We start from the raw sequence: 72,089 nt of genomic DNA on the forward strand, positions 1-72,089 counted from the left end.
ATCAGCACAAAAAACAACAACCGCGCATAAGACCGTTGCGTCGCTTTTGGTTTATACAAAGCCAATCTGCCGTCCTTGACAAATTTAAAACATTCTTTAAAACTTAAATCTTCTTGTGAAACTGACCATGAGTGAGAAATGTGGGAGCTGTTACAGGAAGTGAGGAGAGGGATTTGTTGTCAATCGTATTGGGGATATTTTCACTGGGGAGGGGTGCAATAGGGAGAATGTTGGTGGGAAAACAGAAGATGCTCTCTCCTGGAACTGTGGAGTATGCAGTAGGAATATTTTGATTCGGGAACAGGAAAGGAAAATCTGATCTGTGCCCTTCAGGCACAGTTGGAGGAAGCAAGGAAGGAATTGATAAGGATCAAGAGAGATAGGGGGTAGGAGGGTGGTTAGGAACTGGCAGGTGATAAGATGAAAGGAAGAAGGAGAACGCGATCTGACACGTTTTATCATCAACACCAAAAACAGGTATCTACCACTGCCAAAGTAGAGCTGAGAAGAGCCTCGGGTAGAACGAGGAGCAGGAAATGTGCAGCACCCTTCAACCGATACCAAAAAGCCTATGAATGTACAAGGTCTAAGGAAGAAGAAAGTGTTGCTGCTGGGTAGTCGCCATGGGCGAGGTGTATGCTCTCAGTTAAATAAAATTTTAGGGGCAGCGTACCAGGCCACCAATATCTTCAAGCCAAATACAGGGCTAAGTCATGTGATACAGGACAGGGATTTTATGTAAGGACTTTACAAAAGAGGACCATGTAGTGATAGTGGGTTGGGCGGGAAACAGTTTGGACAGGGATGGGGTATATGACATAGTTGGTGACCTGGACAAGATAGCTTCCCTGACTCATGGCACCAACGTACACTTTGTAGAGCTGTTGCGGCGTCATAATCTACCACACCTTGATGGAGCTGTGAGGCGAATCAATGTGGGTTAGGGATGGCTCTGAGGACGGCAAACTTTGCTCACGTTTCTCTGGTGCCCGTCGGGACTATCAACAGATGGGGTTTCACAAGGCTTGATCTACACCTGAACAGGACTGGAAAGGGAAGATTAGTACAGCTGATTCATGAAAATATACGGGGTGGATCTCGGCCCACAGATTGTCAATTACCTGTTGTCATGCGTAGGAAAAGTAGGCCTTTTTTAGGATAAATCCATACAAGAGGTTCCCCTGCCTGAAGAGTATCTCTAAGAGTTTAAAAAAATACTGAAACAATCACTCACAAGACAGATGTTAACACTCCAAATATCACATATACCAAATTTCATAAAGAAAAACCATTGGAAAGAGTAACATGGAGCATTTCACAGACTTAAAAGTCCTCCATCAAAACATGTAATCAATAAAAAATGAAATAAAACTATTAGAAGTTGAGCTTCAATCCTTGAACTGCACAGTAGTTTGTGTTATTGAGCATTGGTTTAGAGACACAGAAATCCAACATTTAGGATTATCACCGTATAACAGGACAAACTATTACTGCAGAACTGTTTCAAGGGGTGGAGGATCATGCATTTATGTCACAAAAGGAACGCAGTTCAAAACATGACATGTCCTCAGTACAGTAAATGAGGACAAACACTTTGAAATATTAGCTGTTGAATTAACAGGGCTTGATATCATCAAAAAATTAATCATTTTGTGTGTGTATGGAGCTCCTAGTGGTAGTGTGGACACTTGTTTCAAAAAATTAACAGAAGTCCTAGATAAAGTCTCAAGTACAAAGGTCAACATAATTATGAGTGGGGACATTAATATCAACACTAATATTATAAATGAATCCAGCAGCACCCTCATAAATATCGTTCAGAGTTTTGGCATGTCCCTATTGGTCAATAGTACAGCAAGGGTTACTACAATGACTGCATCAGTAACTGACCATATGGCCATAAATATGGACAGGGAAAAATGTGTTGTAGCTGTAAAAGATCTCGGACTATCAGACCATCTTTGTCAAATAACAGCAGTAAAATCAGGCATCGAATCTTTCCATAAACTACAAGCCTACAGACGACATCCATCAGAAATCAAAATAAAAGATTTTTCAAAAGAACTACCAAAACAAAGCTGGGATGAAGTGAATAAAGAAACCAATGTGAATAAGAAATTCTCTAAGTTCTCCACATTATTTAAATTGAACTTTGAAAAGGTGTTTCCAAAAGTATTCATGTCTGTATCAACATCTGACGAAAACAAATGGATAACAGCAGATATTAAGTAGTTCTCCCAAACACTTAAATACCTCAGTTCCATGAAAAAGAGCTGCAATGATCCACAATTCTTAAATTTCCATCATAGATACAAAAAAAAATCTGTAGGAAGTTGCTGATTGCTGCAAAAAAGTCATTAATAACAAAATAATATATTACCCAGAGAATAAAAGCAAAGCTGTCTGGAATGTTATAAAAAAGGAAACGGGGTGAGGCAAACAAACGCAGAATAACATACAGATAAGGGAGGAGAAAAAGGTAATAAATGATCCACAACACTTAACAAACTATGTAAATGAGCATTTTTCAAGCACTGCAGAGAAGTTAGAAAAAAAATCCCCCAAAACAAAAATATAGCACCCTTAAGTAATGTTGCACTAAATACAATGATCTTACTTCCATCCACAGACAATGAAGTCTATAAAACTGTTCAAAAACTAATAAATAAAAAGTCAGTAGGCTTAGATGAAGGACCAACGTGTATACTGGAACAATGCATAGGGATTATACAAGGCCCCTTGACGGATATAATAAATAAATCGTTCACATCAGGGACATTTCCATAGCAGTTAAAACAGGCAAAAGTTGTACCTATGCTTAAGAAAGGGAATGCAGAAGATATAGAAAATTACTGACCCATTTTCCTGCTGTCACCATTCTCAAAAATAATAGAAGCAATTATGAAAGACAGACTAATAAATTAACTGAATAAATACAATCTTTTAAGCGAGACAAGGTTTTTTTAAAGAGTTGTATGATGTCTTGCTTACATCTTCGTAAGGTAGTTGAACGAAGCAACAAAGATAAAAATAATTCTGACACAAACTTCAAGCTAAGACATTTTCACTAGCCTTACTGAGAGGCCATATTGTACCTCAGTGATACACAGACTGAAGCTGGTCATCGGCGTGTAGAACGAAGAAAATGTGAAGGAAGTGTTTAAAACTGAAAGCGGTTTTGTACTACATCACAACCGAGACAAAATGGCTCTGAGCGCTATGGGACTTAACATCTATGGTCATCAGTCCCCTAGAACTTAGAACTACTTAAACCTAACTAACCTAAGGACATCACACACAACACCCAGCCATCACGAGGCAGAGAAAATCCCTGACCCCGCCGGGAATCGAACCCGGGAACCCGGGCGTGGGTAGCGAGAACGCTACCGCACAACCGAGACAAAAATCTTGCAATTTTACTTCCCTCACGATTAGACTACATGTACTTTTTTTTCCAACAGATCCATAGTGAAGAGGTCATTCAGAATGTAGACATCTCAGAAAAACAGGAACACAGTATGCTTTGGTACATTCCATAAACCCCAAGTGAAAAGGTCCTCATGTATTTGAAATAGGTAAAAAAACCGTAGACAAATTTTCGTACAAAAGATAATAAATAAATTGCCAAAAAACATGCAAATGTTCAATATAATGAGGTGCATACAATAATTTTTAGGCAGTTATAGCCATACATAATCTAGTACAAAAATCACAACACTTATTTACGATGATCACAATAACTGTACTAAATTCGTACAGAAGTTAGGTTCCGCTAATACTCTCATTATTTGATATTATTAGTAACATATACACATCAATTAGTTAGAAATTTGTCAGTGGAGACGAAAGGCAATTGTGCACTTACTGTTGGAAAAGGAAGAGAGTGTCAATATCCTGTTCACTATTACTATTAAAAATGTTTTTAGCCTTAACAGACGTTTTGAAATCTCAAGTAAGACGAAATCTGGAATTAGCGAGAGCTGAACGCAGCGTTCAAGCGATATCAGTTTAGAGATAAGAGACTATCCACGCCAGAACACAGCATTGAAACAGAGCCACTTCACCTAAAGTGGACTAGAAACGTCATCTACGGATTCGTTTGTTTGGTCTTTGTAATGCAAAATTTCTCAGCTATAAAGAAGCTGCTTTAACAAGATTCGTGACTGCTACGCGCGAATTATATTTCCATTTTACGGCGTAGTTAATGTTCTCTGCGTCTGCCAGTGGTACAGATAGCTAAATTTCACTGTTGTAGACAGAGAGAGAACTTATACAGTAGTAACTCACAAATTAACTGCATTTATTGATTGCATTACATTTTAAATTAATTGTTATCGGAGTTTACTGGAAACATGAAAGCAAGAAAAACTTAAGAGTGAAGAGAGGTAATAATTAGCATCAGAACTGAATATTACCAAATAGTTAGGCAAATCACTGAATGGATAACACGACTGTTTTCGAACTGAAAAATGGTTCAAATGGCTCTGAGCACTATGGGACTTAACATCTGAGGTCATTAGTCCCCTAGAACTTAGGACTAATTAAACCTAACTAACGTAAGGACATCACACACATCCATGCCCGAGGCAGGATTCGAACCTGCGACCGTAGCGGTCACGCGGTTCCAGACTGAAGCGCCTAGAACCGCACGGCCACACCGGCAGGCTAATCGAACTGAGTGTTATAGTTTGTGAGTCACCGAATGAACAGCCACACATCTTAGTCTGTTCTGAAAAATCTACCATTGTAGCACAGCTGTTTTTCCTTCGTGAATCACAGAGAGAACGATTACATTTCTAACTCTCTTCTGACAGTTCTAACCTTGTAGCATTGTCATTATTCCTTCCGTGCCGCCTGCAAATGCATTGCTCATCCTTGGATCTCACGACCCGCCCGGATAACCGGATAACCGTTCGTGTTTACCCGCAGTACTAATGGGGGCGGGGGTGCGGGGGTGGGAGAGGGGCTTCTTTGTGCCCACATTTTGAAAATAGTGTATTCTAGTCATATACTTTATATTTTAATAGCTTGAAAAATTTTATTGTTTTTAATGGTGACTTACACCAGACTCCGTAATTATTTTGAATTTTTCAGTTAAATTTAAATTGAAATTTTAAGTGTTGGCAGTAAACGTGACTCTTCGCAACAAATGTTATCTTTATATTTTCAAGTTTACGATCCATCTGTGAATTTTATGTCGTTACTAAAATTTAACGGTAATGAAAGAAATCTGTCTTTTTAAATTTTTTTCTAGTGGTCATAAAGTATCACTCGGCTGTGCGTACACATAATGGAAAATGCATGGCACTACTAAGATCGTGGTCAAACATATTTTCGAGTTCATCGGTATCTATTTAAAAAGGATTTTGTAAGTAAAAGTAAACAGCAATTGCTGAAATTTCTTTTTCTTTATTTTTTTGTAGTGGGCATATAGCAGACCCTGTCCCCTTGGTAGTGCGCGTTATGGAAAATACCTTGGTATTGCTTGCGTTAAAGCGCCGTTTCCTGGACACGGAAGTGTGGCGACCGACCTGTATGTGGTTTTTAGGCGGTTTCCCACATTTGATTTGTACCCAGCTCCCACCTCAGTGATACGACTCGGAAACATTTCCAAAACTTCTGCACACTTTCACATGAATACCATTACACGCGAACGGTTGGGGTACAAACACTCCATCTGGGATGGTAAGAGGAGGGGGGGGGGGGCTACAGGGAAGGCATCCCTCCACCCCTTAAATTAATCATGCCAAATCCGTTAATAACCCTGCCAGTCCTGAGCAGATGTGAGACAAAGTCAAAATAAGAAGATCCTTTACTCTTAACAAATCCGTAATCGTCGTTAGATCAACCACATAATTGCAGGAGATGAGTTTCTGTCCGGCAGTTGAAAGGCACCTAGAAGCAGATAGGCACATTCTCTTGCACTCTTATTTGTTTCAGCAGCTGAGCTCGTACTCAGTTTGTGTTGCTCAAGATTGAACTATTTTTGTTAATATAGAGCTACCTATCTCATAGAGAACATCTGATCAAATTCACAAACATTTGAGAAATTTATACTGTAAGTGAAAATTGTTTATTTCATTAGAGCACTTCAAGACTGGCAGCAACGAAACCTGCCAAGAACAATACCATGAAGCAAACTATCGCTTGCGTCGTCTTTCTTTTCGTAGAGAGAGTGCGGAGCTAAAAGTTTCATTATCTTGAACGAGTGAAGTGAACTTAGAGTTTGAAGGCATACCTACATCATTGGAGGCGGAGTACAACGTGGTGTGGCCAAGCACGGGGAAGCTTATTGAATGTTGTGCTGTTTTAAGAAACCATCCCAGCATTTACTGAATTATTTAAGGAAACTACGGTACAAATAAATCGGTAATCTCACTCTTGGATTTGAGCACCACCCATCCTGAATACGAATCCATTGTCTTACCGACAACGCCACCATCCTTAAGAGATTATCCCTGATTATATTAATGGTTATTGTACTGATAGTGTTACGTTAATCAATAATGCAAATTTTTTATGCCAGTGAAAACTCCTGTCTGCTTTCTATGAGTAAGTGAAATGGCACCTGGAGCTCAGACCGTATAAATATGACAGCATGCCCAAAATTTGAAGGATTTAGTGCATGATGTCCCGTTGACATTTGGTTAATTACAGATGGAACTCTAAACTTGGCTGTGGTGGTGTTAGCATATAAGCCGGGATCTGAAACGTAATAATATGCCTTACCAATACGTAATTGAAAATTGAGCTATTGAAGCTTGTAATTAAATTGTGAAAAGTATTCACAACATTCCGTTCTCCCTGCAACGTGATACGAACCACACACACATACTCACTCATTCCGTTGTCTTTCCCTCTTTACATGGCAACGTTTTTTCATGTTTGTTATGTCACGCTCAAACAGTATGTAGTACGATTGCTGGACCTCTCTCAGTAAACTGCCATGTTGCTTGAAGTTGGCACGTTAGGCACTGAATTCTTTCCCGTTGGATTTTGTCTCTAACGCAGATCCCGAGATAGAAGCCAGAGGGCAATATGTTAACAAGTGGCCACGAAAGTCTCAACAGTTTTGTACGTTATGCTTTTCTTTCTGCTGGTACACAACTCGCATCTCATCGGACCAAACCTCAATTTATATCTCTAGCATTTTCTTACTCACCTCGATGCAAAAGATTCGACGTACCATCACGTTAGGCAATGGCCTGAATCTTCGAATGATCATTGCAAAATACGAACGCTAAAGGTTGCTTTACTATAAACCGGAGTAAAAATCCGTATACATGTTCATAAAACTTTTTTCGCTCAGGCTTTGCTGAAAGGGCTTTAACAGCTAGAGCGGAAGACTTTTTATTCAACATGCAGGATATCAGATGTGGTTGCCCCCATTTAAAAATTACGTATACAAACCCAATACAGCCTAAAAACTGATGTGACATTTACCCACTAAGAATATCCATCCGGCAAATGCAGCAGAGATAAAAATATTTATTCTGCGCAGACCTTGTAAGTTGAGTGATTATCTGTTATGTTTTAACAGCTTAGAATATTATTTATGTAAGACCAATATTTCAAATGAACTCAGACAGCTACAGCCGTCGCCCAAGAGTTCTCAGATGATAGTGGAAAATCGGGAAACTAAAGTATCCAAACAAATGTGTCATCTTCGTTTCGAGCCTTATTTTTAATTAGTGTATTCTTTCCTTCGGAGCAATTACCACACTAAACTGCTAAATAAATCTGTACACAGTACTTCTTGAGTGAAAATATCCATTTCCGATCATTCCATATTTTTAATCTATACTGAATATGGTACCTCTACTAGTAGTCAACGTTTTAAAAGTCTTCATTACCAACCATGTTATTCCACTTATTAGGGTTAAGTAGCTAAGATAGGGAGAAGTGCGATTCTAATCCCCGTCCTCTCATTCTAACGTAAATTTGAAGTGTTTTCGTTGACCTGCTTAATGCTAATGCTAGGTTCCTTCCACACGATAGCAATTGAAATCTTCATGTATTCGTGTCCGCCGACTCTAGCTACCACCAGGCATTAAGATCTTGCTTTGCTTCATAGCAAATTTCTAGTGTGATTCGTGGCAATGTACTCAGATCTGCAAGGATTCCCTAAGAGTATGCAAAAATTTAACAGGACATAGAGGATGCTCCACTGAACAATTTGAGATAGGGAAACTGGGGTCAGAGAAGCCAACGAAAGGAGATATGGAAGTAAACTTGTCTACCACTTTCTCTAGCATAACTGTTTTCCAGCTTATTTACAGCTAACATGCGTACAAGTTTACACGTACTGTGCTGCTTATTTATACGTACATTCGTTTCCTGCAAGGAAATACGGAGGACGAGTCACATCTTTACCTGGCCATCTGAATGGCCACCTGTGCTTAAGGTTCGTGCAAAGAGCTGTACTTGTGTTGTTGGAGAACGTAGCCTTGGCTGTTCGTAAGAGGATATGGATACAACATGACAGTGCACCGCCTCACTTACGTGTGGATGTCCGCAACCATCTCAATACTGTATTTCCTGGTCGCAGGATTGGGAGGGGAGGAGCTATTCCATGGCCTGCGATGTCATCTGACCTAAATCCACTTGGTTGCTCCCTATGGGGATATCTTTGGTCACTCGTGTATAAGACCCCAGTGGGTATGAAGATGGAATCAGTTGCCAGAACTGTAGGTGTCTGTGATGCGATTCGAAATACAACAGGGGTATTTGTCAGGGTGCGTCAGAATCTTGTTCGCCGATGTCAGGCTTGCATTGAGGTTGATGGCCACCAGTTTCATTACATTTTGCAAGATAAAGTACGAATTGCACGTTCATTGTGTCAATTGTGGTTTTTGCCGTTACCTGTAACTAACGCAAATAAAAAAGTATACAGTAACGTGATTTTATTCCAATTATCACCTTAAAATGGCTTCTATGACCCTGGTTCCCTGTCTTAAACTGTTCAGTGGAGCATCCTCTATGTCCTGTTAAATTTTTGCACGCTCTTACGGAAACACCCTGTATTGCAACAATACCACGGCTTTAGATAATCGGCGGAAAATTTAAATCAGAACGGCATGCGGAGTTTTGAAGCCCACTCTTCCTAAACGTGACTCCATAGTGCTAAGGAATGGACCACGACACTCGGTGTATTCGCTTAGTATTAATGCAATCTCTATTCCAAAGTTACAGTATGAAACGAACTATTCGCAGAGACCCGAGGAAAAGTTTCAGATATATTTGAAATGCTGAAACGCTTTACGTAGGTCTTCTCAAACTTCCTGAAATATTCTATCATTGACGATTGAAAGCGTTCTTGCTCTTCTCGTGAAGCACATTCATACATCTGCTTTAATTTCCTGTAGGGACACTTTAGAAAATTGGTATGTATTGTTGTCGCCATGCAAACAACGCGAACAACGGTGAATCTCTATAGCGAAGCATCGTTGATACTGTAAAAATCACCTCACACCGTGGATCTGACAGCTAGGGGAAATGGTGATGGCACATTCAAAGTTTACTCATTTGCTGTTCGCAGGGAACAGAGTAAATTGGATTTGCAGACTGCTGTATACCGAGACTGCCCACTACTGCTTGCTACCTGCAATACCTGTGTCGTTGATACCTTATTAATTTAGCAATACTTTATATGTTTGGGGAGTTGTTTTGATTAACACGTCAAAGAAATTGAAACAAGAAATTTCTAAATCCTACAGTGCGTAGCAGCATCGAGAGAATCACTTTAGTTAGTTAACTCTAGGGAGATGGAGACGGACACAAATACAGTACAGGCCCTATGTTAAAATGTATTTGACTGCTAAGGACGCTATAAATCATTATTGACGATATGTAATGTGTGAAACGAAGTAGGACAAGTGTATGATTCAGGGATTGTGTTTTCTCAATGGATTTTGAATTGAGAAAACAAATTTGCAAAGTTATGTTCTAGATCTCTCATGTTTTTCTTTGCCAATAGTGAAGGAAAAATGCACCTGCTTGTTTGTTGGCAGTTAATGTTTCGTCAGCAGTGAAGTAGTCATCATGTAAATAAATTATCAGAGGAAAACACCTTACTCCAATTCCAACACTATGTTCATTTCAACTTAACGGCTTATTATTATTAAATTCAGTAGATTTCATGTATTTGAATGCAAAACATTAGATGTTACGTCTCATTGCGTGAATTTACTATACCGTTGTTAATATTACCATCTGTTATCGACTATCCTTTACCATCACATCAAGGTCATCGCAGACGTCAAGTGTCCACAAGACTCCCGTTGATAAGGTTGGAGAACTAGAGAAGCGAACTGTACAGTCTTGTCTACATTTACGAGATGATCCCGCGGTATTTGAACGAATTTGTAAGTCAGTGCTGAGAAGAGTTCAGTTTTTCTTTCAAATGGGATGACGACACGTTGAAAATCTTAAACTATTACGAGTATGCAACAAACTGTAACATACTATGTGCTGAAATATTGCATTTCTTGTTAAGAGAAGAGTAAGAATGCTTCTGGACCAAATTTGCATTTAAATGACCACGAGAAATCTAAGTAATTTAGAATCATCATAGCTCTGCTACCCATAAAGCCACAGGCAAAGCCTCCTTACTCTTTTCTGTAACAAGCCACGCTCTCGTTACGTCACCCAACATGCCACACGTCTCTCCTGAAGTCCCCTCCACAAAGTCCCTCCCCTCTCATGCAATAACAACCATGCACTTTACAATCCAATGCATAATTGGTGTGGCGTGCAGTCGGTAATACACACACACACACACACACACACACACACACACACACACACACACACACACACACACACACACAATTTGTACCACGAACTTTCGGGTCCAAGACACAAAAAAGTATCATAGTCAATATTTTCCATGTCTCAGTTGTTTCACGATGTTTCTTGATCATGAAAATGTAGTTTCCAAGCAAAAAACGGCGGGAAAGAAGCAATACAAAAAGTTCAGTTGTCTCGTCAAGTGTCACAACGTTGTTCGCACCCACACACATATGGAAGGAAGATTAGCGTTTAATGGCCTGTCGACATAGGCGTCATTAGAGACGTATCACAATCTCGTATGGAGAAGGAAATCTGGCGCTCCCTTTCAAAGGAACCATCCCAGCATTAGTCTGGACCGATATAGAGGAATCATAGAAAATCTAAATCAGGATGGTCGCATGTGGATTTGAATCGTCATCCTCCCGAATGCGAGCCCAGTGTGCTAGCCACTGTGATACCTCACTCGGACTCTCAAATCCAGTGCCAAAATGCTATTTTAATGGCTAAATAGTTATAAGACTCATATCGATAAAAAATAGCATCCTAAGCAAGTGCATTTGGTGTGGGGAAACTTAACCTGGAATTAAATACTCGTATTTACAGATCTGAAGTGTTCTTTGATGGTATCTCCACGTCTACAATACATATAGGGTTTTGGCATTGCAATCTGAAGATACGGTATTTGCGGTTCATAATGGTTCAAATGGCTCTGAGCGACTTAACTTCTGAGGTCATCAGTCGCCTAGAACTTAGAACTAATTAAACCTAACTAATCTAAGGAAATCACACACATCCATGCCAGAGGCAGGATTCGAACCTGCGACCGTAGCGGTCGCTCGGCTCCAGACTCTAGCGCCTAGAACCGCACGGCCAATCCTGCCCCAAGAACTGATCGCACGAGGGTTTTGTAAGGCACCTCCTTCGTGCGTCAATCACATTTCCGTAGGAATATTCGAGTACATCTCAGTTGAGTAGCTTCGTCTCATACAACTAGAAGAAGCGACATTTTGCCTCCTGAGAAGTTTGACTGATGTATTATACACTTCTTTTTAATGAAACACGATCACCTTTGTAATGCAAAAGACAACCATCACTGCTTCAGGCTGTAGATTTGTGAACTATGTGCCAATGACGTATAGAATCTGAAGATAGCGGCAACATGTCCGAAACCGATAATGACTTATTATCTATAAAACAAAAAGGAGTATATACAATTAGTTTTATGTGCTACCTCACTTTTAACTCGTTCGGTACTCTCAGATATTCTCGGTAATGTCGGTTTCTAGTAATCGATAACAAGTTGTGTAATCAAATAAATGTCGGTCTTTCTGCCTCTTTATGATAACATAGTACACTTGTTACTGTTATGACGCAGTTTCAAGTCTCTGAGAAAGGTATGGATGGTCTTCAGGTTTTCTTCCTATCTTTCGTATCAATTTTCTGGCGTTTCGACTCTCTTATATAGCAACTATCATCCACATAGAGCCTGTGGAACTCGATTTGTTTGTAATCTTGGTGACACGCTTTCGGAGGCTCCTATTAGTTTCGAATGCAGCAGAAAATCGTGCTGTTTCTATTACCGATGAACATGAATGTGATACCATGTACTTTAACTGTATTTTAATACACTTACAAGTGTTCTACAATAGTTTCCAAGACATTGATCGTACATGTAAATGGTCCGGCAATGGAACAGTATCTAAATGGTAGTGAGCATTAAATCTCCTTCAGCTTAGTTAGTGTTTTGATGGGCACAAATTTTATCTCCTGCTTGCAGGCACATTTAGCGAGTATAGAAACTTTTTGGGGAGCATTGGAGCAGCGCATAAAGGTCACGTTTTGCCACAGTGTACGAGACACGACGATGGAGATTCTTGCTGTGTTGATTAATGTGTACGCAACAGAGGCAGTTGTTGATGTTTCTTTTTTTTTTTAAGGAATTATTGATGTGATACGTTCGGTTCGATCATCGAGAAACTTAACGAGAGACAGTAATAAATAATTGTGGTAAATGCTACAGCAGCATCTGCGACTGTCTGTGAGACTAACATCGTAGGAACTTGAGATTATCAAATACGGTCTTCATTCCATCGCCCATGAAGATTTTGATAGGCAGAATATCACTTCCCGATTTGTGTTTTACTAAATGGAGGACGACCAGAAAGCAAAAGAGATGGAATCTAAAGGGGATTTCATTAACCTGGATAACCGTCTTCCATCTTTTCTGCAAGTCCTCTCAGTTTATGCTGCTATGTTAGGGAACTATTACAGTCCAAGTGTACAGTTGTCTGGAGCACATTTCGACGGTCGTCCAAAGATAAGTGACCTCAGGCTATGATCGATTCCAAAATATATCTCTGTTTACACTTTCCAGCATGCAAGAAATAACTTATATTGTTCCCAACAAAAACTTCCGTGAATATGAATTAATGTGATTTGTTTGTGGATTCTATTTGTTTTATGACGATATTCAACAAATTAAGAATTTATTTAGGTAACTGACTACAGCTGTGAGATATTTGTAGAAAAGAATTTTTATTTGCCAATCAGCTGTATAAATTATATTTATTAGATCGGTTTCGGTTGCTTCAGCCATGATGAACTGGAAGAACTGAACAAGCAGAAGAAATCGTATGTAATATACAAAGACAAGAATGAAAAATTAGTGTTGTGCCTCTGAAACCAACACCATATCCAGTGCTTACATAGTTGTAACATCTGTTGGTTTATAAATGTGCATTTATTATAGAAGACACCTTCGTATGGCTATTGTATCTATGGGTAAACGTAAAATGCAATACAACCAGATCTCACAAACTTCCAAAAACCTTAGATAAGTTACCCATGCACTTCACAATTACCAGGCGGCTGACATCTCAGGCCTATGTACCTACAGATGTCTAGACAGTGTGATATCGCAGACTAAAAGCATACGATCTATAATATAATATTGGTGAAATCAGAGAGAAGATTAATTGACGAGATTAATTACAGTGTTGGCACCTAGTGGTGCTGTGAACAAACAACATGGCATGAGTATAGCATAAGAAAAACAAAGACTAAACAAATGTTAATTTGCAAGAAATGTCAAGCACATAAAATGTATATATGGAAATAATGTCATGTAAAAGCCGTATAAGGGCATAATAAATTACATGTTCAGAAAATAATTACGATAACTGAGTTTATCATTCAATGAGGAAGTGTTAGGCTTACTAATTTTCATTTTACTTTTCATCATTGCTGAATTTGGCATATGAAAGTGTCCTCTACAAGAAATTTTAGTTTTTAAACAAACAGATTTTATAGTTTTGTAAGTACTGCACGTGATGTTGGTTTCAGAGGTACAACTCCTAATTTTTCGGTCTTGTCTGTGTATATTACATATCGTTTCCCCTGTTTGTTCAGTTCTTCCTGTTGATGGTGGTTGAAACAACTGAAACAGGTCGAATAAACATAATTTATACAGCTTCTTGGCAAATAAAAATGCTTTTCTATAAAGATTCAAAAAAATATCTAAGCGCAACTTGTATTTTTCCTTCTCTCTTCTTATTTGAAAAGTATTTGCGTGTATTAAAACAGTTCTGTTAATGTCTAGTGAAATCTGCCTTAAAGCTTGTGACTCATCTTGTCCTTGCGTGGCAAAATTACTTTTTGGTGTTAGTAGTGACAAAAGTCCCTTGAACCGACATCTACGTGGGAAAACTTCACGTGTAATTCATTTACTACGCTCGAACAGTGCACTATTTTGCTGGAGTATTCACAACGCTTTCTCTTCGAAGAACATCTAATTAAGTAATGGAACGCTGTCGGCTAAACACAAGCGCGTAATCTTCGTTCTGGCGGACTGGAGCTACCGCTGCTACAGATTGCAATGTGTACCGCATTTCATTAAGCAATGGCCCTTCTTCTCCGTACTAATTATGTCTTAAGCTTTATTCTACGAAAACTGTATCACTTCTGCATTTGTAAAATTTAACTGCTGAATTCGTTGGCTGGTAGCAAAACATTTAGCTTGAAATGTAGATCAGTTGGATTAAAAACAACATTCGCCGTCGCGAATAGTGTTTCTCCGAGCTGGGCTCTCCAAACCTGGTGATTTAACAATAATACTATATTAAATTGTAAAATTTATACATTCTCCTAGTTATAGTATGTCAGTCGTTTACCACAATAGCTGAGGATACTATATTTTTTGTCAACAAGAGCTCTTCTTCGTCAAGATGTCTTACCTTTGTTTTTGACACCTCTCCAAGTGTGTGTAACATTTTTAGTAGACTGTAGGTCCAGTAACTTATTATCCAGACGTACCGTGAGTCAGTTCTGTGATATATGAAAATTAGAAGAAAATTTCAAAGAAAGGTAATTACAAATACTTTTCAGCACAGTAAATCGCTATAGCAAGTTGACTCTAAAGTGCTGTTTCTCTTTTGGTTTTGTAGTCTCTGAGGAATTGCACTACAGATGTGGATAATAAGTGTTGGTCAGTATATATGAGTCAAAGTCGATGTAAGCTTTAAAATTAACCACTTCACGTTAGGCTGAAGAGCCATAATCCCTTAATTTTGCGAAACGTCTTTGAGCAGTGCAACTAAGCATTGAAATAAAACTTTCAGACCACGTATTACGAAGATGTAACTCACATGTATTTTAACTAAATAAAAAAAATGCGATGCGCAATAAGAGTGTTGACCAGGAAGAGTAAGAGGCAAATTTCAAATTCTGAATCTTTGTTTAAAGAAAATTAAGTTAATCTAATAATGGTGACTGTATTTACTTCCGTACTGCTATTAAGTATTAGTCTCCCTCATTTAAATGAGTAAATTCAAGTCAGTCTTCTTGAGCCCATCGATTGTGTAGGCTTTGCACTTACTCATTGTAGGTTCCTCCGTGTCTAACAACCCTACCACAACAAAGGTCAGAATTTAATAACGATTGTGGTGTTGCTCACGCTGCTAAATACTGCATTTTCGGGCAACAATGGTCATATTATGTGGCAGGTGTCATTAGAGCACAGTTAATAAAGTCATTTCATGTAATAATCAAAAAACTAGGCACTCATCTTTTTGTGTTTCCCACGCTGGTCTCGTCGTAAAATCGTGGCTCAACCGTTGAAAATCTAGGTGGTTATGATTCCAAGCTCGGATGTAAAGAGGCCTAGGTTTTATCGTGCTATATTCAAAAGTTTTGTAGATGCGCTTCACAAAACATACTTCAAGATTAAACCTTTCAAAGTTAGCACAATGGTGATGTAAAAAAAAATAATCAGCACTCCGAATTTAAGTTACACTTCCTTTTAATTGCAATTTCATGTAAACACAAAACATCACTTCATAATACAAAACATACTTGAAAACATCTTCCTCACAGTCACTGTTAAAGTTCACATTTTATAAGCTGACTACGTTATGCGTCTTTCCAACATGACTTCCAACACTTGACCTTCTCAAGTTGCGACTCTCTAACAAGTTAACAACCAACTAACAATCGCTTACGCGCCCAAAAATCAGAGTTACAAGTACATCAAAGATCATAGTGACAAAAGAAAGAATACGCATAAGCATAATATCATTGCAATATAAACATATCGATGTATCAAAAGTGAAATCAAATCTGAATGTTGTCTCAGAAATATGTTAAGTAGTTAACAGAAATACAGTAGAATATTACTGGTATCGAGAGGTTCAGGTGAGGTGCCGTAATGGTTACGTAATTCAAGTACCATTACACGTGTTACCTATATTTATATCAGCCGAAATGACATAACGACCCCTGAAAGCGGCGTCGAAATGACGCACAAATTGCGATTGCCAGGCCAGCGAAAAATCATGTCGCATCTTGCTTGTGGATACCCAGATTACTTTATCTCTACTGATTGTTGCAACAGGTCGAATTAGTTCCTGTGCCTAAAAGACAGAAAGAGCAAACGATAAACGTAGAAAGTTCAGAATTAGCAGCTGCAGAGAAATACGACAGCTATTACTGGGCTTCACTGGCGAAGTGGAAGCAGGTGGCCACGCGCCAATCCAAGCAATTTCCGGCGAAATTCGACTCAGCGCAGGCATACGCCGCACATACGCTAACTGCAGTTGACTTCTCACAGCAGCGGAACCTTCAAGCTCTGCGTATTATTTGCTCACAAAAAACTAGATGCGTAAGAGCAACGACAGTAATGACATCAGTTCCTTGCTTACATATTTATACATTATTTTGAAATTATGTAACAGTATTGATATATATTGAAAGTCACAATTTTATGAAGATTTATTTCTTTGTTCAGTCAATAAGCGGTTTCCAGTATATATTCCCTTCTTCAGTTGGATGCATTGAGTTGTTGAGAAGTGCATACCGTTAGTATCAAATCGTCTCCTCAAACCACTTATGGGACTTTAGCTGGGTGAATTCTTCGACATCCGCCATCCTCAACTGAGACAGCCCTATGCAAGAAAATTCAAAACTCCGGTATGCGGGGCACATGCTGAAAAGCAACACTTAATCCGTAAACAAATGGTACCACCACATAAACGAATATGATCAACGTCAGGACGTATCGATAGTAAATGTCAATTATCAACGGGTGAGCTAGTATCATTTTACTCTGTACTTCTGTTGTTTTGACATGGAGAGAGCAAGATTCCAAGCAGAATTTAAATATGAACGGAGTTTTCTTTTCTTCTTAAATTCTACTCGGAATCCTGATCTTCCTATGGTCAAACAAAAGAGAGATACAGTTAACGCTACTTGGTCACCCATTGGTGATTAATATTCGCTATTAACAATTTCTGACGGTGATGATTTTTCGTTGTATGCTGACGCTTGTTGATTACAGAGTGTGTGTGTGTGTGTGTGTGTGTGTGTGTGTGTGTGTGTGTGTGTGTGTGTGTGTGTCTTTCTGCATATGAATCGCATACAGAGGTATTAATTTTCCTTGCACAGCACTGTCGCGTGTGTCTCGAAAATGGCGGTGTGTGCAACTGTCAAAATTCGCCGAAGACGTCACCCGGGTGCGTCCCCGTAAGTAGCTTCAACATTTTACACGTCAGGAGAATCACAAGTTTCACGCGTCTGCTGTTGCATTATGTGAGAAATAATTAGTTCTTCATTAAGACCACGTTTGTTTAATTACAATCGATTATTTCAGTTATAAAGATCAAACATATGTTCAGACTACTAAAATTGTTGGTAGCAGATAGCAAAATTTGATTCTGAAATTCTAGTTAAATGCATATTCGAAAAAAAGGGAAAGTCAATGAAAATTTATAACAAGTCAGTGATAAGGATACCTGCTCATATTATATCATCAATTTCTAAATATTTATATATCAGTGACTGCTGTATTTTAGTTTACTGCCATCGTACTACTTAACTCTGTTGCTAATCATTTGACGGCTGTTATAAAAGGATCTGACATTTCCAATTCACATGATGTCCCCGTTGTTTTGAAGTATTGCCAGTAGATCGGCACAGAATGATCTCAAAACGGTGAAGTCTGAGACAATTGCTGTATTTTGTACACCGTGATCACCTACAGTAGCGAAATGCTGCGAAACATTCATTTCTGCAGTTATACAGCACGATATGCTTTACGATATTCATCAGTATCGAACCACAGTTATCAGCTTAAATTTTAAATACAACTTAATTATGCGCTGTTGCGTACAGATGACTTGCTACATTTATTCGAGGTTCTGTAAACGAGAACGAGGGGAATAATCAGAGACCTGTTTGAAACGGACAGCCGGCTACTGTTTGCAATGACACCTGTGATAGACGCATAACTGTAAATTTCCAGCCGGCCGAAGTGGCCGTGCGGTTAAAGGCGCTGCAGTCTGGAACCGCAAGACTGCTACGGTCGCAGGTTCGAATCTTGCCTCGGGCATGGATGTTTGTGATGTCCTTAGGTTAGTTAGGTTTAACTAGTTCTAAGTTCTAGGGGACTAATGACCTCAGCAGTTGAGTCCCATAGTGCTCAGAGCCATTTGAACCATTTTTGTAAAGTTCCATATCAAACGCAACAACAAGTTCAAAGATCTTCCGTTGTTATACATCGCCTCCCCACCAGATAAAAACAGAATCTAACGAGGAAATAAATGTTACCGGCAATATTAGAAATCTGTTACGACTCTGATAGAGCTTAAAGGCCCTTCGACGACGATGACATCGGAGATGGAAATATTGGTTTAAGTTTCTTATATTTTTAACAAATCACGGATGAAGTTATGAGACGTACTTATTGTCCTGCAAGTGACCACTTAAGTATACCTGATTCTTAATTCAGTTCTCGTTGTTACAACTTTCCAAGTTCTTTCTTGCTTCTATTAAGGAAGCAAATCGTTTTAATAAAACTGAACGCTCTAGACAATGAAAGAAAGTCTAGTTCGCTCCAACATATTGCATGAAAACCCATCAACTGTAAACAAGAATAAGTTAAAAAATCACAAAAGAACGTCCTTCTTTGACAAAGTATCTTTCATGGTAAAATTTGATAAGGTTTCTTCTTAAAGTCCATGATCATCGCCATTGCAAGAAGCAGTTCGCTTATTTTTGCATTTGTTACCAATATAATCTCATATCTTTCCTATTGAAATTAAGACAAATAGACAGGATGTGAGAAGTAGGCTTTTAAAGTGTACAATCTCTGTACTTACCTTAAATGACATAGAAGAGCCACGGAAACCAGAAGTCTGGATTTTCCTATTTCAACCCCACCCATCCCTGTGCTTCATCATATATCCTTTGAGATCTCTAGTCTCTCAGAGTGCTCTAGACTGGTTTTCTAATTTGGACATTTCCATATGACTGTTGATAGTTTTGTGTACTTGTCAAACCACACGATGTATTATATCCCTTTTTCATAGACAATTGATGAGCCGAGACTGTTCGTAGCAATAACAGCCTGATCAATCGGTTGCTACAGTCTTACTTCACCATGCCGAAAATAGGAGATTTGCCAAGTACCACAACATCTTTTAATGTAACTGAATAATCTCCCAAAGTTCACCGTATGTAATTAAGATACATTTCCGAACTTCGGTCAGGAAGTTCCTACCATTCTTAGCAGGCGAACCGTACATAACATCAATTAAGATGGCCAGGTCTGGATCTTTAAGCCATTCTCCCTCCACACGAGTCCAGTGTCAATCATTGCACTCACTCGCTGGGACGCCAGGTCGATGCTACAGTTTCAGTTCAATGTAACTGCAGTATAGCTGACTGATACAGCTTATGCGATGTGATTTAGAACACTGAACACTTCCTCAAATCTTCTGTTGTGCAACTTACTGTTCGAAGAAATTTTCTTTGCCGGGTAACAATACAAGAGAGTATAGAAGCTCGTAACATACAGAGAGACTACCGACAGCGAGGGCGTCGACTTGCTGTATTGTCACTCGTATAATGTAGTGTTGACTTGAGAAAAGACAGTTCAACGTATGACTTATATATAAGTTGCCCCTCTGTACATAAACGTTACTTCCAAAGCCTTCTGCGAGTAAAAGGAAGATCAGAGCTCAACGTCTCGTCTATAACGAGGTCATTTGAGACGGGGCACAAACTCTGAATAGGAAAAGATGGGGAAGGAACTCAGCCGTTTCCCTTTCAGAACGAACTATTCCTTCATTTGCCTTCAGGGATTTAGGGAAATAACGTAAGGCTAAATATGGGTGGCCGGACGAGGATTTGAATTGCCGTCCTCCCGAATACGAGTCCAGAGTGCTAACCACTACGCACGTGGCATTCAGCAGGCAACACGTGTCAAATACGGAGCACCTCAGCGAATTCGGACATCATTAATAGAGTAAGAGGTTGTCGAAGACGGGTTTCTTGAGCTAAGAACTGGTGAGCTCTATGACTGTAAGCTCTGAGAATGCTTCAGTGGCCACCGTAACTTATTGTAAACTGAAGCACCAAAGAAGCTGGTGTAGTTATACGTATTAAAATACAGAGATATGTAAACAGGCAGAATACGTCGCTGCGGTCGGCAACGTCTATACAACACATCCTGTCTGGCGCAGTTGTTACATCGGTTACTGTTGCTATAATGGCAGGTTATCAAGATTTAAAGAGTTTGAACGTGGTGTTATTGTCGGCGCACGAGAGATGGGACATAGCACCTCCGAGGAAGCGATGAAGTGGGGATTTTTCCGTACGACCGTTCCTCTAGCGTAAAGTGAATATCAGGAAGCCGAGCCGGCCGAAGTGGCCGTGCGGTCCTAGGCGCTGCAGTCTGGAACCGCGAGACCGCTACGGTCGCAGGTTCGAATCCTGCCTCGGGCATGGGTGTGTGTGATGTCCTTAGGTTGGTTAGGTTTAACTAGTTCTAAGTTCTAGGGGACTAATGACCTCAGAAGTTGAGTCCCATAGTGCTCAGAGCCATTTGAATCATTTTTTGAATCCGATAAAACATCAAATCTGCGACATCGCTGTCCCCAGAAAAAGATCCTACAAGAAAGGGACCAACAACGACTGAAGAGAGTCGTTCAACAAGACAGAAGTGCAACCGTTCCGCAAATTGCTGCAGATTTCCGTGCTGGGCCATCAACCAGTGTCAGTGTGCGAACCATTCAACAAAACATCATCGATATGACACGGCACAAAGCTTTACGCCTCGCCTGGGCCCGTCAACACCTACATTGGACTGTTGATGACTAGAAACACGCTTCTTGGTCGTACGAGTCTCGTTTCAAGTTGTATCCAGCGGATGCACGTGTACGGGTATGGAGGTCCGCCCGGCTAGCCGCGTGGTCTAGCGCGCTGCTTCCCGAGTGGGAAGGCATGCCGGTCCCCGGCACCAATCTGCCCGGCGGATCAGTGTCGAGGTCCGGTGTGCCGGCCAGCCTGTCGATGGTTTTTAAGGCGGCTTTCCATCTACCTCTGCGAATGCGGGCTAGTTCCCCTCATTCCACCTCAGTTACACTATGTCAGCGATTGCTGTGCATACACTGTCTCAACGTATGCATACACCACCAGTACCACGCAAAAATTTGGGGCTACACTCGTCTGGTATGAGACGTTCCCGGGCGGAGTGGGAGTGGGGGGGTTGGGGGGGGTGGGGGGAGGGGCGGTCCACTGGGGGGGCCGAAACGCAGAATAACCCTGGGTTCGGGGTTCGGTGTGGGGGGTGGGGGGGGGGGTGGAGTGCTGTGACCTGTTGTGAGGTTGAGAACCACTGAGGGCAACAGCGCGACGAAGCCTCTCCATCGTTTCTAGGTCCCTGGTTTAAATACGCAGTACACAATACATGGGTATGGAGACAACCTCATCAATCCATGAACGCTGCATGTCAGGGGACTGTTCAAGCTGGTGGAGGCTCTGTAATTGTTCAGGGTATGTGCAGTTGGAATGATCTGGGACCCTTGATACATCTAGATACGACTCTGACAGGTGTCACGTACGTAATCATCCTGTCTGATCACCTGCATCCATTCATGTCCATTGTGAATTCCGACGAACTTAGGCAATTCCAGCAGGACAATTCGATACCCCACACGGGCAGAATTGCTACAGTGTGGCTTCAAGAAACACTCTTCTGAGTTTAATCACATCCGCTGGCCACCAAACCCAGACATGAACATTATTGAGCATATCTGGGATGTCTCGCAATGTGCTGTTCAGAAGAGATTTGCACCCCCTCTTACTCTTACGGATTTATGGACAGCCCTACAGGATTCATTGTGTCAATTCCTCATGGCACTACTTCAGCCATTAGTCGAGTCCATGCCACTCCGTGTTGTTGCACTTCTGCGTGTTCGCGGGGGTCCTGCACGATATTAGGCAGGTGTAGCAGTTTCTTTGGCTCTTCAGTGTATAAGGGTTGTCCAGATAAATGACGTTTTCTTTGGATTGACCTTTAGCTACCTATCCAATGGTGAGAAAACTATATTTCGCAAGTCTTTACCTAAAAACAATGCAAACAGAATAAATATACCATTCATGGTGAAATAACGTAAAAAAAGAATTTACGGTTATCAACTCCGTGCATCAGCTTTGGCTAAGAGGACAAGTAAGACTGTTTTCGTGATTACTGCGAGAGAAAAGGGAAGTTTTGATAACATGTCTTTCTACATACACAGATGATTGTGAAGTAGAGTGGATACAGTAAAATTTGTCAAGAGAGGGTTGAATAGCTCCTTTTGTGTCCCTTAGAAAAGTATTTAATAGTGACCATTTTAATTGCAGTAAACAGTGTAAGTCCATGTGAAGATCCCAGTTCAGTGTTCCTTGTTCGTCAACGACTTGGCAACTTTCCGCTCTCTTTCCACTTTCCATCCTTCCAGAATATGCAGCGAAGTTGCAGCGAACAGTTGTGAGGCTGGAAAAATGGGCGAAAAATACGGGTTTCAAATGTACAGCTGAAAAATTTGTTTGCATTCATTTAAGTGGCTCACGTCAAGGTTTTTAACGTCCAAGTATAAAATTAGCGATTTCATTTAAGGTTTTAAAGATTCATTGCGGTTCCTAGGCCTTATACTATTTAATACTTTTGCCAGTTGTCACGCGTGTGTTATCTAATGGCACTTCAGAACGCTCGAAAATTTATAACATGTAAGACATGATGTTCGCGCAGAACATATCTGTTGAAATTTATCATATCCTTGTACTGGCCTAGTAGGATTATGGCTTTACGATGTGTGCATCTATCAGCTATCGACTATGAGGGTCTTTTGTTTCAGTAAAAAATGATGGAATCTAGGTGGTCACAGGGTCAGCTTCATTCCCAGCCTCTTTGCTGATGCTTTTATTTGTATTACAATTAACAGTTTATTCAAGCGCGAAATCATCCTTTTCTAAATGCAGAAAGTTAAGCGTAATGGGACTGTAACAACAATTACGTCACCTACAAAAACAGTGATCTGTCAAGTGATTTTTTCCCTTTAATATCCATGAATTCAAATGATGAAGGTACATTTTACCCTCGATGTACGAATTATCGATCCAAGAATTCCTGATTTAGAATATCTTTCTCTCTTTTTAGCATTCGTTGTAGAGGACGTTTTGAGGGACAAACTGGGAGAGCAGTTCATATCTAGGAACGTCATCCAAGTACGCTACAAAGCATCATTTATTGGGCTATACACCTATCTACAGGTGTTCCAGCGATTGGGTTTGTACGCTGAAGTCAACGCGCTTGGTGGTTTCTACAGTGTTGTTACCAGCCTGAACACCTGCGACGCCATCGAATGTGTTGAACTCAGTTAGGTCAATAGTGAAGAGTTCCGCCTGCTTTCCATCAGCATACAATTTCACGGTAGAATGAGATTTTCACTCTGCATCGGAGTGTGCGCTGATATGAAACTTCCTGGCAGATTAAAACTGTGTGCCGCACCGAGACTCGAACTCGGGACCTTTGCAGGAGAGCTTCTGTAAAGTTTGGAAGGTAGGAGACGAGGCACTGGTAGAAGTAAAGCTGTGAGGACGGAGAGTGAGTCGTACTTGGGCAGCTCAGTTGGTAGAGCACTTGCCCGCGGAAGGCAAAGGTCCCGAGTTCGAGTCTCGCTCCGGCACACAGTTTTAATCTGCCAGGAAGTTTCAGTTTCACGGTAGTTAGAGATGCTGTGGCCCAGCTGCACTTACTAGCTTACAACAAATTCGACGCACTGTAGCGTTGCTGGAAAACGTTTCTGGACGTAGACTCCCATTCTCAATTTATACTTAAGGACATTTTCTTTGACTACAAGAAGTTTGTCTGTACCATTTGTTATATCGTGTATATCATACTGCTTTGCAATTTAGAACATTTTGTAGCCGTTATAACATATATATATATATATATATATATATATATATATATATATATATATATATATATATATATACTGATACAGAGAGAGCAGGAAAAACAAGTCTTTAACTTTTGTGAACATATGTAGAAATGGCAGCAATTTTTTAACATATCAATGTATTCCTGTCGAGGTTCCGTACATAACTAAGTTGACAAAAACAAATAAATATTTAAAAATGAGCCTCAGCCACAATTTCGTAACAGAGAAAAAGGAACAGCGTAATAAAGAGTAAGACCTGAGTCCATGAGAAGGACGGCTATTCACGATGCTGTAACGTTGGCTGGAACGGAATTGTGGGCGGAAGCTCACCTGTAGAACTGACGTCAATTCGTTAGTGCCCTCCCTGTGTCTTCAGACTTACGTCTTCAATGTCGCACAGTCCGGAACGTTATTCCGACCCTTCGTTATGCACGTGTTAAGCTATTAATTAGTCTCGGAGAGCCGTATATCTAACCGGAAGCGCGGCTGGCGCGTGCTGTGGGCTGTGACCCGTAAATCTGCTGGGACGACGGAGGCGCAGGACAATGCGTATTAAAACTGCACGACCTGCGAGCCGACAGCCACAGGCGACAGCTGGATTAACTTTCATCCCGGGAACGCGTCCGGGAGGTGGGATTTGTGGGAGGGTGAAGGCTGCGCTGTCAAACAGCGCGGAGCTCACAGGCGAGGAAGTGGTGCCACGGCTGGCTCCATCTCCCGCTAACGAGCTGCGCTCGGCGGCACATGCCGCCACGAGCCAGTTACGGCGGCATCTAAGTGACAGGACAGCCAACTCGTCTCACCTGTTTGTTATTTCGCTTCCCAGTATGCTGACAAAAGGCCACAGCTCTGACGCCAGTTCATTGTTATGCTTCTCCCTTTGGGTTTCTAGACTTTTAACAAGCTGTAACTTTGCGGTCGGCATATTTTTTTGCTCAACTGCCAATATTCACACCGTAGGGCAGCACCTCCGACCGCATTCATCTGTATTTACACCTACATAACTACTCTGTAGTTCAGTTAAGTGCCTGGCAGAGGGATCATCTATCCACTTTTAAACTCTCGAACACCGTGCGGTAAAAACGGAAGCTTATATCTTCCCGGGCGAGCTCTGATTTCTCTTAGTTTATTACGATGATCAGTTCTCCCTATGTAGGTGGGCACCAAAAATATATTTTCACCTTCTGAGGAGAAAGTTTGTGACCAAAATTACATAAGAAGCTCCTGCCACAATATAAAACGCAATACTCCAGAAGAGGACGGACAAGCGTAGTGTAAGCAGTCTCTTTAGTGGACTTGTTATATTTTGTAACTATTCTGCTACTAAACGCAGTCTTTAGTTTGCTTTCTCCACACTGTTGTCAATGTGATGGTTCCAATGTAAGTTACTCGTAACTGTAATCCCTAAGTATTTAGTTGAGTTTAGATGTGTGTGATTTAACGTGTAACTGGAATTTAGCGGATTCATATAGTGCTCATGTGAGTGATTTCACGCTTTTCGTTATTTAGAGTCAAGTGCCACTTTTTGAACCATACAGATATCTTGTCGAAATCATTTTGCTATTCGTATTCATCATCTGATTACTATACATGACGGTAAATGACAGCATCATTTGCAAGCAATCTGAGAGGGTTCCTCAGATTGTCTCCTAATCAGTCTTATTATTTATTGGTAAACACTATAAATTAATGTGTTATGAGCCCCCAACACACAAGTTATGTAAGGGCTCGACTATTCCCTATTTCAGATTACTGACACACTCAGCGACCCCAAAGTTCTAATGCCGTGATTGCGTGATGGTTGGTTGATTGGGGGGAGGGAACCAAACAGTGGTCCCATCGGATTAGGGTAGGATTGGGAAGGAAGCCGGCGTGCCCTCTCAAAGAAACCATCCCAGCATTTGCCTGAAGCGATTTAGGGAAATCACGTAAAATGTAAATCAGAATGGCCGCACGTGGGTTCGAACCGTCGTCCTCCCGAATGCGAGTCCAGTGTGCTAACCATCGCGCCACCTCACTCGGTAATTGCGTGATAAAGGGCTGTTGTGGTGTCTGTGTGAGTGGGCGATTAATTGAATATAACGGAACTGTACTTGTATGTAATGCGTGATGCAATGTGCGACAATCACAAATATGTACTAAGTGTTCTGAACGTCATTTCTCTTCCACTCATTGCGTTGTATTACCACGTCACTAATTTAATTTCATATTTCTTGCTACAAATATGTGCCGCATTTGAAGATGACGGTCTCTATAAAGCGTATTTAAGAATCCATGTTACTTCCGTTAGAAATTTACACCATAGCAGATCGATACGAGTCACGCTCGCTCTTGAGTTGTCAGTACTGGAGGACAAACAATAAAACATTCCCTCTGTCACACCCTTTAATCCTACAGTGTCCACTCTGTTTACCCCTCTGCCCATGAAGTAAGCGGCCAACTTAATAGCTCACAGCCAAATTCACCAACGTAAATTAAGCACATATTAAAATATTATGGAGTCTGTAAGTATTTTTGTATGTTACTCAGCATGAAAACTACACTCTTAAGTTCTTAACATTAGTTGACTTTTAGGATTCGAATATTTACTGCTAGATGCGTATTAGTACAAAATACGGGTGAAAACGGCGCGCCACATGCTGCCCGCGGGCCGCAGTTTGACGACCACTGCTCTAACTCCATTTCGTTAAATTTGGTTATTCGCTCAACCTGCGACAGTGGATGTACTAACTGAAATAGTGCATTGTATACCTGTTAAGACACATTATTGATTTGGGTTACCTGTTGTTTCTTCTCCAAGAATAATTTCGTCCCTAATCTTGTCCCTCCAAGAACAATTTCGTCCCTAATCAGTTCTCATAGGTATGATATACGCAATTCGTATCCTTGCCCTCTGTTCAGCTTATACAGACATCTATGACGGAAATTGGTAATCTACTTTCTACTATGTATTCTTCGATGGATGTCGACATCGCATCAAGACGACATGCGTAAGATAAATTTTATCAACATCATATTGTTTCTTGAGACACTCATGTTGCAAAAGACACGCATCTGCTACATGTCCATTTTTATAGCATATGTTCTTGATGATATACCATTTCTTCGTGTACGACTTGGTACGGTAGAAGAATGTTGCAGATATATACGATACCACTTCTCCTTCGACGTTGCGCAAACCAAGAAGAGTGGCACTAATCTCTTTATTGTACGTTTCTTTAATCACGTTATTCTGTCAGAGTTTATATTGAAGAACTTAGAGATGTAGATATCAAAGTGGAGTTTTCCTAAATTTGAAACAAGCTGCTCCAGAATGTGCTCCCATCGAGCTTAATCATCGCGCCAGCTTTTTCGAAGAGATGTTTTATATAAAATTAATAATCTCGGGGTATGTATGATAAATTGAAGCGTTATTCCACTTTTGAGATTTAAAAGGCGAAAATCAGTAGAAATAGCATTGATGGCTGACAAACAGTCTACATTAGGTTTGCCATTCTGTCAAGAATATTACCAGATTTAATTACTTCTGCGGATAACTATGTTTCTTTCTAAAGACTATAGTCTGGTCTTCCAGGTTCTCATCTGTATAAAAAAGAGAATCGATCCAATGTAAGTAAATCATAAGAGTAACGATTATTTCCACAGAACGTTATAGACGTCGATTGATGTCAGCTAAACTAAAAAGTCTGTTACATTGTAACAAATATTTTTGTGATTCAACTCCGAGCCGAAATGAGACTTCCTTAACATTTTGGCAATAAATAAGAGAGACGTAAATGAAGACAGGTAACGAAAGATTAAAGATTCAGAGACATCACGTGTAACGTTTACTTGGTAGCGTATTTTACATCATTTACCAAACGACTTTACCCACAGGCATCTAGTCGACGTGTTATTCGAACACATTATACTGGGAAGAACCAGCTTGTTGGTAATATTTTCCTTGGTGACACGGATTACACCATGAAGGGGGACATTCCAGAATGAAATTCTCAGTCTGCAGCAAAGTGTCCGCTGATATGACACTTCCTGGCAGACTGAAACTGCATGCCAAATCGAGACTGGAAATCGGAAACTTTGCTTTTCGGGGGAAGCGCTCTGCCGACTGAATTACCCAAACACGACTCACGACCCGTCCTCACAGCTTTACTTTCATCTCCTACCTTCCGAACAGTTTTAAGCTGGCAGGAAGTTTCATACTAGCGGACACTCTGCTGCACATTGAAAATTTCATTCTGGAAGCACCTCTCATACTGTTGCTAAGCCATGTCTCCGCAGTAACCTTTCTCCCAGGAGTGCTAGTCTGGCAAGTTTCGCAGATGAGCTTCGGTGTAGTTTGGAAGGTAGGAGACGAGGTACTGGTGGAAGTATAGCGGTGAGGAGGGGTCGTGAGTCGTACTTGGGTAGCTCAGTCTGTAAAGCACCTACCTGCAAAAGGCAAAGGTCTCGGTATGGCGTATAATTTTAATTTGTCGGGAAGTTTCAAGAGTGACATTCTCCTGACGTAGTGATTAAAAGATTGTGTAACTAGTTATGTAAAATTCTTGTGTCCAACACCATAATTAAGGACATGGGAGGCTTGTAAATACACCATTCACTTTGAGATCAAGTCGTAACATGCGGTTTGGAGCAACAACAGACATGACAATAGGATGCACGAGTTATTTTCAGCCCAAGTCAAAAATGTAATGAAATCGTGATCACTCTCAGTACATGAAATACCGTAAACACCATTTTTTTTAATTTTCCTTTAACCACCTGAAGGAAATTGGAAGTATCAGAGACATATTGCTCGTTCAGTAACCGTATTGAGCTGCAGTTAAGCAGTATAACGGGCACCTGCGTGAAGTGCACTTGGCCCGCTTCTACCTTTACCTACGCCCTCATGTCAGAGTCCGAGTTAATACAGACCCTAGTCACTAGAAAATTGAAGTGAATGGATTGTGATCTCATATCGCATCATCGTGGCCACTATTACTTCAGATACTGATAGCTTTAAAAAGGTGCACACCTCGTGTCGGTGTTTTTCTAGTATTGGTGTGAAACTATAATAAACACACAGGCCAAAATGCTAGTCACCACCGTAAAAGAGAACGCTGTTTGCTTTGGAGCGTTGTAGAGTATGTAAAACAGTTAATAGGCGGTCCTATGTCCCTCCAGTGCTCACAAGTCCAGGTAGCAATGTAGTGGGATGTTGCAGTCGATGCGGTAATCTTGGTCGACTTGGAGACTTGATATAATGGACGTTCTCATGCCCGATTAGTTGGTGTATCAATCCATGTAAAACGGCATAAGAACAGTGGCAGCAGAAATATCGTAACCGGTAGGGACCAGAGAAGAGTGCATCATCTTGTCAGCAACAATCGATTTCATACCAGAGAGGAACTGCTGTTGTCAGTGAATCCTGAAAAGCCTCCACCATTTTTTCAGCGATCATTGCGCTGGAACATTGGGACATTTGGAGTATAGAACCTCGGAATAGGCCACAGCCTACAGCGGCGCAAAGAGCTGCACGCCTTCAATGGCCCAAGGACAGTAGTTGACTGGGAACGTGCAGTGTGGTTCGACGAGTCACGATATTGCCTCTTTTCAAAAGGTGTGGGGCATCGAGTGCGTCGACGGCAGAATGAGGCGTTTAACCAGTCGAGTGTTAAACGTGTATTACAGGCCGAAGACGGCTCTCTGCTGTTTTGACGGTGTTTTTCTTACCATGACTTAATCTCACTCATTTATATTACCGTGAACATGTATCAGGATGTTTTGTTTCAAGATTCTCCGTAGTAAAGTATTGCCCTTTCGTCTACATCTTCATCACCAATATGGCGTGAACACTCCATCTTAAAAAACGACAACAGCTATGTTAATAGCGCTGCACGCTTACTTTTATGGTTGGATGAACACTGAGGCATCCCGTCGTAGCTTGTTAATTCACCCGATCTTCATCCCATTGAAAACGTGTGTGACTATTCGAACAGCAGGATATAACAGACCTGAAGAGACTTGTGTACCCTATTCCTCGCTGTATTGAGGCTATTACCCAAGGTTAGAGGCAATTTTAAAAGGTAAAATGGTGGTGTCTCCCAGGGGTGATTAATATTTTGTGTGGAAAGCTTAGTTTACCAACATACAAGAAGGCGCTATCCACAACTGGCGCGGAGCCAACTGTTGAGCATAATAAGCCATAGATGTCATTGGTGAACGATGCCTGCAGAAATGTGTACAGGCGAATACACGTCCAACCGTTGAGGAACTGAGCGCCCAGATGAACCTTGGGGCTACCAACACCGTTTCCTCAACTATGGCTCAGCGAACGTTGCTGCGTATGGGCCTCTGCAGCAGGCCCCTGGTCCACGTGTCCACACTGTTCATCGGCGACGAACGCAACTGGACGTCCAGTGGGTGGCGACAGGTGGCAAATGAATCACGTTTTATGCGCTATCGGACAGATGGCCGTTGGCGCGTACGGCGTGGGTCTGAAGCAATCACATTGCAATAAATGTGGGAAGGGCCCTGATCGGATGAGGGAGTGTTATGATCTGTAGAATGTTTTCGTGGCATTTCCTAGGTGATATTGTCGTTCTAGAAGGCACAATGGATCAACACAACAATGCAGCTATGCTTGGGGACCATGTCCACCCTTAGATGCAGCGCATTCTTCCTCGGAGCGATGAGTCCGCATCTCGTGGTCGTGCGGTAGCGTTCTCGCTTCCCACGCCCGGGTTCCCGGGTTCGATTCCCGGCGGGGTCAGGGATTTTCTCTACTTCGTGATGACTGGGTGTTGTGTGCTGTCCTTAGGTTAGTTAGGTTTAAGTAGTTCTAAGTTCTAGGGGACTGATGACCATAGATGTTAAGTCCCATAGTGCTCAGAGCCATTTGAACCATTTGAACCTCGGAGGGATGGCATCTTCCAGCAGGGCAATGAAGCGACTCACACAGTTCGCAGTGTACATGCACTGTTCAAAGAGCACGAGGATGAGTTCACCGTACTCTCCTGGCTCCCAAAAACGCAGGATTAAAACCCAGTCGAGAATGTATGGAACCATTTTACGCCATGGATGAACAACTGAGAAACCTAGATCAGCTGTCCACGGACTGGAGTCAGCATGGCTCCTCTTCCCAGTCTTAACCTTCCAGAACATCACTGACTCAGTTCCTTCACGTCTGACTGCAGTCCACGCTCCCAAAGTTGGTTACTTAGGCGTTTTAAAGGTGGTCCCTTTAATGTGACTTGACAGTAGCCCCAACGTGGAGTGCTTTTCCTTGGTGATTACCACTGTGGTTCTCCCCTTACAACTTAACTACAGAAATAGCTCTTGAGAATGACATCTTAGATATCCCGTCGACAATTTTTCGATTCAGTTAATCGACAGAAGAGGATAAATGACCCTAAGGATGTTATAGCATTAGTAATTACAGAAATAAAGCGACATTATAAGAGAGAGAGAGAGAGAGAGAGAGAGAGAGAGAGAGAGAGAGAATGTTCAAATGTGTGTGAAATCTTATGGGACTTAACTGCTCAGGTCATCAGTCCCCAAGCTTACACGCTACTTAACCTAAATTATCCAAAGACAAACACACACATCCATGCCCGAGGGAGGACTCGAACCTCCACCGGTACCAGCCGCACAGTCCATGACTGCAGCGTCTTAGACCGCTCGGCTAATTCCGTGCGGCAGAGACAGAGACAGAGAGGGAGGAAAATATCTCTCGCAACAAGTGCAGGATGAAAAAATTAAAAAAAAAAGTAGATTAGCTAAGCAGCTACACCAACAATTCATCACTACCAGAGAAAATATCCATTAATTAAACTAAATGACAATGTTGTGACTGATAGTTCACAAGTTGGAAGATCTTTTAACAATCATTCTCTAAATTTAGAGTAAAAATAGGATTAAATGGTTCAGTTGAAGAAGCAAGAGAATGTATTAAAACTGTAATTCCCAAGAACTTTAAGCAACTAGCATTAGCATGAATATCCTTCACTGAAATTAATACAGTTATAAAAAATCAATAAAACAAAAGCTCATATGGTGCTGATGAAATTTCAAACAGAATTCTGGAAAGTTTTTCTAAATTTATAAATAATGTCCTTGGTGATATTGATAATGCATCACTGGCACAGACATATTAAATCTCTTCATACGAAAGGTGAGAAGATAGATTTAAGTAATTATCGTAAAATATTCTTATTGATGTCTTTTTCCAAAATAGTCGAAAAAGTGATGTACTCAGGAGAAAACTTAAGTACCAACAATGTAATCAACATATCACAGTTTGGATTCCAGATGGGTTGCTCAGCTGAGAATGTTATTTATATATTCTCTCTTCTAATGTTACAAGCTGTAAATAATGAAACATGGCCAGATGGAACTTTTTGTGATCTTACCGTTTGATTCTGTAGAACATGTCACCCGCTAAAAGAAACTCAAGTTTTATGGAACTGATGGCTTTACACACAACTCGTTTGGGTCTTACTGAACAAACAGAATGCATAAATATTGCGCTGAATGATTCAGACAGATCTTGGAAAGGCAGAAAATTGTAGTGACTGGGAAGAAATCACAAAGGGAGTCGCACATGGTTCAGTTCTGGGTCTGCTGCTCTTCCTTGTATATGTCAAGGAGCTTCCACTTAATGTTCGAAGAGTAGAATTGGTACTTTTTGCAAACAATACTAGAATTAAGATAAATCGCATTAGAAAGAAAGCAACAGAAGATAAATTTAATGATGATTTACAAAGAATTATTAGGTAATTCTCTGAAAATGGACTATCCCTAAATTTAGAGAAAACACACTATCTTCAGTTATGTGCAACAAGTAATCACGCCAATAACTGATGTATATAAATAGGAGTGTACATATAATGTAGAAGGCTCAACTCTTTGGATGTATATATTGATCAAAACTTGAACCGAAACAAACCTGTTACTGAGCTCCTCAAACATTTAAGTTCAGTACGTTTGCTCTTTGTATAGTTGCTAGTCTTGGGAACAAACGAATACCTTCCGACATATTCTGCACATTTCCACTCAATAATGTCTTATGGAATAATTTTCTGGGGTAATTCACCACTTACAAAGAAGGTATTGATGCACAAAAGCTAGATGTACGAATAGTACCCTGTATGTGGTGTTCACTCTCTGTCTTCATGACTCTATCTTTTCAAGCAGGTAGGTATCTTAACTCCAGCGTCACATTACATATATTCACTAATGAAATTCGACATGAATAATCCATCACAATTTGAGATGAATAATTATGTCCATACCTGCAACACAAGAGGAAAACGTATTCCTATTATCCATTATTAAAACTGTCGGCTACTCAGAAAGAAGTTCAATATGCACCAAAAAAAATTTTCCAACATCGTAAAATGTCTGACAGATAGTAAAGCAAGTTTTAAATCTAACATCATATCTTCTGAAAAAAAGCCTTCTAATCATTGTACGAATGTCTTTTTAAAAATTGATACTCTGCAAAGAAACTTGTTTTTAAGTGTATTTCCATAATGGGACTAAAAATGTGTTTGTTAATGTTAACACTAATCACATATACACACCCCATAAACTGACTCGTTCCACTTCAGTTCGATGTAAGAATCTTTCAAATGATCTATGGAACAAGTAACTAAACAAGTAAAGGGCATGGGGAAATAGTGAATTCTGTGTCCCGAAAAAGCGTGACTACGGACGTTGCATTACGGTCCTCCTTTCTACTGTTGTTAGAGTGGTGAAGCGATATATGATTTTTCATGAAAGGTCAACTATCATTGCTCAGCATATGAAAATGACAGAACTTGCTAGGATGCCTGAAAGATATTACACAGATTACATGAAAGAATTAACTCCCTTTACTTATCCCGCCCATTTAGCGGCGCATGATAGCACTCCGCTTCTGGAATACAGAGGGGCCCACCTGCCGTATTAACGACGAGGCCCGGTGTGCCAGTCAGCCTGGATGTTGTTTTTAGGCCTCACTTGGACGATATGCATACATTTCTAATAAGATCTCACATTTTCACTTGGATCCAGAAGGTAGTCCATGCATACAGGTTGATGTCACGTTTTTGAACTTCTCGAAGGTATTCGATACAATTCCACTCTGTCACCTACTGATCAAAATACGGGATTCCAAGATCTGCAACATGCAACTTGGAGCTATTAAATTAAAATAAGTTTTTATGGAAGAGCAGCTCAATCTAAAACACAGTGAGGGAGTACAATATTTCAGCGGTAGGTAATGTCGTAGCATGCCACTAGTTTTGTTCTGTTTCCTGGTATACATGAAAATTACCATCTAGTTTTTTGACGAGCAAAGTCTCAACATAAACTGGCCCTTTAAGGCTTCTAAAACCTATTCTTTAGCATAAAATATAAAATCCTGCAATTTTTTCCCCTCAGTGTTTTGTGTTTGTGGTGAAGTTCAATTGATTGGTGTTTTCTCTACGTTGTGAGATTTTCAAGATCCATCATTAGTTGCAATCGAATCTAGAAACTCGTCTCCTTGTCTCGTCATACAACGAACTTCACACTTGGTTGGATGTGGAATGGACACGTCCATTTATAATTAACTTCATGATTGCATTAATCTCACAGAAGAGGTTCGTTAACTGAAGCACATAATACAGGATAGACTGCAGAGAATATGGATTTTTTTCCTAACATTCTTCATTAAACTTTTTCTCTATATCTCTTGTAAGAATATCAAGCAGATCTCTATATACTGCAGTTTCACGTATCGGTATGGTAAAATATAGCTGTATATTTCAGAAGTGTGGCAGACAGAACTGAGAAACATAGCACAACAACGTTAACTCATCCGTTCTTAATTATGTGTTCCATGATGCCTCTCTATTATTTTTATGTCGTATTATTATTCTGTTAACACACTGCAGCCGCTGGCTGCCTCTTTCTCGCTATTTCAAACGGTTCAGACGGCTCTAAGCACTATGGGACTTAACATCTGAGGTAATCAGTCCCCTAGACTTAGAACTAGTTAAACCTAACGAACCTAAGGACATCGCAAACATCCATGCCCGATATAGGATTCGAACCTGCGACCGTAGCAGCAGCGTGGTTCCGGACTGAAGCGCCTAGAACCGCTCGGTCACAGGCGCTCGGCTCCCCTTATTTCGAATCTGTCTATCGCCAAAGAAAGTTTATAGTTACGCCAGAAAAAAACCGAAAAATTTATAATATACATACTTTTTATGAAGCACTTTCCCAGTCATACTTCAGTAAAGGATGCTGTTCCTGAATTACCACATATTGTCTGTCGTTCCATTTTCAGCACCCTATTTTCAATATTCTATACACCGCCTACGAGAGCACAACGTTGCCTTCAAAGTAAGAGTAATTAACAAATCCTAGAGCTCTAGCAGCAGCTAAAACGATTTAATTTTGTCAGCGTGTGGTTTCGCTTTTTGTTATCTCACGAGTCTACTAGTCAGTGAAACACGCTGTTAAAGTGAGCAAATTTCTGATGGTGTTCATTAGAACGAGATTGCGAGAAGTTGCCGTGTCCGTAGTACTAAACTCGTCTCTGAAAACGACTCGGGGAGAAAACTTTGTAGGCAGTTGAGAGAAGCTTCTTCTTACCTTCCCATTGTTCCCCAGCTACGATACCTAACAAGAGTCAGAGGGCAGCCAGAAAGAAACAGCGTAAAATGAAGATGATTATTAGGTTTCATCGAATTCCTTTCGAATACAGGACGTAAACTTTTCGTACCTCTTCTTGGAAGATTGTTGCAAGATAAAGTTCCGAGTCAATGTATCTGTCCAATGAAGTGATGAGCGAAAAGTGATAAGCATTGTGAATATTTTCGTTCTAAAAAAATGGTTCAAATGGCTCTGAGCACTATGGGACTTAACATCTATGGTCATCAGTCCCCTAGAACTTAGAACTACTTAAATATAACTAACTTAAGGACGTCACACAACACCCAGTGATCAAGAGGCAGAGAAAATCCCTGACCCCGCCGGGAATCGAACCCGGGAACCCGGGCGTGGGAAGCGAGAACGATACCGCACGACCACGAGCTGCAGACTTTTCGTTCTAAAGTATTAGTCTGAATTGATCTTCTGCTGACTACTGAAGATCCACTGTTGTATCTGATATTATGTTTTAATGAGACAAGTCGTGGTAGGGGAAAAACAGCAGCTTTTTGCAATATAGACGTAGGAAGAAAATGGGTTCGAATTGTGGTTAGACTGTATATGTTGAGGATTTTCTCAATTTTTCAGGTTCATTTATTTAGGTAATCTTTCGATTCTGCTTCCCGTTGTTGCCTATCTTCTACATAGACACTATAATCGACGTGTCTCTGACAAATTGGTTCAAATGGCTCTGAGCACTATGAGACTTAACTTCTGAGGTCATCAGTCCCCTAGAACTTAGAACTACTTAAACCTAACTAACATAAGGACATGACACACATCCATGCCCGAGGCAGGATTGGAACCTGCGTCCGTAGCGGTCGCGCGTTTCCAGACTGTAGCGCCTAGAACCGCTCGGCCACTCCGGCCGGCTGTCTCTGACAGAAATGTGAAATAAAGTAACTTTTTCCAGGAAACATTATTTCAGCCTCACTAAATGGAATAGTGGCGATGCTGACTGTGACCTCTTATATCATGTCGTTTACAGATACAAAGAAATTGTGATGTATTGTAAATGGCATTTTCCTGAAGTTGCCTGGTGCCTGACACTTTTTCAAATTATGCTACTTAAAGTCACCAGAGGCTTTAATAATGTAAATTTGTAAGAATATGCTGTGCTTCACTATTATTGCTGAAAAGTCATCTACACGTTATGAAACTTGGCGGGAGGGCATGACCTTTAAATGAACAGAATTTCACAGTTACAACACATGCGTCGGCTCTGCTGTTCCCTTTGAGCGCTCCTTTTACGCGTTTATGAAATGTTTGCAGAGCCACTCTAACTGTTGTATGCTAGTGCTTGCTAGCGGTATCTTTCCATGATACATCACTCTGCCCCCAGCAACAAAAAAAGAACGCCAAATGATCAAGCTATGGAAGTGAAGTACGTTGTTTGTTGATGTGCTCTGTCATAAAGTGAAATAGCAGTCAATATTTTCAGTTAAGCCATGACATTGCTCACGTACTGAAGATACAGTAACACAAATCACAGTTCTGTTGTTATATTATATTTAAACAGTTATCAGCAATATCATAGATAAAGTATTAAAACATGTATTTTGTCATATGGTATCGTAAAATGAACCCTAAATATTTATTGTACTGCTGTTATTTATAAGAACAAGAGGATATGTCCCCGACCTTGCTCAAAGATCACATTGAGAGCAATAAAATTTTGTTTTTGTTCCGTTGATATAAGTCACTCAATAATGTAAGTCAAGTTTTAGAATGATCTGTAGATTCATTTTGCTTATACAATTTTTAGAGCAGGTATGTTTCTTTCGATGAATGAAACTGAATACCGTAGCAGCATATATTTTCTTATTTTTGGTAGCTTCTCGATAATGGAAATTCATCCGAAGTTGGTGACAGTTTCTGAAGATCCGTCGATTCAATTTTCACAGTTGAAGAAATGGACACATAAATCAAAGGAGACAGTTACTTTGCAACAGAAAATCGAGGTCATTCAACCGTTAGAAAAATTTATAATTGAGTTTTCTAGGAAACAGAATCGATCACCTTTTCTAAGGGTAAGGTAATAATTTCGGATTTTGACGCAAGTCTTCCGAGACATCTATGTGAAAAAATATGGGAAAAGAAGCCAGGCCTGCAAAGAAGAAAAAAAAATCTTTCCTCAGCACAATGTGCTTTCCCATGAAGCGCTTTGGAAATGAAAATATCGAGGGATCTGATGTACGTATTGTTCGAACATCAATCCTGTTCAACAGGTTTGACATCCACCGACTTCCATCTAATCCAGTGTCTACCGAAATTTGTGACTTTTTATTGTACTTTAACTTGATAAGGGACTACATCGAAGTGTAACTGTTGTACCTTGACTGCAAGGTTGAAACGTATTGCTCTTTACGACTAGGTACATGCATCCTTGTGGATTTACATCTGGGGATTCAGGAGTACGATGGAATAATGTTGCTTTCTTCGTGTAAGTGAGTCGCAAGGCTTTCTGACTTGGGGTTGATTTATGAATTACGTTTCCACATTAATTATGTTACTTCCGCGAGTATAAGATGGCTTTCATTTCATGCTGTGGTCACATTGGATGGACAAGTATACGCTCATTTCTGCATACAACTAACGCTCTTGTGTCCGTGGTTCCATACTTTAGGCTCTCGAGCACCAGCACAAGTGCCCTTCCAACTCCCACGCTAATAATGCGTGTTTTGTCGATGTTGTGCAGTGCTGAAAATGTCTTTCACATTTCCGCTTTACTTCATGACTCTTCATTGTCTGACTTTGGTACATCACTAACGTCTCCAACACATCCTCCAAGTTTTAGTTCATTTGGGTATCCTTTCTGGGTGATGAAATTCGCCAGTACCGTACTGTTTTTCCTCGTTAAGAGGAATGCTTTTCCTTAGACGACTGTCGAAATTTCTGTACGTTGTTGAAATGGGAGCAGTAAGTAATTGATACAATAGACTGCTTTGGCGTTTCTGACTTCTAAACACATCGAAATATACTGACTGCCCTGTTATAGTGATATTCCTTCTTGACAGTCGGAAAGAAAGCCATTGCTATTGCAGGTGATCAAAGAAGAGTGAGCATAGGAGAAAGCTGTAAATTTTTAATGCGTTGTTGTGTGTCCTTTGTTATTATTACTGGTGTTGTTGTTATCAGATCAATAATAATGGCGGACGGTCACGCAAGAAATCTATGAATCCCAAAATCTAACGAACAGAAGGAGAAAAAAGGGGGCTATCTGGTTATAAGAACGCAAAAGAATTCACTCAAAAAGACCGAAAACCTAATGAACTGAAGAGAGAAAGAAGCTGATGCTTATGGTGATACATAGTGAACCGGATAGAAACGAAGAAGTAGCGTTCCAGAAGGTGGAGTACGGGTTAATTACACCTAGTGCGCGAACAGTAATTTATTCCGCCAGTTTCTGATAAAGCTGAGTCAACGTCCCACGGAAACAACGTTTTTTGACTCCTTATGTAGAATAGTTTCCTTAATTTCCTTGTCACATTTTGAAGCTTTTTGGTGGGGACCGAGTAAATGGAATCATTTTAAAAAAAAGTTGTGTGTTCCTATACCTTCATATTTTGCGGTTCTGGTACAAAAATGTAAAGTAACGTTTTCCGCACTTCCGCATCTGTTGGGTGAAGGGCTGTTAATATCACAATTATAGCAGCTATAGACGTTTAACTAATAATTATCAAATCCTTATGCTAAGCATCCAAGGAAACATGCAGTATTTACATGTTGCGTTGAAAACTCAATGTCTCTTCTTCCATCGATGATCCCCATCCTGTTCCACTACTACACCAAAGAGTATTCAGAATGATTCATTACACGTACAGCGAAATGTGCGCTATTTTTGAAAGTTTTAGAAAGCAGAAGAGAGTTTCTGATGGATGTGAGACTGTGAGGACGGTCTGAATATCTCACTTGTTTAGAGCGTTGTCCGTGAAAGTCATATTCCTGAGTTCGAGTCCTGGTCTAGCACACAATTTTAATCTGCCAGGAAGTTTCAGCATTGTATATTTTTAACCATATTCATTTATTTGTTACATTATATAATACTCAGCTGTCTCTCAGCAAATTTGAACCGCTATTTATGTCATGTGACGTCGAAGAGTGAATTTTACATGGTCGATCCGCCATCGTGAACCCTTATTCACAATTATTTGTTTGCACTATCCTCTACAACAGCTCAAAATGTATGGAGCAAATTAGGAAACATCCTGTGTGGTACGCCTTTGTTATTTCCTAGCAGTGTTTGAAAATAACCACACAGCTCTCAAAGATAGCCTTCAAATCGAAAATTGTGCCCCTGGCGGGAACAATAAATTGTATGTACCTTAGTTACTGATAACAATGTACTAAGCCACAGGACCGAAAGTCACGTTTAGCTGTGCATATTATTAGAGTTGTAAAACTAGCGTAGGCTAACGCAGAATTTCAAATGTAAGCGTAGACAGCGGTAGTTTTCCTACTAGGTTCGGTCAATTAAGGTCGTATCCGCGTTACCTATGCGTTAAGTGTAATGCATACCTATCTGGTGTTACCTGATAACGATCGTTTTCCTTACATATGCCATCAGTGTCTTACTAGATTCTGCTAAAAACCGCATGCAGTAAACCGTGTAGACACTGTACGCGGATACATAAAGGGCCGTGGTACCTACGGAACATTTTCGATAGTTAGTCTCCTTCATATTTCTTAATAATAAATAGTAATTATAGCAAAACTGAACTTGTCAATGTTTAATTCAGGCTATAGTCGAAAATGGTTGATTTGAACCTGAACAGAGGGATGTTATATAAAAAAATAAAGAAAACAATAGAGATTTATCACAAGGTGTTTGAAAACGCAATTTCCTCAACATAATGGTAAAATAAAAAAAACTGAAAAACAAAAATATATAAAAATTCGCTTCAGTACTTCGTCGAACTTACATAAAAACCTGTTACTGTTATTCATAAAAACTTGCACATTTATCAATAATAACAGGAGAATTTTGCCTTTGATCATAGCGATGAACGTTCTATTGAGTACAAAATAACAACAATATATATTTGTGTATGTGAATTTTATTTGCATCAAAAGTAACTACTTTGGTTATATAAAAGCGCGTAAGTTACGCGATCAACAAATTATTATTACCTACAGAATACAATTTATATTCTGTAATAATATAAAATACTTAGTGGGCCATCACTGAATGATGTGCGGCTCTAATTACGTGCGAAACAAACAACCAAATAAACAAAAATATCACGAGAAATAGTCGGCTCCCAGTTTCTCTCTTACATGTTCATTTATGTTTCTTTCCCTACCAACGCCTCCAATACAGTCGGTAATCGTGCCATTTTCTGCTTCATTTATGTAGTGAATCAAAACTTCTGAACCGTAGTTTCGGTGCAGCATAACTCTGTATGTTACAGAGAACTCCACTAGAAATCAGTGGCTTCAAAAGGGCAACCCTCGGTGGTTTGACGTAGATGCGTAGCCCTTGTCGGTTTGACATAAATGCGCCGTACTTCGATTGCTTGCAAATCAGGTACACTTCTCCTGTGAGGTATTCCGGACGGTAATGCTCCACGTACTAGAAATAGGGTGACCTTTGATGTTTGGTAATCGAGAATTTGAAGAGGTACTGCGGTGGAACAGAGGTTGCTCTCGTCAGGGGACGCTTCCAGCTAATCACCTGCTCGAGATTCCTCGACTACTGCAATGGTCACAGGTCAACCAGCGTTCTCTATTGCGTGCACTTAACTTGATTTAGATTGACCGCTGTCCGAGTATTCCGACATGTGTGCTCCGACAGACACACTCCACGTTATATGCTGGCACTTTGTACCTGAATGTCAGCTGTCAGTCCGCTATTAGTACGGGTAGTGCTGTATCGACATTATTGTTGATTATGTTGGAATCCATTGGATGTCTGTGTACGCAGCTACCGTTAAACATACAAACTGAACAAACGAAAGCAGTCGGACACAAAATCCGTAATTTACTGCAGATTTGAGTTTTGTGTCTGCCATGTAAAGGTTAGTGTCATTTGCCATGCTATGCTCTGATACGTCGCGACCTATATGACTCTCTAGTAAAGCACCTATGAAACTACGCTGTAAACAAAATTGAGATCTGCAATATATTGCGGATGTTACGACTGACTGCTGACTTTTCTTCAATTTGATTATTGCTGATGTTTTCTCAGAGCATGTCTTGATATATCGCATATTTTGTAGCATGGACTAAATAATTATCTTGCGTTTAGATTACATAATCATCACGAGGTATGATCTCTACGTACGAGAAACGTTACTGAACGATGTATTCTGGTGGGCACTGTCAAAAAATTGGCGTAATAGCATGACAGCGTGTGGACACTAATCAGTTGAAAGTAAGTTAGAAACTCACACTTAAACTCTAACACCGAGCAAGTGGCGCACGTACGACGACTCTGTAGTCACATTACGAATAGCGGATTTCCCATCCTAATCTGGCAGTTTCGGAGTTATGCTCATCTTAATTTCCTAAGTCTGTTCGGGCCATTGCCGTGTTGGTTCCGTTGGGAAGACCGATCTTCGGCCCAACCTTAAACAAATCTGGCTAATGCTTCATATAATGGATACACCGTGCTTGTGTAGTGGTTAAGACACAGGGACACGAATTTGGGATGACTGGGCTTTAATTAACCACATGGTGATTCATATTTTCATATTCTGGTTTTCTATGATTTCCAATGTTAATTGTGATAAATATCAGTATGATTCTGTTTAATTCGACACTGCACATCTCTCTCAATCTCGGTGTCCATTTCGGACATGTGATCCGTCTTCATTGTCGTCGACGTCTGTGAGGCACTAAACACTGATCTTCCTTCCTTTATTCTGCCAATTTGAAGCCAGTTGTACGCTTGTCTGTCGTCGCAATTCATCTGTGGGTACTCCATACATGTCTGACTGCACAAAAGATGGTAGATGATGTACGATACATGTGAAAAGCTACCTATAGACTTCAGAATCACTCATATACTATATAAATATTCTTTTCTTCTGTACATAGGTTTTATTGAGATACTAACTGACAGCTGAAAATGAGACACCTGTTTATTACGATAAAACGCAATCTTCATAAGTATTATAAAACAACATTTCACTCCCTACAAATAATACATGTCATTAATTTCTCTCGCTGTTGGAATTTACAGATTAGCTTCAATTTTTTTCAGAGCCTCTGAGAAAACTACGCCTCAATATGGTGAACTATGAATTATGAAGTATTTTATATGGAGTTTATGCTTTTCATACAACACGTACAATGGTGAAACGTGCTTCATCGCTTTCATGTCTGAGAACCTTGTATACGGGTTTTTCAAAAATTTAAGTAGATTACATTAGACATTAGATTATATTGAGTTTTAGTTCCACAGACATAGTATGGCAAGTCAGAAAGTATAACAAAAAAAAAACATAAAACGTTTGAATATAATACTCACTTCCATGATCATTTGACAGGAGTGTCGAAGATACGTGAATACATTACAGTAAACTGGAACCGCTAATATTTACAGAATTAATACTCTGTCAGATCGAAACATGGTTGTGCACTTTTAATAGATTTATCACACACAAAATACCTAATCTTGACTATTGTCATCAAGTGATGTCAAAACTGAAATTTAATAAATACTTTTACTTAAGCTGGTCTAACCGATATCTTAAGATACTCATCTATGGAGTAGAAGGAGATACCTGTCAAATAGCCTTTGCAACTAAGTTTAAACTGTGCTTTATCTGATACCAAATTTTTAACTGTTTCTGGCAGTTTGTTGAAAATGTATGTTTCTAAATATTGGACCCCTTTTTGGAGCATGGTAATTAATTTTAGGTTTTCATGTAGATTTTTCTTATTACTAGTATTGATACTATGTATTTAACTATTGGCTGTAAATAGAGACATATTACTGGCAACAAATTTCATTAAGGAATAAATATACTGAGAAGTAGTGGTTAGAATACCCAGTTTCTTGAACAGGTTCCTACGTGATGTTCTTGAAATTACACCAGAAATGAGTCTTATTGCACTCTAAAAGCTTTTGTTCGGTTTCTTGAGTTACCCCTGAATATGATCCCATATGGCATAATAGAATGAAAGTAAGTAAATTATGTAAGTTTTTTATATTTATATTTTCTACATCTAACATCATTCGCACTGCAAATACAGACTTGTTTAGCCCCCTCAGCACTTCGCATCTGAATTTATTATCGAGTTGAAATCCCAGAACCTTAACGCTGTCGACTTCTTCGATTTGCATGTCTTCATATGTTATACACATGCTGGAAGGGAATCTCATACAGGTTCTGAACCGCATACAGTGGGTCTTTTCAAAGTTTAATGACAATGAATTAGCTTTAAACCATTTATTGATGCCATTGAAAATTTGATTAGCAGCCATCTCTAAATCTGTACTTGACTTGTTATTTTTTGCAATATTTGTTCATCTGCAAACAAAACAAACTTAGCATCTGGCAGTGTAACATGCGAGAGGTCATTAACGTACACAAGAAAGTAACGGAACCAGCATAGAACCTTGGGCAACACCACATGTAATTAACTGCCGATCAGATGAAGACTGATTGCTTACTCCCCAAGTATTTCGCAACGACACCCTTTGTTTCCTGTCGGTTACGTAAGACTCGAACCATTTCGTAGCACTGCCGGTCACACCATAATATTCGAATTTACTTAAGAGGATGCTGTAATTCACACAGTCAAAGGCTTTTGACAGGTCACAGAAAATGCCAGTAGCCTCTAATTTGCTATCTAATGAATTAAGCACTCTCTCACTGTGCGTGTGAACAGCCTTCTCTACATCGGAATCTTTAAGGAAACCGTACTGTGACCTGGACAATACATTATTTGCAGTCAGATACGTAAGAAGACGCTTGAACACAACATTTTCAAATATTTTCAAAAAAGCCCGTAAAAGTGAAACAGGTCGTTAACTTGACGGTATCTCTTTATCCCCCTTTTGTTAAGAGTCTTAACTTCAGTATATTTTAGGCGGTCTGGAAATGTTCCACTGTTAAGAGATTGATTACACAAATAACTTAAGATAGAACTCAACTCACATAAGCACTATTTGATTAATATCGTTGACGTGTTATCATGACCACTGAAATACTTCGATTTTAAGAATTTTATGATGGATGTTACTTCTTTAGTAGACGTGAGTGTCCTTTACATTTTACTGGAGTAATTTGTAAAGATTGGGCTCATATATTCCGTTGCATTGTTTACTGAACCTGATAACTCCAAGCTGTCAGTAACAGAAACAAAGAACTTGTTTAAGATGTTTGCAACACTACATGCACTGGTTACTAGAGTCTCATTTATTGTTGGACGTATATGTTCTTCTCCCGTTTCGGAACCACCTGTCTCTGTCTTCACTACATCCCATACAGCTTGTATTTTGTTGCCTGATGTAACTACCTTTTTCTCATTATAAAGTTGCTTAGATTTATGAATTACTTGCTGCAGTATTTTACAGTATTCTTTATAATGCATTACAATGCTTAGATCAGAGCAGTTTCTAGATAATAGATACAGTCTTATTTTTGTCCCACATGGTACGTTTCCTCCTTGTTTAACCTGTGGTTTTTTTTGTAGACTTTTGTTTGATTTCAGTTACCTTCATAGGAAAACAATTTTCATTAGAGGAAGTAACTTTATTAACGATTTCTTTGTGTCAAAGTATTGCGAACATGTACCCAGTTCATGTTTCTGAGCAGTCTCCTAAAATTCTCAATTTTTGAATGATCTATTACCCTCCTATACTCAAATTTAATAATTTTATATCCTGAAAAGTTTCAACATTTAACATAAAATGCTGCATGTCATGCTCAGATAGCCCATGTACTATCGGTTTCGTGAGATGACTTGTCTCCCTAGGTTTCTCCACAAAGGTATTATCAATAGCAGTCTCAGACCATTCACATACCCTCGAAAGGTACTGAGTGCTTATAATTAAAGTATAGCTGCTCACAGTGGCCTAGTGTGGATTGTTATTTCCGTATGGTAGCGAAACTTGGTAGATATTCTAATGCATTAATGCGAAACCAGTTTGTGCTGCAAAAAAATTAGTTCCAATTTTGACCACAATTTGAAAATATGGTGCTGTTAATGCAAGAAAGATGTATATAAATGTTTCGATTTGTAGCGGACTAGGAACGGGATGTGGGCAGAAAAGGTCAAACAAGTGAGAAAAACAATGATAATTTTATTGATAACCACCACTTACACAATTTCTTCAATATGAGCACTAGAGACGTCGACGAGACGCTGTACAACTCCTGACATGAATTGGTGGCCAAAATTGTACAATTTTTTTCCCAGCGTAAATCATTTCCGCCTTAACGCATTAGCGTATTTGCCAAGTTTCGCTGCCATACGATAATTACAACCCACACTGGAACTCCATGAATAACTGTCCTTTAATTATAAACATCAAGTAGAAACAGCTCTTAACTTTCGACACTAAATATAAATCTACAATGAAATATCTTTTATAGAGTTTAAATAATTATTGGAATTAGAAAACAAATGGTAAAAGGGTGAAAAATAAGGTAATTCGTGACATTTAGTTCCATTCTGTTAATTTAAATAACTAATTCTCACTGGGTTCGACACTTTACAAATGACTGTAGACAACAGGATACGGTAACACTGAAGTGAGAGTGAACTGACCAGTCACACTGGAGCGACGAAAATTCCAGCACAATCCTCATCATCCGGAGCAACAAAAAGAACTAGTCAGAGATTCTGAGGTCAATTCGCGTGAAATTCTTTTCGTGATATGTATACTTCACTTGGGCGCGTCCTTTGTGCTTAAAGGGCCATGTAGTTAACTCCCACAGCCATATGTACGGCAAGCTCTTTCTGTATCTGTACCTTCGTTGTTCAGTTGCCGTTTTCCAGATGTGTACAGTACAAATTTTACATTTAAAAAATTAACAAAAATTATCTCATGTTAACCACAACCGCAGTCGAGATCACTGCTGCGTGCTGATGTGGTGGCATTCGACTCGCAGTTCACTGATAAGAATTCCGATGATGCAAGAAATTTTCAGTAGTATTTGGCCGGAAAGAGAAGAGCAATATTGTTATAAGGTTCTTGATAACCAGACCGTGATGTCCTAAATTAAATCGAAACTTCTCGTGATTGTCTGATATGGGGACGATATGTCGCACTATTCACATCAACTATACATGGGATATGGACTATGAGTTACTAGAGAAGGGTACATGGCATGTTGCAACGATTGTCATGCACACTCATCCACAACTAGAGTAACGGGAGATACAGTGCACAGGCTCACACGAATTTTCCCTATACAATACAAATATTCGAGACTTCATAGGTCATAGAGAGGTATTTGGAACTAGCGTCCGCTATGTCCTTCCACAGAACAGGAACGCCGGCATTGTGAAATGATCCCTCTTCTCACAATATAACAAATACTTCGCCGTTAAAATTACAGTTACGAACAACTTAAATTGGACCGATCGTATAGATTATGTTGTGGGGAAAGCAAACCATAGTCTGCAATCTATCCGCAGAGTGCTTAGAAAATGCAACAGGTCGACGGAAGAGACTGCCTGTACTACTCTTCCCCGTCCTCTTCTGGAGTTTTGCTGCGCGGTGTGGAATCCGAACCAGATAAGACTGATGGAGGACATCGGAAAAGTTCAAAGGATGGCAGGGCGCTTTGTATAATCGCGAAGTATGAGAGAGAGCGTCATGATACGATACGCGAATCGATGTGGCAATCATAAATAAAGGCGTTTTTCGTTACGGCAGGATCGTCTCATGAAATTTCAATCACCAACTTTCTCGTAGGGAGAAATGGTCATTGTAATAGTATAAGACAAATCACAGCTTGCACGGAAATAATGAAATACTGATTTTTCTCGTGCGGCGCTGTTCGAAAGTGGAACGTTGGAGAAACAGCTTGAAGGTGGTTCGATGAACACACTGCCAGGCCCGTAATTGCAAATTGCAGAGGATTCATGTAAATAGAAATGTAGGTGTAGATGTAACTTTATGAGTGAAGAGAGTTCCAGTTCGATAATTATTAAAGCTACTAAGTAATGTAGGGTAATGTTTTCATAGCAGCTATTTCCGAGCGAAAGAAGAAAAATTCCTTACTATCCTTGCAACCGTAAAACTGTTACTCTCCCGTTGGGCGATCTGACAGTTCGTATCGAGACCTGGTGAAGAAGCGGCTTCCACGGACTCGTCAGATTTTTCGTGAAACAGTTACGTAACTGCTTTCCAGGAAAACAACAATGAGCCACAATGTAGCGTTCAAATTTTTTTCTTTTCTTTTATCAAATTGGCTTAGATCCAAAGAGAGTTTGCTCAGCACTGTTTCTTAAAATGGAGCAGTGAGATTGCTTTATTAAGCAGTGATGCCTTCATCACTCTACTTCTCCTCAGCACACGTTGGTGCTCTAACAATAGTTTCTGTCATGTAATAGGTTGATAGGAAAAATAGTACGCAGCAACTGGGAAATCTCTCTCTTTGAATAAGTGGGGACATGGAGGAAGAGAAACGAAGAGACTTAATGGAAAGGGGACATAGATGTGTGCGATGGTTCGCTCGTACCTTGTCAAATCTAATAGAAAGAACATAAGGGAGGCATTAGTTGAGGCCATCGTCCGCCAGGAGTATTCTCAGAGAATACTGGCTGGTAGTTGTTACGACCACACCTACTCGCCGTGTCGACACCAGGATATCTGAATAATTTATCAGTAGCTCGTTAGAGCTTGATCTCGAAGCAAACAAAGATAAATTGATGCAATTATCGGGTCCATTTCCTGCCTGCGTTGTAGAAAGGTGTATCAAAGAGGTTTGAAGAGAATAGAACGGCGAGCTCAGTCTGTGACGTGCCAGTTCCTTTTGCGTCGTGGTAAAGAATCACCTTTCAGATATGTTTTTTTAAAAGAAAAGGTCCAGAAATCGGATAACCCAGACTTCGAATTTTCAAGTGCTACAAAGACGCTAAATTCATTTGCTTGAAACAAAAACGAATGTGAAACTAAGGCGCCTCAGAGCTTATTTTCCACTAACGCTTATATTTCTTTAAAATTCGTCAGTTGGTCACACATTTTTACTTTCTTAAGTTTGAAATTCCTTAATCCCAACTCCAAAATAGTGTCTTCTACAACTACACAGAGGGTACGTCTGACTGTACCAGATATTAGAGCCTTATCCTGTTCTATTCACGTATGGATCGCGGGAAGAAAGAATACTTAAATGCCTCTGTGCATTTTGCGATTAGCCTTCGCTATCCGTATGGGAGTAATATGTAGGGTATTTTAATGGATTCCTAGTGTAGCTGAGTATCCCACGTTTCCCAGGTATGTATTTATTCCATTCTTCTATCAGTCCGTCTCCTCCTCCCCCTTCTTGCTATGTCCATCTCCTCCTCTTCCCTCTCTCTGTTCATCACCTTCTCTCCCCTCTCTCTGTCCAGCTCCTCCTCTGCCTTCTCTCTGTCCATCTCCTTCTCCTCATTCTCTCTGACCATCTCTCTCTCTGTCCGTCTCCTCCTCTCCTCTCTCTCTGTCCGTCTCCTCCTCTCCTCTCTCTCTGTCCATCTCCTCCTCTCCATTCTCTCTGACCACTTCTTCTTTTTCTCCGTCACTGACCATCTCTTCTTTTTCTCCGTCACTGACCATCTCTTCCTTCTCTCTCTCTTTCTCTGTCTCCCTCTCTTCGTCTCCTCCTCTCCCCTCTCTCTGCCAATATCCTCCTCCTTGTCCATATCCTCCTCTCCATTCTCTCTGTCCATCTCCTTCTCTTCCCATTCTGTCCATTTACCCCACTCCCACTCACTGTGCATCTCCTCCTCCCCCTATCTGTGTCCATCTCCTCCTTCCTCCTCTCTGTCTGCCCATGTCCTCCTACAACCTTTACTCTCCACTTTATTGGACGCTGCGGGATGAAATCCATCCAGGGGCTTAAGAGGAGATTTCTTACACGTAGCTTTAGCCACGTACGCATGTGTCATATATATTTCTCATATATTTAAAAAATTTCACACGTATCTATACACATATTTCACACGTATCTCTAGCGAATTTTACCCTGCAGTTTCGTTTCCACGCAGCTCAGTGTTTATGACATCGTATCTGCAGAACTATGTGTCGTAAAATGATATAGTTTTGCTGATATATTCAGTGGCATATGTGAAGAGTGAAGATTGTCTGCGAAATGATAGCGAATAAAGTTAGTATTAACGAAGTAACACAACGAAACGTCATGCCTGATGCATGATGTGCAGTATTACTTCACGAAGAGGAAAAATGTTGTAAGCGATAAACTTTCTTCGTTTCATCATTTATTGGGTATTGTCAGCGCGAAAAAGTTTCGTAAAGGTGCGAAATTACGTGTAAAGTATGTTGTAAGTCACAATGCGCTCTCATTCTCAAATACTGGAAAAATAAAGTCTGGATGTTAGCGCATCGTGGGCTGCATTTCTTTTCCACTCCCATCCCGACCCCTTTTATTCGTTGGTCGTTCTTACCCCGCATGCGACTGTTTCTAGACGTTAAGTGATATGTGTACCAAGTTCAGGCTTTGTAAGGAGATGTGGAACATATATACATACATACATTCCTGTAATGTGTATGAATTCGTCACTTAAAGTTAGTACTAGGAACTTTCTAAGTAGGTTTCTATGGGATAGCTGACGTCAATATAGAAGCGTGTGCCATATCGGTTTTTTCAGCATCTTCGTGATATTCTCCAATGGGTCGAACCAGCCTTTGACCATTCGTGATGTGCTTCTTCAATGTCTTCTGTTAGTTCTATTTGGTTGGCTCTTATACTCTGGAGGAAATTTCTATGATGGATTGCCAAAGTGTTTTGTATACTATCTTCTTCAGATAAACAGATAAACACCCAATAGTTTGTCCTTATGTATGAGATCACAATTTAATTCAATTCCAGGTCGCTATTTTTGTATACCGCAATGGACGCTGCTCTTTACCCGATACTATTCCCATGTCTCGTTAAGAAATTCAGTAGTGTCTTCGCGATTCATTTTGCATTCAGTACATTGCTTTTGTACTCACAAATATTTGAATCAGATTTAACTGTTCTGTTGGAATAGGAGTGTTCCTGTAGCCACGGTGAAAGAGATTCTTCGGTGTACCATGTGATCTGGATATTATCAGACATTGTGCTGTACGTCGGCGTAACAGTAAACTGCAAGATGAGGAAGCTGTGCGATATGGACACATCTGTCATGGCCAGATTGGTGCCTCAGGAACAGGTACTCACTCTCAAGTCGTGCTGGCACTGGGCTTTCCGTGTGCTGCCGCGTCAACGAAGTAATGCGAGTACCTCGATTCGGGGAAGATTACCGCCCCCAAGATAAACTCTCATGCGGAACATCATGCTGACAGGCATGTCTCCCCGACTAATTTGGACTGTAGCAGTGGATAGATGGGCCAAAAGACAGAAAATAACTAGCGAATATGTGGCGGACTACAAGTGGGAAGTGTCCAGAAACAACAAGCACATAGGAACCATAGTCCCCAGCACGTGCAGCTCTGCGCAGCGCAAGTATCTCATCGTGGAACAGTAAGGAATGCTGCACCGCATGAGAAGAAAAGTGAAGCACCCAGGATGGGAGGAGGAACCTTAATGAAACTTCACGGGTTGGGAAGATATGTGATGTTATTTCAGTGACTAAAAAATCGAGTCACTTTACAGAGAACTTAGTAGTATGTGTCCACTTACCAGTGTTTGCAAACCAAGTTTTATTTGCAGTTGCAATTATTGTTTTGCGGGCCACTGTGTTTAGCGAGCCGCCGTGAGGCAGACTGGGCGTAAACACGGCCCTGTTGCATAACGTGCAACCGGAAATAATTAAGCTTAAGTCACACTTGCGGCTAAAACTAGCCCCTTCCCTGCCTCTCAATCCAGGCTGGCCAACCGCTTCTGCTAACTAGGCGGAGCATCCTCATGAAGCAAGGAAAAAAAAGCATTCTTAGTACCGTAGGTGCCTGCAACAATACCTTTGCTCACCCGCACATAGATGGACTTTTGAAGAATATTTCGCGAGCAATGACACTCTTTGGGCCTGCTAGAATTAGCTATCTTTCAGGACCTGTTGTGGCGAATTCTGATGTTTTACCTCAAAGCAGAATTAATTAACCTGTTTCCTTCTTAAGAGGACTATAATTCTTTTACATTACATTGATTTTCCGAAAGGAAGTACGGCAAATGTTGTTATAAAATATCTCAGATTATCACCACGCTTATAACATCGTGTATGCACACGGAGAAACTCCCTTCGCTGTTCCCATGACTGTATCTTAACTATCAGCCTATCATGTATCTACCCCGCTTATAAAGTCATGTTGCCCGCGATCCTGAAGGAAGTGGAGAAGGCGAGATGTGACAATGAAAATTTTTTGTAATCTGCTCTGACAACGATAGCGCTGTTTATGCACTGGAGAAAATGTACCCAATTGATAAAATGGTCTATAAAATACAATAACAATATATATATCACTAAGGATTGGGATGACTGAATTCTGCTTGATAACAGAGCACAAGTCAGTTAAGGGAAACAAGCAAGCTTGTTTAGAAACCAAGTGTTTTCCCTTCGTATAAGAAGAATAATACTGGGTGGTTATAATTAAAGTGCAGCTACTCAGAGAGGTCTATTGTAGGCCGAAATTAATGTATGATATCGAAACTTGGTAGATACTACAATGTGTTAATGCGGAACCCATTAACTCTGGAAGAAACTTAGCTCAAATTCTGGTCACGAGGTGCTAATATGTCGCTCTGAATGCAAGAAAGACGTATGGAAATGTTTCCGTGTATAACGAATTATGAACGGTATATGGGCAGAAAAGGTCAAGAGGGAAGAGTATGTGATATTTATGAGACTCTGATGGCTAATACTTCTCCAACAGCAACACCCCCACCCTGTAAAGGACAACAGACTGTAGTAGCCAAGTGTAGTCATTGGGTGATGATGACTTCATTCGTTCTGATTTTCTTGTTTAGTCGGCTCCAGGAGGAGGCTAGCTGGGACTATAATATTGCCCAACTTCACCCTTCAGAGAAGCTGTCCAGCTTTTTCCGCTTCGTTCGTTTCCTGAACAAGAATTTCTAGTGCTGAGCACACGTTCTAGTGAAACGGTGTGTGGGCCTGAGGCCGACGCTCGCTTCGCTCTATACGAAGTCGTTTTGCTGAACGTCGAAAGAGCAGTTCATTATAATAGATGGAGTCATGATGCTACAGCAATATATTTTTTATGCTACTGAGATGGCAGTAGTAAATTTAACAGAAGTCCAGGTCTCTCCTTTAGTAGATGATAAGGCGAGTGCGATGTGTGATTTACAATTTTGTTTTGTGTGGACTGTGGATACAGCTTTCAGGTTCAAATCTGTGGTATGTTGCAGGGTGGATGCCTCATTCAGTATCTGGCTAACGGTTATCCATCAAAGGTTAGTCGTTTTCAAAGTTTCCTGTATTGGTTATTGTACTTATTTTATCCTAAGTTTCAATACCTAACAATGTACGCATTCACCCTCAGGGCACGTTAATTTCACTTGTACATTTTTAACTTTTAACGTTTTTTTTACTACGTTTGTCCCAGAGTACTCTAGTATTCATCCAAAGAACACGAGAGTAGAACTCCCCAAATCCTATCTTAATCGTAAAAATCACAATCATCATTATCGTCAACAGTAGCTAACGCCTTTGTTTTGTCAAGAGTAGAAAGCAGTCACTCATTCCCACTTTTGAAATAATGTCACAGACCTGAACTATAGCCGTTTAGAGGTGGCTATCTAGTTCTGTCACGTACTTCCTCCTACAAGGAATTCCAAAATTAGAAATAATCGTCGATTCAGATGCCAAGCTGTGATGCTCTGTGGACAGCACCGTGGCAGCAAACACTGTCTACCTATGGAAACGTAGTCTCCTCTTTTATTTAGTTCCAGACTGCAAAATGAAAGAGGGTAACAGAGCACACTGAAGTTATATCAACTTTTGGACCGGAGAAGAATAAACACAATGAACGCGCGGTCGCTTACTCTTACAGCGCTGCGTCTGTCCGCCACACCCGCTACATGAAGGTAAAGCAGTGGCCACACGGGCCGTGCATTACAACATCAACGTTGAGCATGTGGAGGTGAACGCGCTGCTGAACGTTCAGAAATCATGAGACCTGTGCATACGGTATGGGTGTACTCGATCACAGAGGTCTCTAGCTGCAGTTGTCGGCTTTGTCTTGCTCGTAGTCACACAGTTTGTTTAAGAAATGGTCGAACGTAAAATTCCTACGTCTTTTCTATTAAACGCACACGTCCTGCCTTTTCCTTACGCTAGTCATGTTGTTCTGTCATTAGTGTATATAAATAAAAACTTCAATATCCACGAACACGTTATGAGGCAAAAAGCAAAGTCCCATATACAATCAGTAAGATCATCAGCTTACAAAAACTCCATTACAAATAATGCGATGCCAATTTACAATAGTCTTCCACCTAAGATAAAAAATTATTTCATCATTCTAGGTTTCCAGGAAAACCCTAAGGTTATTCTTATTCGATCGCTGTTTCTATTCCGAAGCCGGATCTTTAGAAAATGTTGACTATAAGACTAAGTTCAAAATCTCTTAGTACAAGTTGAGCAAAAAGCTCTTACAAAGAGTGTTCGGAAATTCCTGTTACAGACCTCTAGGATTTGTAGAGGGGAGTGGCTACATAAGACCTTGAATAGGAACTCATGTCCGGAGACGTTCCATTTCCGTTCCTTGACGGTTTCAATTCAGATGTTAAACTCATCCACTTTTGCTTGTGGAATTGAATTAGGTGTGACACAGTACAGTTATTACGTAACAATTCGAAGGGAAACATACCGAAACATCCATTTATCACTTAAACACATTTGTTTGTAATAAAACTTAAACCTTAAGTGCTTACATTTTTTCAAACAAAAAGAAAGCGTAGCATACTGTACGTTCAGAACAGGGCTGATACATTACAACAGCGGCCCTGTCTGGCGATCACCAACGTTGTTTCAGACATTGTACTTACGAAGCATATTCTGATACCCTCCATCCCACCTGGTGTCTCTTCAATTTCTCTAGCAGGAGTCTAGTAAATTAAACTTTGCATGAACTGTGATAAATAGATGTTTCGTAATGATTCCTTTCGAACTGTTATCTAATAATTGTACTGCGTCACGCCTTTTCAATGCCTTAAGCGGAAGTGGACGAGTTAAACATCTGAACTGAAACCGTCGTAGAACGGAAACCGAAAAATTCCGGACATGGTCTACTATGGATTCCTATTCAAAGTATTAGTACCCACTTACCTCTGAAATCCCTAGAAGTTTATAACGGAACTCTCCGAAAACCCTGCAGATAAAGCCAATCGAACATACACTCTTCTAACAGAGAGCGCACTTATATTTATATAACATCTATTATTATAGAATATACATGTACTACATTAATAAGAATGTCTCCGAATCTATTAGAAAACGCGAAGGTGAGTAAAAAATATGAGATATAGTGGTACACGAATCTGCAATTCGTGATAAATCCCTTTATAACTCTGCGCCTCTATCCATTATGCTGCACTGAACATTTACAACATGATACCTCGTCTTGTAGATTTCTTGTAATTTTATAACAATAAATCTTACCGATAAACGACGAGTCTTCGAGAGATCAGTCTGCTGATGCTTTGCAACGGCATATGTTCAATTATTATAATATAAGAGCCACCAGATATGGGCTTCAACTGAAAGACGGTGTCGCGTCTCCAGACTCTGTACCGAAAAGGGGTGGCGTACATGTGACGTAGGTGGCGCTCTTCCAACTCATTGGTTTAGTTGAAACGCACGTTCAGAATATCTACTCTACACGTTCAGAAAGACTCCCCAACGTGCTTTTGCCACGCTGTGACGTCAGAATCTTGGCAAGCTCAACGCTTACGTTAGAGTGCACCGTCCGTGTGCCGACGGCTTAAGGCACTAATATCCGGTCACCAACTGTGTGTAGGATTCTGCGGTTCAACCAAACATGCACTACAACGAGGCGGAATCATTCATTGAAAACTGTGAAATAATGCCTCAGATCTATTCGAGAGGAATATAGAGATTGCCTTTTTGCTAGTTTGCATTGAAGAGTGTCAACAGACGGGCTAAAAAACTGCATTACACCAAGAGAATATAAATAACTTAAGAGAAAATTACAACTCTGTGGTCGATTGTGTAAGGGTTATCAGGGCAGAATGTAGGTGGTCAACGTATTACACCTGTCTTGTGTGCGAATGAACCTGTTAGTAATCCACGAGTGTTGTGCAAAACATTTATGATTAATTCAATTTAATAGTCGGCAAGTTAAATCAAAATAAAATTTATACAATAAATATGCAGAACTCTTAATAGCTGGTGTGTTCAGAGACAGTAATATCACATGTAGCTACAAGTTAGTTCGGCGTTCAGGCCCTGACCGCCGTGTTATACTCTGCCAGTGGCATCATTGGATGCGATGATGGACATGTGACCAGTTCACGTTTCCGCGGCCGTTGTCGGATCTCTTGAAATGAAACAACTACTAATCTTTCGCGTAGTTCCTCAGCTGGCCTCGCATGGCTGAGTGTACCCCGTACCAGTCCTCCCAAATTACTGTACCGGGAATCGAACCCGAATCCCTCCATGGCAATCAGTCACGCCGAGCATTCAACTACGGAGACGGACGGGCAGTTACAAGGACAAACCAAAAATGAAACTGTATCAATTATTAAATTATTGAAGTGTAAAGACTCCCATAGGCACGGTAAAATATGAAGTAGGATTATGAAGATCAGCACACTATATGTTACACTATGTGATCAAAAGTATCCGGACACCTGGCTGAAAATGACTTACAAGTTCGTGGCGCCCTCCATCGGTAATGCTGGAATTCAATATGGTTTTGGCCCACCCTTAGCTTTGATGACAGCATCCACTGTCTCAGCCATATGTTCAGTCAGGTGCTGGAAGGTTTCTTGGGGAATGGCAGCCCATTATCCACGGAGTGCTGCACTGAGGAGAGGTATCGATGTCGGTCGGTGAGGCCTGGCATGAAGTCGGCGTTCCAAAACATCCCAAAGGTGTTCTATAAGATTCAGGTCTGGACTCTGTGCAGGACAGTTCATTACAGGGATTTTATTGTCGTGTAACCACTCCGCCACAGGCAGTACTTATGAACAGGTGCTCGATTGCGTTGAAACATGCAATCGCCATCACCGAATTCCTCTTCAACAGTGGGAAGTAAGAAGGTGCTTAAAACATCAATCTAGGCCTGTGCTGAGGTAGTTCCACGCAAAACAACAAGGGGTGCAAGCCTCCTCCATGAAAAACACGACCACACCACAACACCACCACCTCCGAATATTACACACGCTGGCAGATGACATACACCGGGCATTCGCCATACCCACACCCTGCCATCGGATCGCCACATTGTGTACCGTGATTCGCCACTCCATACAACGTTTTTCCACTGTTCAATCGTCAAATGTTTACGCTCCTTCCATCAAGCGAGGCTTCGTTTGGCTTTTAACGGCGTGATGTATGACTTATGAGCAGCCGCTCGACCATGAAATACAAGTTTTCTCACCTCCCGCCTAACTGTACTTGCAGTGGATCCTGATGCAATTTGAAATTCCTGTGTGATGGTCTGGATAGATGTCTGCCTATTACACATTACGGCCCTCTTCAACTGCCAGTTAACAGCCGAGGTCAGCCTGTACGCTTTTGTGTTGTACGCGTCCCTTCAAGTTTCGCATCATCATCATTGGCTTACAAGTCGCCGATGTGGCGTCACCTAAAAAGGACTTGCAATATGGCGGCCGAACTCCCCCGAATGGGGTCTCCCGGCCAACAATGCCATACGATCATTTCCATTTACTCTGTCACGTAGGAAACAGTGGACCTAGAGATGTTTAGGAGTGTGGAAATCTCGCTTACAGACGTATGACGTAAATGACACCCAATCACCTGACCACGTTCGATGGCCGAGAGTTCCGCGGAGCGCCCCATTGTGCTCCCTCACGATGTCTAATGACTACTGAGGTCGCTGATATGGAGTACCTGGCAGTAGGTGGCAGCACAATGCATCTAATATAGAAAACGTATGTTTTCGGGTAGTCCTGATACTTTTGATGACATAGTGTAGTTCTGTACTCAGTCACCGATACAGTGTGTTTTTCAGGTGTGGTCAGTTTGCCGACAGAGTGAAATACTCGTTAGAGAAACCACTTTATGAAAACGGTGGAGGAGAGAATATAGACAATAATTAGTCAGCTTGTTTGCTACCACAGTTTTCAAAACATTTTGAGAAATCAATCTGTAACAGAGTAATGCCTCAACTCGATACACGTAATTTGTTGTCAGACTCGCATTTATGCTTGTGAAAAGAAGTATCCGCAGAACAGAGCGTGAGGCACTAGCAGGGATAAACTATAGGCAAAGCACAGTGGATATTTTCTTTGAGTTAACAAATGCTGTAAATTTTGTAGACTATTTTGGAAATTTGTGGTAAGGTCTTACGGGACCAAACTGCTGACGTCATCGGTATCTAAGCTTAAGCACTACTTAATTTAACATAATCTAACTGAAACTAACTTACGTCAAGGACAACACACACACTCATGCCCCAGAGAGAACTCGAACCCTCGATGGGGGCAGCCGTGCGGACCGTGACAAGGCGCCCAAGACCGCGCGGCTACCCCGCTCGGCTTTGGTCAAAAATGGCTGGTTCAAATGGCTCTGAGCACTATGGGACTCAACTGCTGTGGTCATCAGTCCCCTAGAACTTAGAACTACGTAAACCTAACTAACCTAAGGACATCACACACATCCATGCCCGAGGCAGGATTCGAACCTGCGACCGTAGCAGTCGCACGGTTCCTGACTGCGCGCCTAGAACCGCGAGACCACCGCGGCCGGCCGGCTTTGGTCGACTATCAAAACGTTTTCGTGCAAAAAGGGGAAAAAGTTCAACAATGGTTCACTTCATGTCTCTGAAGTAGAAAGCAAAAGATTGTCATCCATAGGCAACACCCGGGAAGGAGATTTAAATATGACTGGAGTATTCTACAGTGGGGTTTGCCACAGGGTTGTTTTCTGTGTCCGTTGCTATTCTTAATTTATATTACTATTCTGCCACTAAACATGATAACTAATTCAAAAAATTTTCTCTTTGTACGTGACAATGTGTTATTGAGAAAGACATCGAATATAATACAAACGATCTAGCTGACAGGGTAGCAGATAACACGAGCAGGAGGCTTTCAAAGAATAGATTAATGCTTAACTGCAACAAAATGTTATGCATACCGTTTATGACAGGAAATTATTTTAAAAGCGAAATGTTACTGACAAAAGGTGGTGAAACAGTGAGTGAAAACTATCATTTTAAATTCTTTAGACTGGTGGTAGGTGAAAATCTTTCTTGGAGGTATCACATTAAATTTCTCGTGCAGAAACTGAATGTGGTTACCTTCCCTAAAAGAATAAACTCTACCGTCTCTGACGCTGAATCGCGAAGAGTTGTGCACTTCGTTTACTTTCAGCTTGTTATTTCGTATGGCATCATAACTTGGGGAACCTCTGTAAGCTGACCATTGTACTGACGGACTGATTTCATGGATACGCTCGAACACGATATTCCTTTCTGCCATTCCGTCACGTTTCCAGTGTTGACCTTCCTTACTGCGCTGATGAATTCCAACCGAATGGTCCACGTTTACCACTTCGGTGCAATTACTTGGATTTTTAATGTACGGTCATATGACTGCCTGATACTAGTTTCACACTATCTAAATCACTGCAAAGGTACATGTGTCCTTATTTTATGGCGTAGCAAATATTTTATCCAGGGATCTTAAATTGTTCTTCATTTATTTTTACTTTTTAAATCTAATGTAGGCTTAAAAACCTTCAACATGTTTCTTTCACCATTTGCCTTTACCATGTTTGTTTTTACGCTCAATTGCTAAAAATGGTACTAGTAAAAAGAGGAGATTGTCTACGTGTGTTTTATACAAACAGCGTCGACTAGTTTAAATACGTAATCTGATTACTCACAACGTTTTTATTACCTCACCTTGCACTCTCGTGTGGTGATAATATCTCACTCTAGCACAAGTAGGTACTGCATGATTTACCTCAACTGCATTGCATATTCTCTTTCTATGGAGGGCAAAAATCTCTGCTCACGCTGATCAAGTGCTAAAACATTAACACAAACGTTCTCTCCAGTGTGAACAGTACACGAGTTGACTGCGCTGACCGTCACTGTACATAACACGATTCGCTGCAGCGCCGGTTCTATCGTCATAGCTAATGAGTAATACGTAACGTCAGTCTCACTTCGAACTATTGGACAAATCAGGCAACACGATCGATGTACTGATTCATGGAAAGGCTCCAGACAACAGCTCAGGGAATTATATACGTCTATAATCACGCGTTGCTGAAGGCTAGAATTTTTGAAACATTTTGTCTATTTTATTACGCTGATGCACAATTCCTGAATTTAAATGCGTACACTAAGAAATAAGTAAAGTTCTCAGAATCATGAAATTCCATTCACATCTGTTGAACGAACATCTCGCAGTCTCATAGGTACTAATGTTATGAATATAACTTTTGTAGCTATTCGTTTCGCTCACAGTAAAGACGGATTCTATTGCCCTATGATAAAGCTGCGTTAGTGTAATAAAATTGATCTAAAATGTTTCATAAATTCTAGCTTTCAGCTGCTGGCCGTAGCTAAACAATAACATTTTTCAGATTTGTAATTATCTGATGAGTTTTGGACGATTCAACATCCCCTGGCCTGATCTAATCTCATTAACGGGTTTCATTTCCTCTCTATCATTCTTACCTCGAAATAAAATTTTGCACTTAATAATTTATATAAAACTGTTCAAACATTCTTCTATTCACTTTAATTATAATTTATTTCTGGGCTCATCAGAATATGATACAGGTTACTATGCATAAGTAATACTCACGTAAACGCAATCTGCCTTATACGGTTACGTATTAATTGATTTAATGGAAGTATTATTTGTTTTTGCAGGTGATCAGGATATTCTGTGAGTCAACGTCAATTTGAACTAATCTTTCTAAAATTTTTGGTTTTGTGGAGGTCCACAGCTTCATTGTGTTTTGAGAATGAAAACATGGTTCAAGTTGGCTGTGGTCTTTTTATTACTTGTGCGATCGGCCATTTCCAACCTTGAGTCATTTTCGAGCAGGTATCTTAAGTTTCCAGCTTCAGTTTACATTGTAAATGTACCAGCGATGGATTACAAGGTTGAAATTGGCCTATTGCACAGATAATTAAAAGAATACAGCATACTTGAACCACGTTTTCATTCTTAACTCTCTTTGAACTAATCCATTCTAATTGATTTATTGTGATGATAGTGTCACTAATAGTTACCGCAACAGGCTATATTCTGCAAACAAGTAATAAGAAATGCCTCTTGTTTAGAGGTACACTTCATAAAAAAACTACTAACTCCGTCTACAGGCCGCAAGCGACCCATCGGGACCATCCGACCGCCGTATCATCCTCAGGTGAGGATGCGGATAGGAGGGGCATGGGGTCAGCACACCGCTCTCCCGGTCGTTATGACGGTTTTCTTTGACCGGAGCCGCTACTATTCGGTCGAGTAGCTCCTCAATTGGCATCACGAGGCTGAGTGCACCCCGAAAAATGGCAACAGCACGTGGCGGCGGGATGGTGACCCATCCAAGCGCCGGCCACGCCCGACAGCGCTTAACTTCGGTGATCTCACGGGAACCGGTGTATCCACTGTGGCAAGGCCGTTGCCATACACTTCATAAAGGGTATAAAATTTTTATCTACTCATACTCATGTGTGACTTACTATGCACATTCCCTGTTTTCGATAGGTTTTGAAAAAGGCCACGGGCGATTACATCCACACTTCTTAACCGATACCGATATTATCAGAACAGTGAATCAGTACGTAATATTTCGCACACATCCGTTATGTTCTGCTCTATCGTACTGCTTTCATCAATGACAGAAAATGTTTAGCAGCGAAAATTTTACGTTAAACTCAAATATGCAGTTTTCTCCTTTTGCGTCCCCGCAGAAATTATATGCTTCTTTTTTAAAAAAAATTATTGTGAGATTATTTTATTGTTAAGTATTAATAAATTATCGCATTCTTATCATTATTTTTCCTATTGCATTTTGTGTGTTAACTGAAAGGTCTTTGCTTTACTTGCGAATGAATGGAGAATTAATGAAAATATGTTCCGTCTTTGCAACTAAATGAAATGCAATTAGTTTTTGCCACACGCGTTTCGCTCCTTTTATTTGTGAACCATCTTCTGTGGCCTGTAATACATCTTTCATTTTTGTAAACTTAATGAATGTGTTATGTAGTAGTTACAATATGTTACTATGTTACAATTTCTTACGTCTTTATCTTGTTTTTCAGATTAGAAACAACTTTTGTAGTACAAATTTCGTGAGGTTAAATAGTCGTTTCGTGTTACCATTTCCAATGTTGTTACTCCATGTCGTAAGTAACAAACATGAGAAAATGTAACTTAGTAAAGTATTGTAACAACTATCATAATACATTTAGTATATGAGTGAAAAGAAACAGGTACTGCAGGCCACTGAAGATGCCTCATATATAAAATAAGCGAAACGCTAATGGCAAAAACAAACTATCTTTCATTTAGTTGGAACGGTGGAACACAATTCCAGGAATTTTGAAGCAACAAAGGAACGACGGAAAGCGGAAATAATAACGTATGGAAAATTGTTTTCTTTTAACAGTGATGTCAACGTTTCTCTTTCATACTGATGATGCTCATCGTGATGACACTGGTAACTGGTCACACAACTGCCAGGTTCTCAGCGCGATTTCCCATATTTGAATTATCGACGCATCATCACACAGTGAACTACTATGTTCATCTCTGTTGGACAAATCAAGTGCTCCATTATTAAGTCAAAAACATTAGCAACAACACGTAAGGAAACCGTAAATTACGAGTTCTTTAGAGAAGGAGGAAGCTCGTACAGGACAAGGGTGAGGAAGGCAACTGGATGTGTTCTTTTCAATTGAATCATCGTAGAATTTGCCGTACTCTATTTAGGGAACCTTACATCTGAAAAACCGGGCACAATTTGGATCTCAGTCCTATGGAATGCGAATCTAGTGTCTCACACTCATAGAAAGTTTGAAGTGGGATACACTTGCAGATAGACGACGCGCTAAACGGAAGGGGCTGCTCACTATATTCCGATCTTCGCCGAGAATGTAGAGCATATATTATTACCCACAAACTTCTAAATCGCACAATGATCACCATTCAAAGATAAGGGAAATTAGAGCACGTATTGAGGCGTTCAGAGAGACGTTTTCCCCTCGTGCGATCCGCGAGTGGAACAGAGGGGGGAAATATGACTTTGACGTGAATTGTATCCTCCGCGACACACCGCTTGGTGGCTACCGGAGTATATATGTAGATGTATATGTATAACTGTTCTGCTACCGCACTCGTTTATCAACACTGAAGAAATGCCCATGGTGTGTTGACGTGGCTGACAGAGTGATAAAATTGTAACAACGTAATACATGAGACATTTCTAACCATTTACCATTTTGGGGCAACTCTGTGCGCTTATAGAGAATATTTTTAGCTTTTAAATGCAAAGTTAGACAGATATACGGTGTCAGTCAGCAAACGTCGTAAAGGCTGTTCTTCAGCTGTTTCGGAATTCTACCTCCATCATCCCTGACAATGCAGTCCATCAAGGGATTGTTCTTAGCAATATTGACTTATTCAGAAGAAAGTGCAACAGTCGTGCTGAAAAAGATTTGCACTTTGATAACAGTTTCTTAAACACGGTAGAGAAAGGGTTCAACTATTGATCATATTTCATTATCAACAGGCTTTCAGCAAGCTTAAAAAACTAATAATCCACAAGTGTTCAATTTCCCTGTTGCACACTCGTATTCTCTACAAGTGTTCCTTGGAGTAGTTGAGATCTTCCCTCTGTAATGTATTATTTATTCGCTTACTCCCACAATTTTTTCGTGTTTTGTTAATTCGTTAGTTTCTTTTGTTCATGAATGTTCTAATTCATCACTCTCTAACTCGTTCTACGACGAAGTTGCTTCGGCCATGGTCTGACGGAATCTGAAAAATAAAACATGTCTTGCACATTCAGAGGACTTCATCAGATACCTTTCGTTCCATTATCGAGCGCCGCCACAATCTGTGCTATGAAAAAGCAGCGGCAGCGCTGTAGCACTCGAGTTATGCAAATGGAACCGTAGTTAAACACGTACAGTGATTGTGATTTAAGTTTATTTACTTTTGTTAGATAATAAAGGCGAATAATTTGCTTGCTCCATAGACGGTCTTGTCTGCTACCAGTTTCTTCTCCCGTTCATTTTAGCCAAATTTAGTTTAAGAGAACGGGAGTTCCCAGTGTTTGCATGATCTTAAAAAAGTCTACGAAAAATCTGAGTGGGGATAGCCCTGGGGGATGGGGGAGGTGGGGGAACTGAAGACTACTCATCACGTATACGAATGAAAGAATATTTTCCTTCCTCTTTTTTAAAGCAGTAGGCAGCTCAATATTTCATTATGATGCTTCTCAAAAGCCTGCAAACAATTTTCGTGGAAGATCAACATCGACGAAAGGACTTTGATTTGGAACATCGAGTATTGGGTAACCTAAAATTGAATTCAAGTCAAAGGCAGTAGAACGCCGAACACACGTTCCCGAACCTGTCAAGGCCGAGACGTGCGGCCATAGTTGTGCTACGTCGTGGGCGCATTCGGTCAGGGCATGTGATTGGCTGTCCCATTCGGTGCCCGCGGCAGTGGCTGTTGTGGACGCTGATAGTTTCCCCCTTCCACCTGCTCCCGGTCTGTTCAATCTCGGATGTGCCCACACATCGAACCATCCCTTGCCGGATAGCGCTTTGGGCGCCAGGGCAGACTGATTGTGCTGGGGCAGATATTGGTCGTAAAAGGGAATTAATTCTGGGAAAACCGTACGCTGTAGCTTACTGTTGCCTCCTACCGTTATTAACTCCCTCGCGGACATTGAAAAACCTTCGAATATTATGTGGGAGGAATGTGCTTTCTCAACATCCATTGTAAACCAAATAATATAAGTCTTGTCACGAATTTCAGATAAAAGTTGAGCTGTTTTATAACCGTTTCCCGTAGATTAGTTGTTTCTTAGATGTGGTATGTGGATGTAATAACATTTTTTAGAAGTCAGATTACTTAAAGCTATTTATCAAATGAGTAGAGCCTTACATCTCTTGAGAAGAGGGAATGTGCACAGTAAAGTGACGCTTAAGTATGAAAAGGTAAGTATTTCATAACAAAGTGTAATTTCCAAGAAGAGGCATTTCTTACTGCTTGCTTTTCAAAATACGGCCTGTTCGCTATTAGTGAAACTCACACCACAATAAATGAACAAGAACTGATTAGTTCAACCTGACATTAACTCACAGAATAGCCCGATCACCTGCAAACAAAGTAATACCTGCATTACATCAATTAAAATGTAACTATCTAATGCAGATTGCGTTTACGTGAGTACCACTTATGATATTCTGACGAGTTCAGAAAGAAACTCAATGCTTAATTAGAGTGAATAAAAGACTGTTTAATTAGTTTCATGTTAATTACTAAGTGAAAAACTTTATCTCGAGATGAAATGATAGTGCAGAAATAAAACCTAATAATAAGGTTAAATCAGTATGGGGGCTGTTAAATCGTACAAAATTTACCAGATAACCAGAGGTCGGTAAACTACTGTCATTGAGCTATGGCTATAAAACAGCATCCAACTAGCGACGAGCGCGCTGATGTTAATGACCGTGAAGAAATAGTTATAAGAACACTAGGATCACAACAATGATTCGCTAAACACCAGTAATTTTAGAGAGAGTTAGCTAATCATTTCTTTGTGGTTATCAGTTTTGTACCGATGTTGGAGGCAGAAATTTCGACTATCTATTTTTTTAAAAAACTGATGTGGGAAAACTAGAATGTTCAAAAGTCAATTTCATGTTTCTCTTTCTCAGTGTCTTAGTTGACTGATGTCTTAGTTTACTGCATACTGGTCAGAATAAAAGTTCATTATACTTTCCTACATTAGTAAAAATTAAAACGTGTGGGATTTAAATTTGTTCATTAAATACATTGCACTTTAAAGTATCACACGTAGAATTCCTGATTGCAGTTATTGTCTTACCAAATTAATAAAATCACCGTACTTCTACCATAGTCGATACAATAGTCAAGCTTTACCCATCAACCATCAGAGAAAATTCATACAAATCCAAGCGTAGACCTATCTTTATTTCCAATAGCGATGACTGTTTAACTTAAATAATTGTCATTAGCTGTTTTGGTGAATAACTGCTTTCTTTATTATTAGCTGGGGCATTTCAAGTTAAATGCCCATTCTGTTACATTCTCGTCAATGTTTGACTGCCGCTGTTTGTTCATAGCTCCGTATTGAAGCACTTCCGACCTATAGTTATTCGACGTCACCTTATTATGCTCTGACCTTATCAGACTTTTTTATTCTCCTGTACCTTGCATAGACAGTTTGTGAAAGCAGTTAAAAACTTCTAACTCAGCAACACACGTTTAATGAGTACCTGTTTGAAACAGAAGAAATCAACTTATGTCTTTTCATCTTGTTAATAAATGAAACAGTCTCTCCGCAGAAAATTTTTAAGAAATGGTCTTGACTGTTACTTCCTCTTAATTCGTAGGCTTTATTAATCTGCAAAACTTATTCTACTACAGGCGTTATAGACACTCACGAAAAGTACGAATAACTTTCTCGAAAAACATCTGAATATTACTGTTTAACATTAAAATTATAATTTTCAAGTCTATGTACAATAATATGTGACATATATTTTGAAACTCTGTAAATTTCCTGCCTTCTGCCTTAAAATTGACATTTTTTTATTTATGTTTATTGGTGCGGCTCAAATTGTGGTACAGACCTTCTTGCTTAACGCAATTTCGACGGCTTTCACGTCAAATGTCTTAAATGTATTAGTTAGGTGGTAGAAAAGTGTGTGTGTGTGTGTGTGTGTGTGTGTGTGTGTGTGTGTGTGTGTGTGTGTGGGTGGGTGGGTGGGTGGGTGGGTGGGTGGGTGGGTGTATGAGAGGTATAATGTCATAATGATGATGAGGAGGAAGATGACGATAAGGATGGTAATGAGAAGGGTGATTATGACTGTGATGAGAGAAGAGAGAGGGGGTGAAGGCCGGTGGCTACATATATCCTAACCCTCTGTTCATAACGACACTTCGTCTTTCATTGCTGAAAGTTGATGACTCATCAGAATCCTCTTAACACTGTATCTCCATTTTCTCGGTCTTCTGCATCTCGGAGGAGCTGTCCCCATGTGTGGCGTGTCTTCTCCTTTATCTGGTCCATCTATAGCTTCGGTGATCTCCCTTACAATTTTTCCTTTCGACTTTGCCCTGGGTGATCTCCTTTTTCAATTTATCCTCCTGTTGTCGAATTTTGTGACCAAAGAACTGCAGGATTTCTTGGAAACAAACGCTGGACAATCTGTTTTCCGACCCGAGATCTTAAAGGATTAATTTGTTGGTCCGTTTGTCCATTCATGACACACTGAGGTTACAGAAGTCATGTGATGCATCCTAATACCGTTTCGGACCTCCTGTGGCCCGGTGTAGTGCAGCATATCGACTTGGTACGTACTCAAAAAGTCGTTCGAAGTATCCTGCAGAAATATTGAGCAGTTCATAAATGCAGAAGTGTTACCGGTGCAGGCTTTTGTGCATGATCTGACCCCCCGTTATGTTCCATAAATGTTCGGTGGCATTCATGTCAGGCGACATGGGTGGCCAAGTGATTCGCTTGAATTGTCCAGATAGTTCTTTAAACCAGTCTCAAACAGTTGTGGCACGGTGATAGGGTGCATTGCCATCCATAAAAATTTCATTGATGTTTGGGAACATGAAGTCCGTGAATGGCAGCAAATGGTCTTCAAGCAGTCGAACATAACCATTTCCATTCAATGATCGGTTCAGTTGGACCACAGGATCCTGGCCACTCCATGTAAACACAGCCCACATCATTATGGAGCCACCACCAGCTTCAACAGTGTCTTGTTGACAACCTGGTTTCATACCTTCGTGGGATCTGCGCACCACTCGAACCCTATTATCAGTTTTTGACAACTGAAATCGGGACTCATCTGATCAGAGCACGGTTTTCGAGTCGTCTGGGGTCCAACCGATATGGTCACGAGCCCAGGAGAGGCGCTGCAGGCGATGCCGTGCTTTTTGCAAAGTAGCTCGTGTGTGTCGTCTGCCCTTTAACGCCATATTTAGCCACACAGTCCAAACGGATACGTTCGTCACACGTCCCACGTTGATTTCTGCGGTTATTTCACACATTGCTGCTTTCTGTTAGCACTAACGACTCTACTCAAACGCCGCTGCTCTCGGTCGTTAAGTGGAAGCCGTCGACCACTGCTTTGTCCGTGGTGAGAGGTAATGCATGAAATTTAGTGTTATCGGCAGACTCTTGACGCTGTGGATCTCGGAATATTGATTTCCCTAACTATTTCTAAAATGGGATGTCCCACGCGTCTAGTGCCAACTACCATTCTGCGTTCAGTCTGTTAATTCGAGTCGTGCGGCCATAATAACATCGGAAACTTTTTCACATAAATCACCTGATTGCGATTGAGAGCTCGACCAATGCACTGCCCTTTTATACGTTGTGTACGTGATACTACCGCTATTTGTGTATGTGAATATTGCTATCCCATTACTTTCGTCACCTAGCGTATTCTCCGCCGCCTCCTATATGCCCGCATATCAAAATGAAATTCTTCTGCGGTCCCTTTCATTTATTGTCCACCTTTCAACGCCATGAATGAAAACTGGAAACGTCAGAGATTCAACACTCTCAATTTGGTATGTCTGGTTAGGGCTCGTTCTTTCCAAATCACTGTCAGCTTCGAAGTATCATTCTCTCCAGAACAATTCTAGATTGTATTTCGTGCGTAGGGCCATACTTTTTCTGAACCACTGGGTGCAGGAAGGTAAACTTCTTCCTATTCTGATAGTACTTCAGTAGCTGTTAGTGACTCACCACTGTCAGTTGTCATGATCTTAGACTTTCCCTTGTTAATTGACAATCCAAGTTTCTCACTTTCCCTCTTAAGTCTATCCTGTATTTCCTTCATTTCCACGTGTGATACTACGCAGAATATGGTGCTATCAGAAAATCTTAAATAACTGATTCGTCGTCCTCCAATTCGGCTCCCACCAGTTGAGCCACGAATACATTTTGTCGTAACACATTCCCCGGGGATGTTATATAGAATTGGTGATGGAATGCTCCCTGTCTAACTCCTTTACATGGCTGTAAATAACTTGAAACAATCTTATCTAGTCTGACTGCTGCCTTGCTATCAGAGTAAAGTTTTCTGATAAGGGTAATAAGACGATTAGAAGGGCCAATTTCTACTAGCATGTTCCACAATACTTCCCATCGCACACAGTCGAAAGCCTTGTTATAGTCCTAGAAACAAAGAACTAAAGAGGTATTGAATTCTCTACATTTCTCAGTCTGACAGTGAGAATGTGCTGTCGTGTTACTTTATTATACACAGACGTAGCTTGATTTGGTGATATTTCTTTATGTAAAGTCTCTCTCAGACGCTCATGGATAACATTTAGACGAATCTTGCTGGCATGTGAAATAAATGAAACGCTTCTGTAATTCTCACGACACCGAGTTTGACGTCCCCATATCATGGATGGATGAGCATCAACAGGTCATATATTCTTGTTCCATGTGGTAAAGTATGGATTTTAATCCAGGACACATCCGCAAAGTCTGGCGGTCAGAGATTTTAGATCATCACATCTTCTCTTGCCGGCCAAATAATGGATTCTTATCAGCTATGTCATGGTCGAGTGGCACTGCACAAGCAAGCGTAGGTGGCATGGGTTGAAGAGATGGATTAGCTGAAACACGATAAGATTTGATTTCCTTATGATCAATAAAGCAAGTCAGACTATGAGACAACTGCCTAGATTTATTTAGAGGAAATAAGAAAAATAGTTTTCTGTCAAATGTTGAGGCTGGCGTCAATGTAATGGGTTGATTTAGTAGATTAACGTCTTCGTATCATTTCCAAGCTTGTCTGATGTAGTTCTTACGAAGTAAGATTTGTCTCAGTACAGTACGAGAAATATTTTGCAATCGCGTCTGGAATTTTCATTTATCCATATTAATTGAGAGCACTATCCGTTCTAAGCAGCTGTAGTCTGCGAATCTGGTGGTGGCGATAAATGTTACTCCGCATTTTGTTTCTCCGCTTCATTTTTCTTGCTTATGATGTCGTTGCAATGAGTTTCTTTTTAACTGTCACATACTTCTCGCTGTGTTCGAGTGTCTGTCATTTAATGGAGCTTATCATTTGACACATTTAGTGAAACTGGATCTTTTGAATTATTATCAAATATGACGACAGATTCTTACATTTTGTGCTACAACTCGGTCTCTTAGAAGTCTCTAATCAAGCTGAGTTATTTATCACTGTGGGTAATGATGGAGTGTTTGCGTTATGAAAAATTTGTTCATAAGGGTTTGCAAGGAAAAAGATCGATATGAGTTACACTACTACAAGCTGCCTCTTCCAGCATACATACATACTTGTATCTGTATTCTCAGGAAAGGGGATTACATTGGTAACTTCTTTATTCAGAACATTAATACTGGTCCGCTGTGAGTTAATGTTGACATCATACAATTTGGCGACAGTTTGAAAGGACGTATGAACGTGGTGCAGTTACCATTTGGAAGTTAAAATACTTTTCTTCTTTTCCTGGCCTTTATCCCGCATCTTCACTGGGTAGACATGTTAATTTTTGCATTCGAAAATGTTAGTGGAATGGTAGAGGTAGTCAGGTCCACTGGATGCTGCCCCCTCCCCCCCCCCCCGCCAATTATCCCCCACCCTCACCCTTCCAACCCCTCGATGGGGACGGAATTTTGTGCACCCCAAGTATCTGAGTCTTGTGTTATCCCAGTCCCATGTGAAAGTGTGCGAACGTTTTCTGCAGTGCTTGCGACAACGCGGGACGTTGGTACTAGTCTGGTATTCACTTAGTCGGACGTGGGAAACAGCCTAATCCATGCATGCAGGCCGGCACACCGGCCCTCGTTGTTAATCCGTCGAATGATTTCATTTCGATCCGTCGCCTCCGCGCCTTCCGAGAGCGGTATGTTAACGGGCGGCGGGTAACCAAAATTAAAATACTGCTGGTGAATCATGTATGCAAATCAGAAAGTAGAACAATAAGAGATCAGTACTGCCAAATTCCATAATTCAACGTTGATTGTTGACAAGTATTTTTAAATCTGTTCCAACTTTTAACTAAATAAAGATTACAGTGAAAGCTTACCGTCCAGTTTCTGAGCACTATAGAAGCATACGCTAAAAGAGGTTGAAAGACCCAGTAATTACTGTAGTTTGTTTATGAATTACAAGAAAACTGTGTTTGTGGGTAGAATATTGGTGGGCAGTTACACAGGAAACTAAATAAACAATTTGGCACTATACAGCACTGTGGGATAAGCGAGATATTGCATTAGAAATAGTGACGAAAGAATACTAGTTTGGTCCTTGTTCGTGTTGCTTTTACTTCTTCACCTCCTGAAATCGAGCCGCGAGCTCCGCTCTGAATAATACTCACGAGGGGAGCA

The sequence above is a fragment of the Schistocerca nitens genome, chromosome 3 (assembly GCF_023898315.1).
Source record: "Schistocerca nitens isolate TAMUIC-IGC-003100 chromosome 3, iqSchNite1.1, whole genome shotgun sequence".
NCBI classification, from domain to species: Eukaryota; Metazoa; Arthropoda; class Insecta; order Orthoptera; family Acrididae; genus Schistocerca; species Schistocerca nitens.